This window comes from Gymnoscopelus microlampas (genome assembly GCF_963454915.1).
Source record: "Gymnoscopelus microlampas genome assembly, chromosome: 13".
Classification (NCBI taxonomy): Eukaryota; Metazoa; Chordata; class Actinopteri; order Myctophiformes; family Myctophidae; genus Gymnoscopelus; species Gymnoscopelus microlampas.
The window spans coordinates 34822286-34883233 of NC_139950.1; the positions used below are offsets into that span (position 1 = coordinate 34822286).

At 42.9% G+C, this 60948-nt stretch overlaps 2 protein-coding genes across 2 annotated transcripts; one reads left to right on the top strand and one right to left on the bottom strand.

Annotated features, from left to right (window-relative positions):
- The first annotated feature begins 29754 nt into the window (after positions 1-29754).
- edrf1 (erythroid differentiation regulatory factor 1) lies at positions 29755-44024 on the top strand. The gene is made up of 25 exons (XM_084076788.1): positions 29755-30231; positions 30669-30877; positions 32204-32270; positions 32370-32495; positions 32883-33007; positions 33163-33310; positions 33519-33620; positions 33836-33957; positions 34098-34209; positions 34628-34775; positions 34887-34998; positions 35561-35672; positions 35795-36070; positions 36291-36362; positions 36470-36617; positions 36899-37090; positions 37725-37925; positions 39029-39247; positions 39545-39771; positions 39963-40121; positions 41102-41251; positions 41542-41695; positions 42177-42289; positions 42805-42971; positions 43121-44024. Exons 1-25 carry the CDS (start codon positions 30118-30120, stop codon positions 43275-43277), a joined length of 3732 nt encoding a protein of 1243 aa, XP_083932914.1. The 5' UTR covers positions 29755-30117; the 3' UTR covers positions 43278-44024.
- A 3840-nt stretch (positions 44025-47864) lies between these two features.
- Positions 47865-60055, bottom strand: LOC311058633 (putative pre-mRNA-splicing factor ATP-dependent RNA helicase DHX32; the record flags this gene model as incomplete). The annotated part of the gene is made up of 11 exons (XM_084076097.1): positions 47865-48042; positions 51193-51383; positions 52659-52849; positions 53373-53513; positions 54218-54409; positions 56217-56366; positions 56465-56558; positions 57134-57373; positions 57631-58021; positions 59046-59239; positions 59786-60055. 11 exons carry the CDS (start codon positions 60053-60055, stop codon positions 47865-47867), a joined length of 2232 nt encoding a protein of 743 aa, XP_083932223.1.
- Between the last annotated feature and the right edge of the window lie 893 nt (positions 60056-60948).

Genomic DNA, 60948 nt, shown 5'->3' on the forward strand with positions numbered 1-60948 from the left:
AAATATATCTCCATCTCTCCAGCTCTTTAGGATAGGATACCAATGTTATCCAATCAGGAGATAGAGAACTCATATGACAAACAAGTGAAGTTGGAAGTGACTGAAAGATCAAGAGACAAACTTGGAACTGGAAAACTATTAAATTGATGCTGATAAATTATCTTTGTGGGGTTCTCTCTCCCCTGATTGGACCAAATAGGTAAATGTCTTTTCCGTGTAGTGTGTACTTAAGAGCTGGAGAGCCGGGGAGACCCCTTTACTGAACAAACATATAGCAAGGGTTAGTGAAATATAGCACAACAAAAAAATCTTGTATTTCATTTTGCTCGTTGCAAATAACTATAACTATTATTATTGGTTATTTTTGGTGGGAGAAAAAAAAGTTTTCAAGTTAAATTCAAGTGTAACGTTTGCCAAAAGTATTTATTTTCAAGTGTCAAACATTACGCATGGTATCGTGACACATTCATATGGCAAAGTAGGCTCCAACCTTGGAGACAGAGATTAGTAATAAAAGGAAAATGACCAGTTGGAAGCAGTTGAAAATGTAATAGATCGTCTCAAGCTGATGGTGGTTTGCTGATACTGTGCGTGTGTGCGTGCGTGCGCACGCGCTGTGCGTGTGTGTTTTTTGTTGCCATCCTGACCATGAACATGCTACTGACTCTGTCACTTGAATGGCTGTTATGTTTACAAGAATTGTAATTGAATTTATTAATTAACATGATATCATATGTTCCATCTCCTGTGAGAATTAAACATTCCTGTTACTCCCATCATGTCCAAACAGTGCAATGCTGAATGTTATGTGGTTTCAAGTGTTACAGCAAATACACCAGATGTTGTTAATTGTTAATGAGTGGTGTAGGGAAATGACTGTTTTGGAAGTGGGGTGTACTTTCAACTTTAAATTACCAACCACCAACCTCTCATAAATCCTCACAGCTTGGATATGAAATTGACTGCTTGTGTGTAGGTGATGTCCATTATTGTTGAGGGACTTGCAGGTAGCAGGAGGATGCCAAAGAACAGAATGAAGGTCCTAGCAAGGTACTGTTCTGTCTCTGCCATTACTTACTGCTGCCACATTTGGAAGAGGCGCTACAAATTGTATCCCTATCACCAGGACCTTAACGGTGGCATGACATGTTAGCCACTGACTACAACTCAATTGTCAACTAAAATGTCATGATCGTGACAGCCCTAGAAGCAGATTGACAGAAAGACAAACAGACACATACACAGATTCATAGAAAGATTATGTGGAATGTGCACGCTTGCGTGCATGTGGAGGATGCAGTTTGTCTGCTCAACATTACGACTACTGCCTGTGTCCAGTGGGAATAAACCCACATGACAAACGGCAACCAACAACCAACAGGGCATGTCATTATATAGGCAAAACATATTTTTCAAATATATTATACTCGAAAATAGCTGATCTACAAGCTGTTCTCACAACACAGTACCATGTGATGCATTGTGAGCTCATGTAGAAAGGCTATTTTATAATAATAAAAACACACTGTCCCTCCCAGTTCTAGGCACCAAACCAACCTGTAGGAGTCGCTAGTGCAGCAACAGGGAACACGAACACCCTCCCCTGTCGGCTTCCCCGCTGAGGGGGAGGGTCCCCTGGGGAGGGTTGGAGCGCCCGGCTAAAGCCAGAGGCAACACAGAGAAATCAAACCCCAATCTCCACAGTGGTGGGCAAGAACTTTAACCCTGCACCACCTGAACATACATCATTCTTGTAAAATAAATTATACATGAGGTCATGTTTGCTCATTACAGCCTTGAATTTGGTAATGTTTACACAAGGCTGTACAATATGGCAGCATGCACAAACACAATTAGACGTTTATGTAAACAATTCATTTGTCTCCATATCAAAGAATAAAGAGATGATGAGAGAGATCAATAGTGTGTCAAAAGTGTCTGTGTCACTCGGGGAAAGTGAGGTCTTTCCAACTGAAACAAGTGCCGTTCTCCATCCATCCATCATCCCAAGAGTCTGGTTGTATGCAATCAGCACAGCACTATAAACCAACACATTATTCAACATGCTGTGATTTGAAATTATGATTTGCTTTTGTTAATACACCAGTTGTTCAAGGCTGACAGTCAACACACAAACCCCTCTAATCCATCCACTGTGCTGTAGGTATTTGAGAGGATCAGTAATGTGCGACTGCATATTTCTGCAGAAAGACATTATTTCTCCTCTCCATTCCTCCTGGCAGAGATCTGAGTGTTTGACCTTTTTAAAATGCAAAGCGATTCTGTGACTCCGGAGAGCGAATGGGAGACTCATGATTGTGCTACTAAATTTGAGGGACTTATGCAGTAACTCACAGAGAGGGAGAGCTGTTCTACGCCTGGCGAAGTCTTGACTTGGTTATGTGGATACAATAACACCTCCAAGGGTTATGTTAATCTTTAAAGACAGGTTATTCTTATGCTGTGCCACACTTTCCCTCATTTGAATGAATATTTTACTGCAACCTTGGATCGGTCTTTCCCTCTCCCTCTCACTGGCTTATTGTGTTACTTTTTTCCTACACACGCAAATTCTGTTCTCTCACCAGTTTCTGCGCTTTTCCAGCAATGTTAGAAGGATGTCCTGGCATGACTGCAGTTTTCAGTTCCATCTTGAACAGATCCATAACCCCCCCCCCCCCCCCCCCCACCAGTCCATCCAACCAACCATGCATCCATCAACCACTTACAATACCAGTGCATTCACCTGCCTGCCTGTCTGCTCGCCAGCTTGCCCTCTGTCTGTCTGTCTGTCTGTCTGTCTGTCTGTCTGTCTGTCTGTCTGTCTGTCTGTCTGTCTGTCTGCTTGTCTTGTCTTGTCTTGTCTGTCTGTCTGTCTGTCTGTCTGTCTGTCTTTCCACCTGCCTCGCTCCGGTGTCCTGCACTTGGGTCCACCTGTTTGACCCTAACAACCAGTCCATCCATCCATCCCACTTTTCCATCTTCTATCCATCAGTCAACTTATCCCACCAGTCCATCATCTAACCATCCATCCATCCATCAACCCACCTATGCCACAAGTCCATCATCTATCCACCCATCCATCCGTCTACCGATCCCTCCAGTCCATCATCTATCCATCCATCAGCCCACCTATCCCACCGCCGGTCCATCTTCTATCCATCCATCAAACCCATCCCCCCCACCCACCAGTCAATCCAGACATGTCCTTTTTGACAACAAACAATACAATAATATGCTGCATATCCAGGGTAGACAACAGAACAGAGTTATAATCTAGCTACTTTTGCAGTGCCTCATCTTTAATGTAGATTGATGATTAGACCAGAATCTCTCCTCCTCCCCTCCCAAGAAAGATAAGTGGCACTAATTTAACTTCAACAGCACTCCAAGAGCACTTATGATGAGCAGTGGCTAAAACGTGGTGCTCATATTGAACTGAGAATATACTGTAACAGCCTGTGACACCCATGCACATAAGACATTTTAATGAGTAGCTCATGGGAAGCTAATTTACATTCAATGATCATTTCAGAATGTTGAAAATGTATGGCATTGTATATGTACCTCGAACACTAGGCAATCACTTACACATTCCTACTGAGACGACACTATCTAGTTTCCACATAACAGCACAGTAACATCCCTACACTCACATCTGATTATGCTCCACTGCATGAATAGAAGTATGACATGCATTCATAGCAGCTTCTTAGAGATGCTTGGCTACCTGCATCCATGGCATCAAATGGACTGAAAATGAGGCCTTCCTATGCAATCTTTTGTTTCTTTCTAATATATAGATAGATGCCAGCTCCCTTCCCCAGCATAATCTGCTTTATCAGTGACTGGGTAGAGAGACAGGAAGGGCAGAGGAGAGAGAGGGGATGCCATGCAGAAAGGGCCTTGGGTTAGATTTGACTTCTTGATGTGGTACACGCTCTACCATGTTAATTACTTGCCTCTTTTTGTTTCTTTGATCAATCATTTGTATTATATTAACAAAACAAAACAGAAACAGAAAACAGACAAATAACGGCAAGAATATCCCTACAGACACACACACGCACACACACACACACACACACACACACACACACACACACACACACACACACACACACACACACACACACACACACACACACACACACACACACACACACACACACACACACACACACCAGTCTGTTTTGCCCCTAATCCTTATGAAACTCAGACAGTGCTGAGTCTACAGCGTGGCCATCGTCTGCTTCTGGTGGCACACCTGCCTGGTTTCCAAGTGATTTGGAAAGCCATGTCTTTGTTGTTAAATCATAGTATTTCAATGAATCAATAAGTTTATAAGGAGCATTATAGTCTGTGCACTAACTGGCTGAGCCACCATGGCACACCTGGCAACTGCGCAGCGTTGCTATCCGAGGCAGTGTGCTGCCTGGCAGGCTGACCAGCCTCCAAGTCGCTCCCAACTTCACACTACATCGTAGTAGTGCATGGCCAACTTCCGCTGCTGAGGTCAAGTCATTTACTAGAAACTGCAGAGGTGTCTCTTGCGGAGGGCTGCCATCTTGTCTGCAGCCAGATGCTCTTGGATCTAGTGCATAAGTAGCTATCTGACAAATGAATCCACATTAAGATTGGCCTTCCACACTGGTACTTTCCTTCCTACCTTCCTTCATGCAGACTACTTTCCTTATGTGAATTACATCCCTTAGGCAGATTATTTTCCTACTACTTTCCTTCATGTCTCACATGCACAAGAGACTATTTGCACAAAGGCCCATGTACTATCGGTTACTGTTCTATTGCTGCATCTTAAAATAAAATAAATACAAATACATAAAAGTGTCACATTATATATATAACATTTAAAAAACATTTAAAAATGTTCACCTATAATGACATGCCCTACGAGTGAAAGAGGTTTTTAACTCAGTGGAAAATAAACTGACCAAACTGATAAACCTACAGTACATACCGAAGAGACAACTAGCTGTGTTGGCATTGGCATAGTGTACAGTTAACCAGTCACATGAGATCATCAGATTTATTTTGAAAAGACTTTGCATCTTCATAATGTTTATAAACACAGACCCGTTTATGGAGACTGTTGTTGAGATAGAAAGACATGTTCCTGGATCAGCAGAGGTAAAGTCAACATCATCACTTCTTCAGTGGTGGACAGTATCAAAGTACAGAGTACAAAAGACTTAAGTACTGTAAGTACTCTTACACTTTTCAAATAACTGTACTTGAGTTGTTCTTTTTTTTTACTCTATATACATTTCAGATACATTTCTATGAAGGTTGTTACATCGTTGCTTTTTAGCACAGCTTTGAAGTTAGCTTTTTTATGCGATTGGACACACACTGTGTTCCTCACAGGAGGAAACCACTCACAGTAGCCTACCCACAATGAATGTATTAAAAGCTCTCAACTTACCCAGCAGTCGGTGCTAATGGCGATTGTCATTTCAGCTCGAGATGTGGACATCTTTACATATTACCTAGCTGTAATCAACCTGTCACTCAAGTTAAATACAGGCTACAGCCCTACCCGCTTCTCCTGCCTGTGAAAGGCTATTTATTAATATTCAGTCCATTAAGGGGAAGAATTACTTCATACAATTTCAAAAACAACTTTTACTGAAGTTAAATAGCTATAGGCTATTTCAAGATTGAGTAGTTTGATCGGGCTGAGAATTCTCACCTAGCTATCACCACTAAAGACCTTATTTAAGAAGGACAGCAGGAGCAAGGTCCTCTGTGATGATCCTGAATTAAACCTGAATCTGAATTGGAGAAACATTTATTCACGGCGTGGCACACAACAAACTTTACACCTGCAGCTGAACACTAAACATCCGGTGGAGAAACAAAGTAAGCAATGTAGACCTGGGGAAAAGAACACACCAGGATCCCACTGACTTACAAATTCAAAAGAGAAAGTGAAGTTGCATTGGATAAACCATCAGAAAACCTGCCACAAATATCACACGATAAGCCCTGAAATGCAACCCCCAAGGAAAAGGAAACAAGGAACAGCTGGAGAAGTGTCCGGGAAGAAATGTCTGGGAGTGGGCTCCCAGACATCTAGAAACATCTAGAAACAAAACAACGAGTGAAGAGGATGACATTTGTCTGTGGCTTAGTATGCTCCCTAGAGTAGCAATACAGTAAGTAAATAAATGGAAAATACTGAAATTAATACTGATGAAATTAAGAATATAAATATGTGATCTTTAGATAGTACAATAACATACAGAGACATCAGAGAAAAACTAAATTTAAGCTATATACAATAATCATGTATTTGTGTTGATCTTATATGTGAACAAAATGGATTCCCCCATAAAGATGACACATAAAAGCGTCTGTGACCTCAGCAGCACAAACTCGATAGGAACAGCCTGGAATGCCTGTCCATATTCCAAATACAAAGCACAGCACACTATCCTTCTAGCACAATGTTTCTCAATGAGTGGACAACGGACAACTAGTGGTCCTTGGCATAATTACAGGTGGTCTATGGGAAAATGTTGATCCGTCTTATCACATCATTAATGTTAAATATTATTTATTAGAAATTTCACTGGAGGATAAGCCCCTTGAGATGCAGCATCTTGTTTTCGAGGGGGTCAGATCATTAATGTTAAATTAATACAAAGATTAGTAAAATAGAAATGACTGTGATATGCCTTCTTATATACTACTTCACTATGCGAAGAAACACACCTTTATGGAAAGCTTAAGGGTTTTTTATTGCAAAAAATAGAATGTAATGGAGGGAGGGAGGAGGGTTCCGGGGAGGGTCACCGACCCTGGAGTCTTTGGGGAGGAGGTCGTTAGCGTAGTCGGCACGGCACTCATGGACGGCCGTTTGCGTAGTCAGCACGGCACGCATGGACTGTTAACCCCAGCAGGAACCTGAGAAGTGGGAGAGAGAGAGAGAGAGAGAGAGAGAGAGAGAGAGAGAGAGAGAGAGAGAGAGAGAGAGAGAGAGAGAGAAGGAGGGAGAGAGAGACAGAGAGGGAAGAGGAAGAAGAGAGAAGAGTGGTGGAAAAGCGCAACCTGTGGAGGTGAAAGGGGTGGTGGAGGGATGCAGAAACGCTGGTACGAGCTTGAGTACAAAGTAGGAAAGCGAGTAAGGGGTTTCTGGGTAGTTCTGACAGGGTATAAATAGCGCCAGGTAAATTGGTGAGTGGGTGGAGTAAAGGTGTGTTTCTCTGACTCCTGAACATCTGTTGTTCCAACGCCATTAAATGTATTGTTGTGGGGTGGTCCTTGAGAATTGTTCGAAATGTACGAGTGGTGGTGAGCTCGAAAAAGGTTGAGAACCACTGTTCTAGGATTGACCAATAAGTCAGTCAAAGGAGAAACAATAGTAGCGGCTACAACAGAATGACAGAATTGGCCTTAAGGTCAATAGCATACTGTGCATTACTGAAGTGGCTCCCAAACCTTTTAGCTCTCAGTGTTCATTTACAAATGTACAAATGCATAAATGCACTGAGGATTGTACTGTGTACCAGCTGCTCAAAGTTAGGTTCCCTTTAATTACTTCACACTGCTAATGAACCAAGATCTAACCTACAGCACAAACTTTAACTGTCACAGTCAAAAATGCTACAACACTAGTGTAACCAAATAAATGCTATAAGTGTCACAAATCCACAACTAATTATGACTATTATTAATAATTAATGTAAAGCATTCCAAAAGTGCTCAACAGAAACTCTATATTCAACAGTTGTAATCCAAACCATAGCCCACTGCTCACTATAATTAATGACTTCTATGGTGCTGACTATGGTACTGACTATGGTGCTGACTATGGTTAATGACTATGGTACTGACTATGGTGCTGACTATGGTGCTAACTATGGTACTGACTATGGTGCTGACTATGGTTAGTGACTATGGTGCGGACTAGGGTGCTAACTACTGACTATGGTACTGATATGGTGCTGAGTCTGCTGACTATGGTACTGACTATGGAGCTGACTATGGTACTGACTATGGCGCTGACTATGGTTAATGACTATGGTGCTGACTATGGTACTGACTATGGTACTGATTGCTGACTATTAGTACTGACTATGGAGCTGACTATGGTACTGACTATGGTACGGACTATGGTTAATGACTATGGTACTGACTAATGAAAAATTAAAAACTACAATTGGTAGAGGCTATCCAAACAATGAAAGATGATATCATGTCAGGTCGACGCTCTTTTCATGATGTCGGCAGCATTTGATAGAAGAAATCAGTTTACAATGCAACATGCCATAGACCGACACCTTACCCATAGTCAGAACAATGCTGCTACTTGATCACCTTCCTTACAAGTAGACAGATCCCAAGATATAACCTTCTTCATAAACAATAAATTAGGGCCTGCAAATATGGATTATCTTCTTAGTGATTATTCTATGGATCACTTTAAAAAAAAATATATATATATATACCTGTATACTACATTTGCACTGATCAGAGCAATTGGTTACTGAGTTATGTACTGCTGTAGCACCCCATGTGTGCAATTGAGGTATTTTGGTGTGACTATTCTCATGAACAGTGTTTGTAGCAAGTTTGGTGCGGATTGGAGAGTTGACAACGCATGGCCTCTGGGGCCCCTGGCAACAGTAATCTTGGTTGTGAAATGTGGCCCCTGGCAACAGGTCGTACAACATCTGGCCCCCAGGAGCCCCTGGCAGTAGTAAGCTGGGTTGTGCCCCCTGGTGTGACAATTCTCATGGCAGACCCCTAACCAGTGTTTGTGGCAAGTTTGATGCAGATAGGAGAAACGGTGCACCTCGACAACATGTACCTCGACAATGCACCTCGACAACCCTGACACAGTAAGCTGGGTTGAACATTGTGGCCCCTGGTGTGACTATTCTCATGGCAGACCCCTGAACAGTGTTTGTACCAAGTTTGGTGCAGACCAGAGCAACGGTGCGCCTCGCAAAGTCTGGAAGTTACATTTGTAATGTCCACTGTCTACTGGTGGCCCACCGTGGTCCACCCACACTCTAGACAATTTTAATATAGTAGTCTATCTAATATTTGTTATTGATTTTTTAATATCCGATTATTGAATAGCCTAAATCGATTACCGGTAGTCTGATTGACCAATTAAGCCCTATTTCATACGTTGTCGTACAGAAGTGATGCACAAAATAGCAATAGCAAATCGATAATTATATTAAAATCTGTAATTTTTCATAATTAATTTGATTTATAATCAGTTAAATACATTTTAAATAATCAATTAAATTGATTAGCTCAATTAACTGTCACACATCCCTACAATAAATGGATCCATCCTTGGAATACAACATTTGCTTGTTGTTTGGAGCAGCATAATTTCTACAGCAAGGTCAAGGTCAAGTTTATTATTTGTCCCAAATTGGGCAATTTGTTTTACAGGAAGTTTCATAACATAAAAACATGTACCAAACAACGATAAAAACACACTCCACACAATATCAAGATCATGTGTCCACGACAGCAACAGTAACCCCCCAGTCATAGGCAGACAAACCACAATGCCACAACAGATGATGAGGGGCCAGGCAGTCAACTGCCACCGCAACAGCACCACGACTACTACCTCCTCCTGCTACCACCATTGATGGTGCGGATGGAAGCAGGGATAAAGGAATATTTAAACCTGTTATTCTTTTGTGGTGGGGGCACTTAACCAATTGAACTGATGGTAGGAGCCTTCAGGGTTCAGAGGATTGGATATTTCTGAACAAATAGACTTAGTTTTAAGAACCTGCATGTTAAAAATCTGGTTCAAACAACTCAATTGTACTACCATCTTGTTTGCCCCCTTAACACCCCTATCAAGGGCATTTCTCTCTCTAATGAAAGCAGCTCGTAGAGGTTTTCTTTCTTTTTCTAATAAGCATACTGTAATTGTATGCAAGCCATCTACACAGTAAAAGCTTTGTTAATTTATCCTTGTGTTACTCTGAGAGTATAAATCTAACCAAATGGACCTGTAGGGATTTTACTGAGTTCAGGTGAATAAGGATGGATTGGTCTGAAAATACATGAGCATTTACTAGACTGATCCTCATCAGGACAACTAGTTGTAGCTCTGACACAAGTGATTCCAGGCCAGTCAAATCTCCAGTTTGAACAAGGGCTACCAAGGCTCAATAAATGACTGTACAAATGCACACAGTGTATGCACAAAAGCAGCACAAATGCACAGACTGGCTGACACACACACACACACACACACACACACAGACACAGACACACACACACACACACACACACACACACACACACACACACACACACACACACACACACACACACACACACACACACACACACACACACACACACACACACACACACACACACACACACACACACACACACATGGTCAGACACACACACACACACACACACACACACACACACACACACACACACACACACACACACACACACACACACACATGGTCAGACACACACACACACACACACACACACACACACACACACACACACACACACACACACACACACACACACAAATGCACACAGCTTCCAAGCAGAGGTGTAGCTTGGTGTGTACGTAGCTCTTATCTCCACTGTACAAGCTCCCTGGATGATGGGAATGTTCTCAGGATGTTATCTTGTCCTCTGTAGGAATGAGATAGCCGACCACCCCTATCACCACCCACAGCCTCTGGAGAGGACCCAGGACCATTACTGGAACAAGGACCATTGGGTTGCCAGGGGACACCCACTGGCTGGCTGGCTCACCAAAGAGAATGCCAGGAAATGGGAGCATTGTAGAGCAGGTAGAATGACAGATGCTAGATGGGCAGGAGTCCAGTGGTCAGATGGTTGAACCCTGAGCCAGAGGAACAAGCCATATGAGTCCTATACCATTTTGTTGTGCACCACACAGACTCTTGTTTGAGCAAGTCTAGAGATAAGTACAGGGGGAATTATATGTTGAACCTTTACTCCTTTTAGAAGGATAGAGTGGGAGAGAGAATAAAGACTGAAGAAAGTAGGGCAGCTAGACATTAGTAATAATTGGCAAAAGAAGAAAGGAAAAAAAAAAAGGAAAAACAACATGCGTGATTTTGCTGAGCCATCTCCATGGCAACTCTCTTTTCAACTCGCATCTTTAATGAATAGGTAATGGAGGAAATGCAAAATGCACAACTTTATAACTGGTGCCAAAATTGACACAGAAAATTGGCAGATTTCAGTTGAAAACAGTATTTTACATGCACAGTATCAAAACAGTGGGGAAAGTTTTTCTTAAAAGGGGGGGCGGGAGGGAGAGAGAGAGAGAGAGAGAGAGAGAGAGAGAGAGAGAGAGAGAGAGAGAGAGAGAGAGAGAGAGAGAGAGAGAGAGAGAGAGAGAGCATGCACACAAAATGCACAATGGCACAAGATCTATCTTTTTAATGCTGTTGCTTTGGCTGTCTGGCAAATCCGCCTCTTGTTTTCAAAGCATTTTCTCGAACAGGTGCAAAACCTCTCAACTCAACACATCAAAGACACCCATGCACCTGTGAATAAATCACAGCAAATGGTAAGAATCTAGTCTAAAGGCCCCCCAACACCAAAGAGGTAGGATTCAAAGTGTGTGTGATTTAATATTCATGAAGGGAAAGGCTTTGGTGGTTGAAAGCTTGTTTACAGAGACATGTCTTTTGTCCTTGGGAGAAGGTTTGATATCCGAGCAAGCAGTTGTGTTTATACACTTGTGGATTTGCTTCCACATGACATCACACACACACACATTTTGGTGATGACTGACACTCATATTTCAGTTCATTCCAGAGTACCCACTCCATGTGAAGTATTAACAGCTTCACACTATTCTGAAAGCGCTAATGAGAGTTTCGGTTTATGAAGTCTTGGGCGCTCGGCTGTGGTCACTATTCAAATTGTAGTCGGTGGAAACACTGCAGTCTCAAAACTATTCCTGCAGACACAGATGGCTAGGTCAGGTCAAATAGACCAACTATCAGACAAAACACAGGTCTTTTTTTATGCAGCTTATTATAATTTAGGCAGGACATCACATTCAGATTCGAATGGGGATATTATGAATATCTGTCATCTTATTGATAATGACAATATGAATAAATAATATGATTATTTCATTTAGCACTAAAACAGTGGTGCCTCTGGCTTAGCCGGGCAACATATTATAAGCAATGAAGTGCATTGGATAAACAGTTAAACCATCCAAAATCAAGTAATAATGTTAATTACATAAACTATAACAAATAAGGAGACAACGGTATACAACTCAATAGACATCATCTACTGATTGGATCAAACACTGTTTCTAATGAATCCTAAATCGAAAAGAGATTAACAGGGTCAAACACATCCCTGATAAGCAGGCTATTTGGAGGAAGAAGTAGCTGCTCAAATCTGTACTCTGGAGAAAACGGCAGCGGAGTGTTTAGGGATACACTTGCCTTAATTGAACTGATTTACTTTTAACAGTGCTTTTAAATGGCCATTATCCTTTTCCACACTTAGCATACTTAGCATCACTTATATAAGTTGAACACATGCAGTCCTCTTCATCCCTCAGGGGTGGAAACAAACAATAATATGAAAATAACCTCCATTCACTTCTAAAATGTAATGTCTACTGTATGTTCATGACGTGAAACATTCAGTATATATATTTATTACATCTAATATAAGTGTACAATATGTGCTATACTGGTGCTATCATCACATTTGGATTGTCATCAGTAAATATGTACATTTTGCATGAACTCTTAGAGCATCACTAATCTTACCATTAGGTCTACACATGCACTTGGACACTGCTGCCCTCTGCTGACAAGCCTGTGAACAAACAATCTGGAAGTAAAGAATCTTTTCTTTTCTTGAAATCGAATTACTTTAATAATAACTACGCAGACCAGAAGACCATAATGTTTACTACCTCCCTCACCATGATACCCAATTTCTGTGATACAAATACTGTATATGCCAGCTAATGCCGCCTAAGGTTTTGAGTCTTTCTTGGTGGTATAGCAGTTGGTACAGTAGCTGCCAGCACTTCCAGGGGCTCTGAGCTCACAGAGTCATGCCGGCCAAACCACATAAAGTGCTCCCTTGACAGGGCTGTGGCTCTCTCCACAGACCTCTGCTGGTGGTTTCGGGGGAATCGCCTGTTGGCTGCGGCATCCGTGCCCTGCTTGACCACGTACTGAGTCTGGTAAGCCATGAGCTCCCCCTTCATTTCCCTGGCACCGCCAACAGCTCCCTCGTGACACAGGCAGAAGTGGGAGTTGTGCTGTCTTCGGTCATCTACACACTTTCTGCGGCCCATGCCCTGTAGCACAAAAATACACAGTATGTTTATTTATTTGACATGGACATCACAATCACATTGGACGAATCAGATGCATTGCTTAAAGTGTACAGAGTACGAGTGCTAGTTTTCAACATCTGTCCACAGGAGGCTTTAGAACAACACTAGTCTAAAACCCAATCATGTACAGAAAATATATATATATATATATATATATATATATACAGTATATACTAGTAATAATTAACTTAAGCAAACTGTATGCATTCATTGTTTGATGTGCTGATGATTTGAAAAAGACCATGTATAATTATGTACATATAGGTACTCACCTCCGTGAACACACTGATGCTGTCTTTTAAAGCATATCTGTTGTCATGAGAAGAGAATGGATACACTCTGGACGTCTGTGAAACCCAGAATAAATAGCAGTCAAATTGGCAGGGCAGTCTATTGTATATACAATCTGAATAAAAATGATCAGTATAAACGACTAGGATAATTTGTTTGTTTTGCTCCTGTGCTTTGGCAGACATGTGCAATTTACTCCACAAATGGCCAACATCTGGGCAATGCAATAGTAAGTGGTTGAAAAATAACAGACTGCAGAGAATGATGTTATCTGCAGAGGCACCTGCTCTGTCTTCCACTTTGGATAGCACTCAATGTTGAGTGCCTGGGGCTGTATCTGAGACAGCATGGACCTAGTGCTCGTACAGCTCTCACGCTTACTGGTCTCATTTGCTGCTAAATCTGCATGAGCAAACTAGACAAGAAAGGAAAGAAAATCCAGTTGTATTGCCGTGTTCATGTGTTAACAATATTAGGTTGCCTATGAAAAAGAAAAAAGGAAATCAATACTTACCCAATTTCCATCATTTTTCTTTGAAGAATACTGCTCACCACCTTTCACCATTTTGAGAAAGTTTAAGATTTGGATCAAAAGTACATTTCTCTAATACACTTCACAAAGGCCAAATTGCAACACGCACTGGTTGCTACGACAACAGGCTGCACAACAACAATAGAAATTTGATCCCAATTTGCCATGGAGATCACCATGGAACATTCCAAGGTTGAGAAAAGAAACTTTAGCTCTGTGGTGTTTTCTTGTTACAGTGCTGCTATGCTGATTTGATCATTTCTTTTTACTGAATAATGTAAAACACAAAACACAAAAGAACAATTTAAATTAGAAACATGGAAATCACACTGCACAAATAATAGCAAGTATAAACGGTTGGCACTAACATTCCTGGTAGGGATGTACGATTAAGTCATCTTATCGCTATCTGCAATATCAGCCTTAAAAATGCAATATCGGTATGAACCAATATCAAAATAACATTGGTTTCAGCCAATATTTAGTTTAATAATATTTATGTTTGAATGTGAGGTTGAAAAAGCGGTTTGTGATTATGAAGGCTGCAAATTCTCCAGTGTTTCCTGGAGAAGCTTTCAAAAAGGTCAACAAGTTGCATCAGTATCCCTAATCAACCAGGAACTAAGAATGCACGGTTTATTAGAAGTGTGCATCTGCACCCATAGTCATAGTTACTGTACTGTAACCGGTTTAAGGTAAACCCTACTGGAAACATAAATAAGAAAAATAGGTTTTGCATCAACAATGGGTTTTCTCAGTGGAGTGCTAGACTAAAAATCACCAAAAAGTATACATAGATAGTATACATAAAAATAGGAATTGAAAAGAAATCCCCAAAAGGTAGCACATCCCAAATCTTAAATCAATGGAGGACAAAGTACTCACATTGCCACGTTTTTATTGGACATCACACCAATAAACGTTCGGCTAAGAGCCTCATCAGAGCATACTACAGGAAACATGTATTACAATATAGGTATCGGTTGATTTGACCATGCAAATAATCGGTAATTGGATATCAGCCAAAATGTCAATACCGTGCATGCCTAATTCCTGTTTTTTTTGCGGATTCTTCAGCTAATTTATTATCCATTTCCTATCAATAGTCTACTGAAAATGTTCAGCTTGTAAACTGACATTACATTTGCTGCTAACACGGCATAAAACTAATGTTCTATGCACTGTGATTGATGAACAACACAAGAAAACATCTGCCAACACAGATAAGAATGATGCATCAGAATCATTGTCATTGGCATTATTTACTTTATTTCCCACAACCCATTATGTAACATAAAAACAACTTTAGATTTATGTAAAATAAAATAAACTGTAGGTTTCTCATAAAATCCAACAACCTAACAATTAACATGAGTTAGCTGATTTATTGTTCTATTTACATGACCAATAGGTTAGTAATTAAAGCATAATTTAATTTTGTTTTTAATAAAATGGAAACGGAAGCTTCAAATTCCAGTTTAAATGATTATACATACATGTCATGGTTTCCTTACTAACAAAAGGCAGAAGTCCTACTAGTTGTAACACCTGGACTGGAGAGAACCTCAAAAGCTTTCCAGCTTTATATCTATGTGATTTTCAACTGAGATGAAGACAGGAATAGACTGAAATAGACAGGAAGGTAAGACATCTTCAGGACATCTTTGGGACATTAGACCTTTGACATCGTTGAGAAACAATATCCCTGCTCTACATTACTATTGGTGCCTGAAATCAAGATGGACATGAGAACACATCAGATATTTAGGTGGGAAATGACAATCAAGCTTAAATGGATCAATTACATACTGTATAAACATGACAGCTTCCCGGATTGACATACATTTTTATTTACAATAGATTGCTGATACGTACTCTGATCTGGCGGAGGTGTTTCTGTTGTACCACTCAAAGAGTTTGTCACAGTATGGTCTGAGTGTTTCCCCATTTCTCTTTGGAGGTGTCTGTTTAGCCGTCTGGCCAAACGTTGCCACCTAGTGGTGAAAAGAGCCAATTGATCGATTGACCTTCGTCTTCACCATTCATACAAACAACTTTGAGAGATTCATAAAAACAAAAATAAACGAAGGGCACAGCCTAAAATGGGGGTGTATACAAACAAACCTTACCTTTCCTGTGCATCGTTAAACTTATTGACTCTCTCAGCCTCCTCGCTTTTCTCCTCCATCCATCGCTGTAGTAGTTCCTCTTTCTCTCTCCAAGCCTCTGCCAGCCCCTGCCTCAGCTCCTTCTGCTCTACACGCAAGGCTACCAACTCCTTGGATTGGCTCTCAATTGTGAACTCGCATTCAGACAGAGTGGCCTTCAGCGCATTACTCCCCTTTGCCAGCGTTAGAGCCTCTCGGCAGTAACGGGAGACCCTGAAACGGACAACATGATGAACAGCATGAGGGTCACTGTTGCTTTTAACTCTGTTTATTACATTTCATGGTTTGAATCGTTTAAGTAATGGAAGACGGGGAGTGATTCTGCTTTCTAAACTGTAATGGGAAGGTCATTCCACCTTTGGGGAGGCATGAGGGGACGAGTTGAAGGGTTTTGCGATGACCATGAGAAAGAGACAGCTAAGAACTCTGTAAATGGTCTGAACTCTTTTCACCTTTATACGAAGCACTTTACTATGTTAATTACACTCACCCACTCACACACACACACACACACACACACACACACACACACACACACACACACACACACACACACACACACACACACACACACACACACACACACACACACACACACACACACACACACACACACACACACACACACACACACACACACACACACACACACACACACCTCTTATCTCCATATTTTTACTTTTTGTGTTTTTTCATAAATGCCCTACTTACTTGATCATACAGCGTCACACAAAAGCATCATAAGTAGCAGATCTGCAAGCTCGAAATGCAGCGCAAAGCGACGCGTTTTGAGCTTGTAGATCTGCTACGTTTGCTATATTTGAATTTGAATCCTGAAAAGTAACAGTTTTGGACATATGAGGTTTCCACCACCCGACAGAGACGATATCTACAAGCGCACGAGGCATTTTGTGGATGGATGTGAGCTTGTACAACGACTTTGTAGGGCTAAGTATAAATCAGGCTCAACTCACTGTGACTGCCAGTACTGCACCTCAGCATCTTTCAGATACAGCACACTGGTCAGGTCAGAGACAGTCTGAGACAGCTGGTGAGGGAAATAAAGCCAGTTGTGTAACATGAATCAGAACACCACACTGAAATGGTCAAATCCATGTGTTGAGAGAGACAAACAGGATATTCATAAGCAGGCCTATACCCTCTATAACAGTGGGTCGGGATCCCTGGGGGGGGGCTCACATGATTTTTGATTCCCAGATGACAGTGAAGTGACAATTTAAGGACTTTTAAGACCTTTTTAATACCTTGAAAAAAAGAGACCATTACTGCATCAAAAGTAATCAACAAACTATACTATAAAAACTGGTCTAACATTGGCCAACTTGTCAAATAATATAAGAAAGGGGCAAAATGTGTTAAAATAGCCAATCTACAAGCACACAATGGCTCGCATCTGCTATTTTTACAATATTTATCTGTGGAACCGAGTCAAACTAAATGTAATGCCTCAACTCCAACATTCCTATTGCTTATCAGGGTGGGGGGTCCCCAGTTCAAATATGATTATTTTGGGGGGTCCCAGCCTGAAAAGGTTGAGAACCACTGCTCTATAGGAATGACATCTGGAGCACAGGATTAATAGTACAAAGTAGTTTTAACATGTGCAATAAAGGACACTGATAGGCTACATTGTCTCAACTTTGAATGTGTGTGTGTGTGTGTGTGTGTGTGTGTGTGTGTGTGTGTGTGTGTGTGTGTGTGTGTGGGGGGGTCACCTTTTCTGCCAGGTGTTCACTTTCTCTCAGTTGTAAGTGAAGTGTATTCCCAACTTCACACCCACCTAAACTGAAGATTGAGTTCAAAATACGCTGTCAAACATCGAAATAGGCCTGATAACAAATCAGGAAGCAAGTGATCAAGTCACATTATTAATTTCTAACCTCATGTTGACACCATCCCAGAATTGTTGGCGAACTTCCAATCGCTCTGCTAACTGGGACACTAAAGAGGAGGTTAGACTGGGTGAAACGTTGTTAATGAATCAGAGTGGTGGAAAGTAACTGAGTACAATTTTGAGGTATTTTTTACTTTACTTGAGATAGGCCTATGTCCAATTTTCAGTACTTTTAAAAGTACTGAAAATTGGACATACTTAAAGGTAGGGTAAGTGATTTTCTTTGGTTAAAATAAGAGTTAGATAGCTCTATATTCTGATAGTACTCATTGCTATAGAGTGTTTGTTCAGTAAAAGGAGTCTCCTTGTCTCTCCAGCTCTTTATAAAACACAAAATGCATTTTCGTTTCAGTTTCAGTTTCATTTCCAATTTTATCCAATCAGGATTAGAGAACTCAATCAGGATATAGATTAAACAAGTGAAATTGGAAGTGATGACACTAAGAAATGAGCAGGCAAAATTGGAACTGGAACACTATAAAAATGAAGCTTAAAAATGGGTACTTTCTCCTGATTGGCTGAGATTTTGACACCTACTGGAAAATGTATTTTCTGTTTATTAAAGAGCTGGAGAGACGGGGAGACTCCTGTTACTGAACAAACACTCTATAGCAATGATTACTATCAGAATATAGTGCTTTAACCTTTTAACAAAATACTTTTTGTTTTAACCAAAAATATCACTTATGTGACAGGGTCAAAGCAGGGGGTGAAACCATTTTGTAACATTTTTTATTGATGATGAAAAACCTGTATTATGCACTTAAAAACATCATTCTCTTAAATGTATTTCTGCACTGCATGTTTTATGGTTGACAATGTATTTCCCCCCGGTCCCCGAGCCACTTGACATTGGACTCCCCTATAGGCTGCGTGACATTGACCTTGTGACTCCAGACGGCCAATGTCCCCAGGTCACGCTGGTGGCAGAGCAAATGAGGGCGGAGTAGGGTGTGGCCGCCACAAATACAAAAGTAGGCGCGGGCCATTCGAACAGGAGAGAGACAGGCACACAGGGGCAGTGTGGAAGTGACAGCCAGAAGGGACGGTTGTGCACAGGAGGAGCAGACATACCACGGAGCAGAGGTGGAGAATACAGCGATCGCGGCACGTACCAAGCCACCAGCAGCGGACGGTGAGCAGACGGCGCAGTAGCAGCAGAGACGGGGAGGACAGACAGACGAACCCAGGAACGGAGGAGAGGTCCAGTTGGCGATAACGTTGCGCGCTTCATACACTCATAGCCAGACACCTGTCTGGCTTGCGAGTAAGTGTTCTTCTATGCAACGTTACCTTTACAAACCCACGGTCCTAAACCCCATATGTGAAATATACCTGAACAGATGAACTGGTTCTAGTTTCTATGATTGCAGGCAATACGCACGAAGACAAGAAGAGACAGTGATTCTTGGCCTAAACCCCCGCTCCAGTTAAACCCCATACAAGGACATTCCCACCTTTTGCATTGAACCGTGATGAGTATATGATATAGCATTTGAATTGGCACTTGGCACTTTACTGCTTCAGTAATAGTTGGCACTTTAACGCTAAATTCATTATTTATTTGCTATAGGTTGCACAAGCCCTGTTTGTTTTAAGTATTTTGTGATTGTCTGTATTCCTGTATTTTAGTTAGTTAGTGGGCGCATTAGGAGGTTGAGGGTTTTAGTGTAGTGTTATATTGTGTTTATGTTTTTCAGTTTTAAGGCTTATAGATGCCAATGTTTTAGCTTAATAAAATCCGTTACCTTTTTATACAAACCTGTGTCCGTCCAATTCTCTTGTGGGATGTTGCAAAGTGTTGTTCTTACCTGGGCAAAACTGAACCTGTGAATAGCCTAAGACATTGTTATAGAGGACCCTACCTCTTAAATAAAAGGGTGGCGTAGTCTTGCAGTAGAATCACCATTATTATCCTCACAATAATTACGCACCCCGCACTTTATTGTGCACTCTATATTTTATTGTTGTGAGCTTAAATGTGGATGATAAATTACTTATTGGAAAAGGTCAGCATTCTGAAAAGAAGTGGCAAAGTTACATGTGACAGCCTGGCCACCGTCACATATTTGGCGTAGCGCGGCAGGACTGGGTAGAGAACAACACAAACAAATCCCTAAGAGAAATTGTACTGATATTTTGCTGTTTTGCTGCTTTTTGTTTTTGTTTTTGGGAAAAGTAATGATGATGATGCCAGTGTATCCAGGGGCCCCGTGGTTACCCAAATTTTCGGGCACAGAAGGTGAGGAGAAATATAGAGATTGGAAAGAACAGATTAAAGGATTATTGGGCACTCAAGAATTGACGGAAGAGAAAAAAGTTGCTTTTGTAGTGCAAACCCTTACGGAAGAAGCTAAACGACAAATTAGTGTGATTGACAGGGAAGACCGAAACACAGTGGCTAAAGTTTTCAAATGTCTAGATAACCTATATAAATCATCCATCTCTGCTTCCCAAGCTCGTGCCTTGTTTTATGGCTGTGCGCAGCGCGCAGGCGAAAATGTGCAGGCTTATATTCTGAGGCTTAGGGAGTTGTTCTGCGGGCTGCGGCGGCTCGACCCAGACACCGCTCCCTCCGATGCCATTCTGCGAGAGCAGTTGCTTGTGGGGCTGTCTGAAGGCCCTCTGGGCCAAGCCTTGAGAATATATGCCCGTCGAAACCCCACCGAAGACTTCGCAGCTCTAAAAGACGAGGCCTTCCTACTAGACACCGAACATAGACGAGAAGGAGCTACTGACATCTTGTGCCATGCTGTTAAACCTGTCTCTATCCCACACACCTCACAGGAACCTGAATGGAGAGAAAAACTGAAACAGGAGATTATGGCGGACGTCAAATCACAAATGCAGGGGTTTACGCAGGAGCTGATGAAGGAGATTCGACCGCTCCTTCGACCCGACACCACCGATCCACGAACCCGCGCTTCACCCCCACCTGAACGACGCCGGGCGCCTTACCAACGCAACGAGTGGGATGAGGGAGGTAGGCCGATATGTAGGAACTGTAGGCAGTCCGGGCACATTGCCCGGTTTTGTAAATCCGACTCCAACCATTTAAACTAGCACACCCTGTCGCCGAGGTCCGGGGGACAGGGGTACAGCGCACACTCGCCAGATCAAGGGCTAATGATGTATTTATCGGAGATTGTCCGACAATTGGGATCACCATGGGAGGAGTCCAATTAAGGGGGTTACTGGATACTGGGTCACAAGTTACTTTAATGCAGCAGAGCTTATTTGAGAAAAGATTCTCGCACCTGACATTGGGGAACGAACCCCTTGTATTTAAATTACGCGCCGCTAACGGTCTTGACTTACCTTATACTGGCTATGCCATATTGGACCTAGAACTGGAAGGAAGGAAGATACCAGGGAGAGGGGTCGTAATTGTTAAAGATGAACATTGTACGCAGCCACTGATTATTGGGATGAATGTCGTGAACGCTGTATGGCATGCCCTCTTTAAACGGCCTGGGAGGCCTGTGTCCTCATGTCAGCAGGGAAGGACGCTGTGGAAGGACGCATTCGCCACCTGTAGGAGGGTGGAGGCAGTGACGAATGGAGATGGGTCCATAGGTTACGTATGGCCTGTCGGCCGGCGGAGGATTCGAATCCCCGCGCAGAGTGAAGTGATGATCTGGGGCCGCGCTTGGAGAGGACCAAAAGGAGCGGACTACGAGGCCTTGATGGAAGCCTTGCCAGATGGAAAGGATTTGGGAGTGGCCCGTGCCCTCGTCACGGTGCGCCACGGACGCGTTCCCATACGAGTATGTAATCCACACGCCTATAGTCTGGTCCTGGACCGCCACCAGAAACTGGGGAGGCTGTACCCAGTAGAAGAAGCCGATGTCCGAGGCGGCAGGGACCTGAGCCTGTCCCTGGGGACCGACGGAGAGGTGGAAGTGGCCGTAATTAGTGTGGAGGATGATGGACCACCGAAGACCCTGCCAGAAGAGATGGAGGTGTTGACGGAGCGTGATGACCTGCCGGAGGCGCAGAAAAAGGAGCTGCACGAGATGTTATGCAGGTGGAAGAAGGTGTTCGCCATCCATGATGAAGACTTCGGACAGACGGATGCCGTGCAGCACCAGATACCGACCGGAGACGCTGCGCCCATACGAGAGAGGCACCGGCCGCTGCCGCCCTCCATGTACCGGGAGATGAAGACCCTGCTGAACGAGATGTTGGAGAAGGGAGTCATCAAGGAGAGTTGCAGTCCGTGGGCAGCACCTATAGTACTGGTTAAGAAGAAGGATGGCAGCTGGAGGTTCTGTGTTGACTACAGAAAGCTGAACGCCGTGACGCACAAGGATGCCTTCCCCCTACCCCGAATAGAAGAGACGCTCACCAGCCTGACGAAAGCGCAGTGGTTCTCCACGTTGGACCTGGCCAGTGGCTACTGGCAAGTAGGAATGGATCCCCGGGACCGGGAGAAGACCGCCTTTACGACCCCCCTGGGGCTATTCGAATTTCAGCGTATGCCGTTTGGGCTGTGTAATGCCCCCGCGACCTTTCAGAGACTGATGCAGCAGTGTTTGAGTGGTCAGGTGACGGAATCCTTGCTAGTGTATCTTGATGACATTATAGTATATTCACCTGACTTCTCTTCTCACCTACAGCACCTCGAGCTCGTATTCCAGCGCCTGTGGAGACATGGACTGAAGCTGCGGTTAGACAAATGCAAACTTCTGCGGAGGGAAGTGAAGTTCCTGGGCCATGTAGTAGACCAAGAGGGAGTGCGACCTGATCCGGAGAAAGTGGCAGCGGTGCGAGACTGGACACCCCCCTCTACGGTCCGCGAGGTCCGCGCTTTTCTAGGTTTAGCGGGCTACTATAGGCGTTTCGTGTCCTCTTTTGCCGCCATGGCACGGCCCTTAAACAACCTATTGATAGGAATCCAGAACGATGTAAAATCACACCAGTGTAAAGTAGAGTGGACTTTAGAGTGCCAGCGGGCGTTTGATGCGTTAAAGAGTGCCCTCACACAAGCTCCGGTGTTAGCCTATGCCGATTATACCAAGCCTTTCGTGGTTTACACCGATGCAAGTGGCCGTGGATTGGGGGCGGTTTTAGCGCAGGTCCAAGATGGTCATGAACGTGTAATAGCGTATGCGAGCCGTAGTTTACACCCAACTGAGCAAAACGATGCGAACTACAGCTCCTTCAAACTGGAGCTTTTGGCCCTTAAATGGGCCGTGACCGAGAAGTTTAAAGATTATCTCACTGGCGCTCGATTCACAATATTCACGGACAATAACCCTGTTGCGCATCTCCAAACGGCTAGATTGGGAGCTGTGGAACAACGGTGGGCTGCTCAACTTGCGTCGTTTACTTTCGACATCAAGTATCGACCGGGCAAAAACAACGCCAACGCTGATGCCCTATCGCGGTTCCCAGTGCAGCCTGTAGATGTGGCGGCTGTACAATCGACGCCAGCAGCCCGGGAGGATGAGTGGAGAGAGACGCAGGATCGGGATCCAGATGTGCAGGTGGTGAAGAGGTGCGTGGAACGGGGGAGAGCCCCTAATATGGTGGAGAGGAAGAATTGGACTCGGGGAGCGCGGCAACTGTTACGCCAGTGGAACAAACTGATTATACGAAATCATGTGTTATATAGGAAGGTGACCGATCCTTATACCAAAGAACAATACTCACAGATCATTTGTCCAGGTTCACGCAGAGAGGAGGTATGGAGAGGAATCCACACGGCCGCGGCGCATGCTGGGTTGGAGAGGACCTTGGCCCAGCTGCGACGTCGGTTCTATTGGCCAGGCATGGAGGGAGCGGTGCGTCAGTTACAACAGGGTTGTGTCGCCTGCAGCCTGCAGAGGAACAGGTCAGAGCCTCGGGCCCCCTTACAACCCTTTGAAGTCTCATATCCACTAGAAGTAATAGCCATTGATTTCCTCACATTAGGTAGGCCTGCTGATGCGTGGCAAAACATTCTGGTAGCTACTGACTTATTCACCCGTTATAGTTGGGCTATTGCCACCCGAGACCAGACTGCGCACACCACTGTCCGTGCGTTATGGACGCATATTATCCAGCCGTTCGGCTGTCCGGCCCGGTTCCACTCGGATCGAGGCCCCAACTTCGAGTCCGAGTTAATGCACCATTTATGTCAGACTTATGGTATTGCAAAAAGTCGCACCACTCCGTACCACCCGGCTGGGAACGGTGCGGTGGAACGGTTTAATCAGACGTTATTGAACATGTTACGCTCGCTAGACACTGATAAACAGGGAAGATGGAATGAGCACTTGCCCGAACTAGTTCACGCATATAACAACACGATCCACAGCGCTACGGGTTATGCCCCCGCTTATTTGATGTTTGGCCGACACTTGAGGCGCCCTGTAGATGTCCAGTTAGGGGTGCAGACGGCGCAAAATCGCATGGAGGTGGGTGGTTGGGTACGGGACCACCAGCAGCGAATGGCGACCGCCTATAGGACAGCAGGGGAGAGGATGGAGGAAGCAGCGACGAGGAGAAAACAGGTTTATGACCGTAGGGCCGGTATTACGCCGTTATTACCAGGAGAACGAGTGTGGATTAGGAATCGGAAGAGGGACGGGCAGGGGAAATTGAGTACGTGGTGGGACCCCGAGCCTTACGCAGTGATGGAACAGGTGGGAGCTACGGGGTTGGTGTACCGAGTTAGACCCGAGAAGGGGGGGCGAGAAAAGACCATACATAGAAATGCGTTGAAAGTGTGTGTAGCCCCCAGGTCGCCCCACGAGGACCCCCCAGCTGTAGTGCAGCCCGAGCAGGTAGAAGCAACAACGCCGCAGTACTATGGGTTTTTCTCCGTCCCGAGAGCACCAGACGAGCCACGGCGCTCGGGAAGAGCAAATATAGGCCAGCCACCCCAGAGGTATGGACATGATTAGGGACAGTTGCAGGGACTGGCAACGGAAAAGTGGGGGGGGATGTGACAGGGTCAAAGCAGGGGGTGAAACCATTTTGTAACATTTTTTATTGATGATGAAAAACCTGTATTATGCACTTAAAAACATCATTCTCTTAAATGTATTTCTGCACTGCATGTTTTATGGTTGACAATGTATTTCCCCCCGGTCCCCGAGCCACTTGACATTGGACTCCCCTATAGGCTGCGTGACATTGACCTTGTGACTCCAGACGGCCAATGTCCCCAGGTCACGCTGGTGGCAGAGCAAATGAGGGCGGAGTAGGGTGTGGCCGCCACAAATACAAAAGTAGGCGCGGGCCATTCGAACAGGAGAGAGACAGGCACACAGGGGCAGTGTGGAAGTGACAGCCAGAAGGGACGGTTGTGCACAGGAGGAGCAGACATACCACGGAGCAGAGGTGGAGAATACAGCGATCGCGGCACGTACCAAGCCACCAGCAGCGGACGGTGAGCAGACGGCGCAGTAGCAGCAGAGACGGGGAGGACAGACAGACGAACCCAGGAACGGAGGAGAGGTCCAGTTGGCGATAACGTTGCGCGCTTCATACACTCATAGCCAGACACCTGTCTGGCTTGCGAGTAAGTGTTCTTCTATGCAACGTTACCTTTACAAACCCACGGTCCTAAACCCCATATGTGAAATATACCTGAACAGATGAACTGGTTCTAGTTTCTATGATTGCAGGCAATACGCACGAAGACAAGAAGAGACAGTGATTCTTGGCCTAAACCCCCGCTCCAGTTAAACCCCATACAAGGACATTCCCACCTTTTGCATTGAACCGTGATGAGTATATGATATAGCATTTGAATTGGCACTTGGCACTTTACTGCTTCAGTAATAGTTGGCACTTTAACGCTAAATTCATTATTTATTTGCTATAGGTTGCACAAGCCCTGTTTGTTTTAAGTATTTTGTGATTGTCTGTATTCCTGTATTTTAGTTAGTTAGTGGGCGCATTAGGAGGTTGAGGGTTTTAGTGTAGTGTTATATTGTGTTTATGTTTTTCAGTTTTAAGGCTTATAGATGCCAATGTTTTAGCTTAATAAAATCCGTTACCTTTTTATACAAACCTGTGTCCGTCCAATTCTCTTGTGGGATGTTGCAAAGTGTTGTTCTTACCTGGGCAAAACTGAACCTGTGAATAGCCTAAGACATTGTTATAGAGGACCCTACCTCTTAAATAAAAGGGTGGCGTAGTCTTGCAGTAGAATCACCATTATTATCCTCACAATAATTACGCACCCCGCACTTTATTGTGCACTCTATATTTTATTGTTGTGAGCTTAAATGTGGATGATAAATTACTTATTGGAAAAGGTCAGCATTCTGAAAAGAAGTGGCAAAGTTACATGTGACAGCCTGGCCACCGTCACACTTACCCTACCTTTAAGTACAGTAAAAATAGAAATAGAAGTAATTACTTCTACTCCACTACATTTCAGAGGCAAAATACAATTATTTGACAACTTTAGTTACTTTATAATTTTGTATTATTATTACAAAACATACATTAACCACTTCAGCCCTATATACATTTCGGCCATTTGAAAATAGCAGATCTACAAGCTCGCAATTCGTTGCAATGCGAAGCATTGTGAGCTAGTAGATCTGATATTTTCAAAAGATTTTTATACATTTGAAAATGTGTGAACATTTTGATACTAATACTTTTGTACTTCTACTCAAGTACATTTTTAATTCCAGACTTTTACTTGTAACAGAGTATTTCTACATTGCAGCACTGATACTTTAAAAAACATTAACATAAAACATTGGAATACTTTTCCACCACTGATTAATCACAATAAAACAGACACAGAAGAGAGGCTGCAAAAGAAAGAATAATCTTACATCTGTTGAAGACGCCAGTATATGGATCTTTTTGCAGGGTGTCTCTCAGCAACAGTCGTCCGCGCACATGAGTTTTCCAGCTTGTCATTGTTTTCGAGCGCTTTATCAGATAATATTAGGCTACTAAAGGGCTCCAGATGACCTTCTTTGGCCTCTTATGTCATTGGTGGGAGTCGGAGACCTACAGTAATAATACGCCTTTTAGCGAGAGAGAGGCCAAAAGATGTCGCTTATAGGGATGAACGGATCGCAGAGCAATTTCACAGCTCTAGAGACAACAACTCCTCCTTGTTCGGGTCATCAGCTGACTACAACCCCTCCTCACGTCCTCAGTGGTAGAAAAAGTACTCAAATGTTTTACTTGAGTAAAAGTATCAATACCACATGGTAGAAATTCTCTGTAAAAGTCCGGAATTAAAAATGTACTTAAAGTACCGAAAGTATAAAGTACTCATTGTGCAGAATGTCCCATTTCACAAGTTTTCAAATGTATAAAAATCTATTGAAAATAGCTGTTAATAGCTGTTATTTTCAAATGCCCGAAATGTATGTTGAAGTGGTAAATGTGTGTTTTTATAATAATAATCACTCCCTCAATCAACAAAGTAACTAAAGTTAAAATAATTGTAGTGGAGCAAAAGTACAATATTTGCCTCTAAGAAAACTAGAAATACTCCAGTAAAGTAAAAGAAAATACCTCAAAATTGTACTTAAGTACAGTACTTGAATAAATGTAGTTACTTTCCACCATGCCCCTCCTTCCTCCTTGTGAAATTATTTTCCTATCACATAAAAAAACAATACACCGTCACCATCTCTGTTATAATCATACATAAATCATCTTTTCGACAGATTATTGGGTGAGTTTAATAATAGGCTATTCATTTTGTCTGGAATACAAAATATGCTGTGCATAGGCCTGTAGCCAGTACAACAACAATAACAACAACAACAACAACAACAACAACAACAACAACAACAACAACAACAACAACCTATATTAAAAAAAATACAAAATTGCTATGTTTCATAAACTGGTGCAATGACTGTCTTTTGTCGATAACAGTCAACTGCCAGCCCAGAAGCCCACTATACAGACAGACTCCATGGTTCTCAGTCCGGGACCCTCTGGGACCCAAAGTCTGGGTTCCTTGAAGAGGGGGTTACCAAATGCTTGGTTCCATTTGCATGCTCTCAGAGTTGGGGGTCCTTCAAATTAAAAGGTTTGTTTGAGAACCACTGCAACTGCAATAGACCAGTGGTTCTCAACCTTTTCAGGCCTATTAGTTTGTTGATTACTTTTGATGCAGTAATGGTCTTTTTTCTTTTGAGGTATTGAACAGGTCTTAAAAGTCCTTAAATTGTCACTTTACTGTCATCTGGGGACCCCCCAAAACATCTTCCACCACAAACCACAAGCTAACCCAGGACCAACAGAGCAACTAGTGCTCCCAGCTGAAGCTCCTGACCTAGAAGCTTTCACCAGCTGTGTCACTGAATCAAAATCACAATCATGTTCACATACAACAAGTTCAACCTATGACTTAATTGGTTCATTGCTTTGCAGGAAAATATATATAATATATATATCAAGATCAAGAAAAACGAAATAAAAAGTTAGAGATGTATAAAAAGTACAGTAGGTGGCCTAAATGTTAATTCAAAATGTCTAATTCTGTCTAAATGTCATTGTTACAAAAATGTTAGAAAAAGCACTGTCAGGAGGTTATACAGTACTGTCTGTAATCAGAAGAGAACAGGTGTAAGAGAACAGGTGTAATCAGAAGAGAACAATGCAGGCTTTTCTAGAATGGTCTGTAGGGTTCAGACTGATATGCAATTGCAGACTTTGGGTATTTTGACACCTTAGTTCGCTTTCAGTTTTTATGAAGAATGTTTTTATTTTGTATATTATTATTATTATTATTTTGGGGGGGGGGTTGTAACTATTTCCGGGGAAAATATATTTTCAGGTTGTATTAGATATAAATGTTGTTGCCGCAGCAATTATAACACATATTGCCAAATAACTTACTTTTTTTGTATTTTCATAAAAACTGTGACCATATTAGATTGTACCAAGTCAGCAAATACTGTATAATATGCGTATTTAACTCGATTTAACTCTATGAACCATGAACCCGGAAGTTGTTAAAGCGCTGTTTTTTTGGTTGTCGCTGTTCTTCATAGTGTTGCCATGTCTGCTTATTATAAGCGACTTTGGGCTTCTTTTCCTGTAAAGTTAATTGCTTGTAAATATTGGTAGTTGGGGGTTGCGGTTTTTGGGGGTTGTTTCTAAAGTGTAGTTGCTTATTTAGGCTTGCTTTGCAATTTCTTAATTATTATTTAAACCAGTTAGTGGTTCTCAAATATTCTCATATAAACATGAAAATGTTTTGTGCCACAAGGGAGCATTTGTGTTGTTAGAATGTTTCAAAAATGTTCCAAATATTCCACATTTTATTTCAAGAGTTTTTGAAAATAGTAGATCTACAAGCTCACAACACGTTGCGATGTGACGTGACGCGTTGCGAGCTTAGATCGACTCATTTCAATTAAAGTGTTCATGTGACCTGATGCTTCTTTTGGGCTTGTTTTCATACACATGCCTGTTGCTTATTTCTCGCACAACCTGGCAACACTGCTTCTCACCATAACGTGTGTTGTGAATGTGTTCAGGGACTGGATGGATGTCAGATCATGATGAGGTGATGAAAAACTAACCAGTTCATTGTAGTTTTGTCGTAGATAAACATCTCTATTATGGACATGATGTGTACACGTGCTTTAACCCTTTCATAAGATTTGAATCTAATGTGTGAAACTACATCTTTAAGAGCTGCCAAAGCTATGATGTGTTTCCTTTCCACTAGCTAGCAAACTGGCGACGGGTTGGCTAAGTTTACTTTAAAGGCTCTTTTGGATATTAGTGAACTAAACCACGGAGTAGATGGATAGATTGTGTTGTTGTTAGATTAACCTAGCATTGGCTGGACCGAACGATCCACCGTCCCGTGTCAAGAAGAATGAGCACGTCCCCTGGGAGCCGAGAAGACGGGATCCTCTCGGATAATGCAAATGTCAAAGACACCGTGAATGTCCCCAGCTGTAGCTCTGCGGGAGGAGAGAGCAGCAAACACGTGAGTTGACTGAAATACAAGACAAAGCTATCATAATGTGGGACTCCCTCTTGCCTTGGTGTTTCGCCTTGATTGCGTCTAAACCCTAACATTTAACTTCACTAAAACTATGCCTAAACCTAACCTCACAAACACTATGCCTAACCTGACAAAACCCTGTCCGCCTGGGCAAAACACCGGGAAAGGAGACTCTCCCTTATTATGTCTCATGCCTGAGACAAAAATCACTAGTGAAGATATCAGATGATCTGATATCTTCTGATCTGATTCAGATCTACAAGATCGCAATGTGAGCTTGTAAGATCCACTATTTTTTAAATGGGGCATAAGTGGTTGTGGTTGATCTGCTAAGTTCTTGTGCTATAAATCATAATAGTCAAGTAGTTATTAGCCTTGATTGTGTGAAGATGGCTGCCCAACTCTCATCTCTCCTACAGGACTTGGATGTATGTTCTGGCAACAATGAAGTCAAGAGCCGTGCTGTGGTCAAATACTCAGCCGCCCCGCCTCCTACCAGCTATGCATTGCTGCAGGAGAAGACTGACCTGAAGCTGCCCCCTGCCAACTGGCTGAGAGAGAACCCTCAGCTTGGGAGTGCAGGCACCACTGTGCTAGGGTCCAGCAGCAAGAGCAAACCTTTCTCCAGGTATAACAGTAGCTGTGTTTACATGCAACCTAACATTCTTTGTTATGGCTTCATGGGTTATCTGAGTGAGCTTTGGTCCATTAAAACTTCCTTTCGATTGAAAGAGGTGGTGTACAGATTTGTCAACCCGTTACTTAACTATGTTAAGGAATGGGCCAACATTCCTTTTTATTTTATTTATTTATTTATTCTTTATTTACCCAGGGTAGTAGCTGAGCACAAGTGCTCATTTTCAGCAACGCCCTGCACATAGAAACACACACACACACACACACACACACACACACACACACACAGACAGACAGACAGACAGACAGACACATTAAAACCTGGGAGCTGACCAGTACAACCACAGTCTTATGCTGTTGGCCACTATGCAGCTCCACTGGAGCATTTGGGGTCCAGTGCCTTGCTCAAGGGCACTTCAGTGGTGTTGGGGAAGTTCCCCACCCAGATTTTTCCTGCCGGTCCGGGGATTCGAACCGGCAACCTTCCGGCAACGAGGGCGCTCCTCTAACCTTTAGGCCACTACTGCTCCTGCAGTGTTTGTGGAAGGCTGCCTCAAGCATTTGATTCAAGTAACAGTTAAACATTTTACAAGCAATGTATGCCACCAAATATTAGCCAAGGGTAATATATGTCAACTCCTGACCCACTTTCTTTTTTAATTCTTTATTTACCCAGGGTAGTAGCTGAGCACAAGTGCTCATTTTCAGCAACGCCCTGCACATAGAAACACACAGACAGACAGACAGACACATTAAAACCTGGGAGCTGACCAGTACAACCACATTCTTATGCTGTTGGCCACTAAGCAGCTCCACTGGAGCAGTTGGGGTTCAGTGCCTTGCTCAAGGGCACTTCAGTGGTGTTGGGGAAGTGGTGAACATTCCCTTCCCCACCCAGATCCCTTCCCATCCTGCCGGTCCGGGGTTTTCGAACCGGCAACCTTCCGGCAACGAGGGCGCTCCTCTAACCTTTAGGCCACCACTGCTCCTGCAGTGTTTGTGGAAGGCTGCCTCAAGCATTTGATTCAAGTAACAGTTAAACATTTTACAAGCAATGTATGCCACCAAATATTAGCCAACTCCTAATATATGTCAACTCCTGACCCACTAGAATTCTCATATTGTGACTTGAAAGTGAAATAAATTTGTCTCTGATCATTTGTTATGAAATACATATTATTCTGGGAAAAATTGATCTCCTCACTGTCTTAAGGCTAAGATGTCAAACTGTATGAGGACTTAGCAGGGGGGTTACTACTAAATAAATGCCCCCATGAAGATTGGTGATGTATTGGTATCTTTTCTCCACTTCTTGCAGTTTCGGGATGGCGTATGACTTCATCGACTCCATCGGGAATGACGTGGATGTGGTGTCAGACTCCGAGGTCTGTAGAGCTGTTGAATAGCAAATGCCCACTCATCACTTGATGAAAACGATCACGCACACAGAACTGAAATGATACTTGTTTCCTTTACACCATCAGAACATCAAGAAGCTTTTGAAGATTCCCTACAGCAAGTCTCACGTCAGCATGGCTGTCCACCGCGTGGGGAGGACCTTGCTTTTGGATGAGTTAGACATTCAGGAGCTCTTCATGAGGTCCTCTCAGGTACAACTGGGCTTATCAAGACTCAAAACCTTGCTTGCTACGGCTATGCTGCCTTATGAAGTTTTGCCTAGATTCAAGAGTTGATTTGGACATTTTGTGTACTAAGATGCGCTTTTTATTGTATAGAGGTGCGGTGGTAGAGTGACATTTTGCTCACTTCATTCAATTCAATTTATTGGTGCTGGTGTAAAGTGATGAGACGGACAACTTTCTCATTAAATCAGAACATCGTCTTAACATCAACCATCAGGTTATGATAAAAGGTCAATGTTTCAGTTATTGAGATACATTTTTTACCTAAATTAATGTCTGAAACATTGACCTTTTAACATAACTGGACCAATAAGACTCTATCCTTCACCCTCTCCTGTCTGATTGTTGTTGCAGACAGGTGATTGGACTTGGCTGAAAGAGTTCTACCAGCGACTGATAGACCAAAAGTGGCAGAGGAAAAAGAAGAGTAAAGAACACTGGTATCAAAAAGCGATCCTATCAAAGTTCCTTTACTACAGGTAAGTTAATTGAATTAGCCTCACAGTGAGCAAATGGTGTGTAGTATTTAGCTGTCCTATCTGGGAGTTAGACTTACAACTCTATGTGTGAGAGACTGCATTTTCCTTGTCCCAACTCTAATAATACTGTCGCTCCATCGTTATGTCCCCTCCAGTATAAATGGTGATGGGGCTGCAGAGCCCGTGACAGAGGATCCGAATGAAGGGGATGATGAGAGTGGAGCAGAGGAGTTCAGTCCTTCATGGCCAGCTACATTCACCAGCTCAGCCTCTGATTTGGAGGAATCTGAAGCTCCCAAAGAGGTAGCTAGCTGATCGTTATTGGAAATCATTAGTGGTGCAGCTAGCTAGGCTCTGGCCTAGCCTCCCATTCCAATCAGTTGAGAGATGAGCCGAGATGCATTAGCCAATAAAGATTGCTGATTGGATGTTGTTGGATGGCTTCTCTGTGGCATGTTTTCTTTGTTGAGTGTGACTCTGGCTTACCACATGTCTGTTTCCACGTCTGCAGGAAAGCGTTTTTGTGGACAGCGAGTTCCCATCGGGCCAAGTAGCGTCCGTCCCCAAAGAACAAAATCTCCCTACACTCTTTAATGAGGGAGAAAACAGTCAGGTAATTATAGCCTTGTAGCACAGTTCTCTCAAGACAAGACATGACACCTCACAGGCAGGTGGCTGCCATACTTGTTTGTCGTAACAATATGTATGTTTTAATAAATGAGACTAATATATTTTCTGAAGAAATTGACAGACTTAGTTGATGCAAGCTTTTTTCATACATATCTCCAACTGTATCAGACAGTGTGATTGACCAAACCTCTGCGATAGGGTCTGAGGAACGACTTTGTTAGGAGCATCATGTGGACATTTGAGGACATCCATATGTTAGTCGGATCTAACATGCCTATCTTTGGAGGACGACGCTACCCAGCCGTCAGTCTGCGACTCAGGTTAGAACTCCAGACGGCATTAGTGGCCTCTGTCAACAGCATACTGCATTACAAAGTTACTGCTGTTCCACAGCAAAGTTTCTTTATGAATATAACCTGATGGTTTCTTTTTTTTCTGTTTCTCTCTTTCTGCCTCCCAGGGATCACAACAAACCAATCAACATTCTGACGGGTATTGACTATTGGCTGGACAATCTGATGTGCAACGTGCCAGAGCTCGTCATGTGCTTTCATGTCAATGGCATCGTTCAGGTGATCACCTATGGGCTTCAGTCCACGACTGCACACCACCTTAGTTATTATCATGTCATGGATGATATTTTGTTTTCATATTAATGACTGTCATCATTTTTTCACATAATTTCTGTTTTTAGTTGAGACGCAAAACTATTGTAATGAGCCTGTCTTCTCACAATGGGTCAATGATTTGGTAAAAACTAAATCTGATTTGGAAATGGAATGATTTATAATCATGATTAAGATTATTTTCTGATCATTGTTCAGCCCAACTTCTCATCTGTCTGTATGTCACTGTCAGCAAATGTGTCCACCAGAGTGTGCTGAAGCAGCTCAACTATTACACACCTAGGTTCTGTTGTTTACAAAATGTGTTTTATTTTTAACTGCAGAAACATGCGATGATAGATAGTATTTGACCCCTTTCTTGCAGAAATATGAGATGATAAAGACAGAGGACATACCTGATCTGGAGCACTCCACTTTCTCCACCAGAGTGGTGAAGGACATAGCACAGAACATCCTTTCCTTCCTCAAGTCCAACTGCACCAAAGAAGGACACACCTACTGGCTCTTCAAAGGTGGGAGACAAGTCATCAGTTTTTGACTTAGGGGAAAAGGAAAACATTCAATTGATCAAAAATATTCCCATCTCTCACTGAATGTGTCCTTATTGGTTGTGTTGTTTCCAGCTAGCGGCAGTGACATAGTGAAGCTCTATGACCTCACCACACTGTGTGAAGAGGCTGAAGAGGAGAAGTGTCAGAACCCATTCACCCTCCCTGTGGCCGTGCTTCTGTACAAGTATGTCTTTTCCAGCTTAACAATGCGTTTCCACTCGAGGGTTTCTACAATAAGGAAAATAAGGAAAGCAAAGATTAGAGGAAAACAATACAGAGTTTGTGAACTTGAATGGAAATATGCTCATAAGCTACAGTATATGCATGTATATTTAGTTTGTTATCTTAGAAGGAGCTATGACACAGGTGACACATTTACTTTGTTGAAACGCCACTGATTGTGAGAAGTGGATGCTAGTTCGCACAGGGTGGATGCAAGTTAGAGCTTTCACATTTTGCCTGTGGTTGGCAAGTCAGCTAATTCTACAAGGATAACTGTTCGAGTCGGTTATTTCTGTTGTTTGCAGTCTATAAGCTGCTTTGGCTGCTAAGAGGTTATGTAGACTCATGAAATATCACATCCACTTGCTACTGCGGCTGCTGGCGGGTTTACAAGTTACTATAATATCTGGCAAGTCATTGATGGTTATTTAAATCTTATTAACAGAGAATGTTGCCATTGCCCCAGTTGTATTTAACATTGAGGGTTCCTTGTTATACTTCCTGTTTGTACTCTGTGTGTATAGAGTGGCCAGCAATTTGATGTTGAAAGCCAGACAGAACAGGAAGCACTACGGGACAATCAGAACTCTGCTCCTAAACTGTGTCAAGCTGTTGGATCAGGAGAGGCATCCCCAGGTAAAACAACACACTGATAGACGGCCTCTGATTTCAGTGAACAAACAGAGATGCTTCATTGATTGGTGATTACATTTTCTTGTTGGAACTCAACTCGTAACCGGTCCCGCTCTGTTGCTCAGATCATTGCGTCGGCCCATTACATGCTGTCTGAGCTCTTCCAGCTTGACGAGCCACCGGAGGAGGATGGAGACGAGTCGCTCCGGGCCGGCGGTTCCGAGGACAGCTACAGTGACGAGGAGGGGGATGAGGAAGAGGACCTGCCAGACGACAGTGACGAGAACGGCTCCTGCAGCTCGTGCTCCGACCCTCCGGACGACAGCAAAGCCGTGGCTGTGATCCGCTCCGTCGAAGAGCTGTCCGTTCCCGAGAAATACACATCCACTCACCAGATCAGAGTAAGTGACTAATGTGACACTTCTGTTGCACGGCTGCTTGTTCTAGCCTCTACATGTGAAACAATTTGGATGATGTTTTGTATTAGTTTTTGTACATATTCCCTGTGAGGCACCAATTTCCCCTGTTTTTGAAAGGTGCTATACAAATGAAGTACGATTAGAAGCACTTTGTTCCGTTTTCATAAAAAAAATAAAACTGTCATTTTTTGACTCCCTCTAGCCCAACTGTTCATTCCCTGTGTCCCACGACAAGGAAGAGAGATGCAGACACGTGCTGGGCTGTGTTCTAAAGGTTGGTCTCTGCATGGTATCAATGACAGGTCAACTATGTATAGTCATGCTAACACGCGTTACTGCTTCTAATAAGATGCTAATGAATTGCTGTCACACAATGGACAGGGATTGAAAGCGGTGGACGGCAGCATTAAGAAGGAGAGTGATCTTCCAGCCGCGGATCCGAACACCCCCATACCTCTCAAGTACGAAGACAGGAGCGCAAGCGGAGCCTGCACTGTGGAGAAGGGCATTGCTCTCCTCCTGGACAGAGGTCAGCACCTCCAGAACCAATGTGTCGGGGAACATCACCGGCCTGGGGTTGCAAAACATCATGTTTTCTATGCAGTGCACGGCGAAACAGTTATATCCCCCATACATACATTTGTGTATAAAATATTGCTGCCATCAATACACACAAGCACTGTTGGTTGGTTACAATGTACCAGTTTAATAATTAACTCCATATTGACCTATTTACATCTGAAGAGTTGCTTGCTTCACCTCCTCCTCAACTCTGATCTCTCCTCTCTCAACCCTGGTGGGACTCTGCAGTGGGGCCCTTCCAGGAGGACCAGAAGCACCCGACCCGCTCTGGGATGATCCCCGGCTCCTGGCAGCACCACATGAAGCTCCAGCTCTTCCTGAAGGCCTCTAAGGCATACTACGTCCTGTCTGACGCAGCCACCAACCTGCACAAATATGGACGCGCCCTGCGCTACATCAAACTGGCCCTGCAGTGCCACGGTCGGTGTCAACTTTAGCTCTGTTACCTGTGAAGGTTTATGGGGAGGTCTACTCATGCATGTCAGTGTCACTGAGGGTATGAGGACGGGCAGTTACCGGACCTGTTGGAGCCAGGAACTGTAGTTTAACTGATGATGATAACGCAACTATCAATGATTTTCTTAGCGATTATTCTATGGATTCCTTTTTTGATTAATCGAATGATCTAGAAGTAAATTGATTAGTCTGATTAACCACTTAAGCCCAGCCCAGTTTTAGTCTTCATCGTATCCATCTACAAGCTCACAATGCGATGCAGATCACAACCAGTTCTGAGCTTGTAGATCTGCTATTTTAGCAATTTCGGAAGGACAAAAAAACATATAATGACAAGGGGGGAAAAAAAAGAATTTTCCCTGAAATTAGTTAAAATACATTATCAATTAAATCAATTAGTTTAACTTTTACACCCTTACATCGAAGCAAAAAGCGAAATAACATACTTGGGTAGCACAGACTTGGAATAAACCCCAACGGTCTAGCTTAAAACTTTCCTCCTCAGGTTTCATATAATGCTTATGTGGCAAAATTGGGGAGGGAGGGGGGGGGGGGGGGGCGTTGAGCTGTTCTTACGTTCTCTCTTTGATGGGTCCAGATGCCTACTGCTCAGTGAGCAACACCCTGCAGCCGCCTGTGCTGCTGTTCCACAGCCAGTGCCTGTCACTTTGTGGGGACATCCAGCTGATGTTGGCCCAGAACGCCAGCAACAGGGCAGCCTACCTGGAGGAGTACAGCTACCAGACTAAAGAGGACCAGGAGGTCCTGCACAGCCTCCACCGGGAGTGCAGCTGCCAGGGTCAGTCACACTACACACACCATCTGAAAATCTTTTGTGCCAGGGACTCCCCGAATAGAAGATTTATGTAAAAAGAATAATAGCGGCTGTGCAAGCTCCCAGCGCGGCACAAGGTGACGTGCTGTGGAGCCCATTTTTACACGCTCAGAGTTAGACCTGCAACCCCATTTTGAGAACCACTGCACTATACGGTAACGCACATAGGCCTGAAATCCAAATGGTTCCGTTCACAACATAGTTTTCTGTCTTTCATGTGATATCTTTGAAGACAAATATTCTATAGAATTGTTATTAGTTTTTATTTATTTAATTTTAAATGGAAAATTGCTCTTGCTTGAATAGGTCCTGATAATGTCAGTTTTTCCTGTTGTCTTGACCCTGTCTATATTGAAAGTATGGGATTTTTCATTTAATTCATCCATTTGCGTCGTAAGAGGCACCGGTTAAAACCTGTCTCACTGTTTAACTTTTTGATTTAATAAACACACTTCCTACTGGGAGAGTGTAGTCCTGCGTTCCTTTTATTAAATATTACTTTTATTTTAGGCAGCACCTCTTCTCAGGTTATTTGAGCACAAACCTCTCCTGGATCTCATGTCCGGTGCTCTCAATGTGTCTTAGCAGCACAATGCGCTGTGAGCTTGTAGATCAGCTATTTTAGGTGTGCGACACCCACATGCAACTAAGTATAACTCAGACTATGGCTGCAACCATTGATTTTCTTATGGATTACTCGAGATGCTTTTTTAAATACTTCTTAAATACTTTTTTTAATCAACGAACAAATTCCAATAGATCTTTTTGTAATTGACTAATTAGATTTGTCTGATTAACAATTTAGGACCTATTTATAGTTTGTCGTACAACAGTGTCATGCAAAAACTGAGAAAATAGCCAATCTACAAGCTCACAACACGTCGCATCGCCACACGTGGGCTTGTAGAGCTGCTATTTTATGTATTCATGAAACGTTTTGGGGAATAAAAGGGGCAAATTGAAATGATTACCCCCAAAATCAATTATCTTATAAGCGATTTTATTTAAATTGATCAGTTTGATTAACTATCGCACCCTTAACTCAAGTTTCGCCTTCTACCCATCAGCCTTCAACATGGCCACAGACTTGGCCACAGACCCAGAGTACCAGCTATTTGTCAGCAGCAAGTGCTACGAAGCAGCCAGTGACCTCCTCACCTCCGGGGTTGTGAAGGACCACGGACCGGAACAGCTGGCTCAGGTGCTGAGGAGGCTGGGCAACATACGTAACGAGATTGGGGTATACTACATGAACCAGGCAGCAGCCATGCAGACCGAGAAGGAAGGTACTGTAGAGACATACCATGTTTCTAATATGAATAATTGTGATGGTTAACGATCGTTTATTGCATCCAGCACAAATATATCATTTCTCAACCTGTCATCGATACTTGAGCTCAGTTGTGTTCAACTCGGGTCCAAGAGACCACGAACAGATTGCATTCAGTGGTGTCTCGGGTCTAAATTAGTCCCAGATTAACAAGACTGAAATCCAGAAGTTCTCGTGGTACCCAGCCAGGACTGGAGCTGCGACCCACCCATTAGTTTACCCCTCTCACCTATATCCTGCTCCCCTCCTCCAGTGAAAACGGCAGTGTCCGTGGCAGAGCAGGAGCTGTGGAAGAAGAGCTTTGCCTGCTTTGAGAAGGGCATGAAGGACTTTGAGACGATCCAGGACAACACCAACATGGCTCTGCTGCTGTGTAACACAGGCAGGCTGATGAGGATCTGTGCCCAGGCCCACTGTGCTGTCACTGCTGACCAGAGCAGAGGAGAGTTCTCCCCTGAAGAGGCTCTTTACTACAATAAGGTACCATGCCTGTGTCATTTTTAGATTTCTTTGGCTATAGCAGATATACAGTACAAGCTCACAATTATCAGACTTTCCTGCACACTTTTGTTCTTCGACTTACTTCGTTCCTTGTATATTGTATTTCCCTGCATCTCCTCTCTCTCTTTTTTATCCAAAAATCTATTTTCTTGATTTTATTCCCCCCCCAGGCCATCGACTATTACCTACGGGCTATGAAGTCATTGGCCAGCAGGGGGAGCCAGCCGGCTGTGTGGGACAGTGTGAACTGGGAGCTGTCTACCACCTACTTCACCCTGGCCACTCTGCTGCAGGACTACGCCCCACTGTCCCGCAAGGCCCAGGAGCAGGTAACTGTGCACCAGTCCTGCGAGAAGCTCTGTTCTGTTGTTGAATCAACAAAGGGAGCGCTTCCTTGCTATGGGGACTTGTTTCCATTGTGGTCCTATGTATTGAATTCATCAGCATAGCATAAAAATAACATAATAATATATGTCATCAACAAATACAAAACATATGTGCAAAGGATAAAAAGGGGGAAAAAGTGGCAGTGAATGACACCACCTTTCTATGGGAAAATGCATTTATCCCCTCTTGTGGTCTCCTGATAGATGACCTAGGATCAATAGTGGCACATAACAAATGTTGTGGTAAAACAAATATCACAAACAATAAGGTACAAAAAAACACCAACAATGTGACTTTAAACCTATCGGAGGTCTGTGGTTGGACAAACAAAAACGTGTCTGGTTATCCGTTTTTTATCTGGTTTGGTGTCTAATGTAAAACTTGCCTACTCGGTAAGGTCTTTCTTTCTGTTATGTTTTCTTTGAATTATGTTTCTATTTTTTCAAATTATACTAGAATTCAATACATCTACTTTCCAACTGATTAGAATTCAATATTTGACCATTTCAAAATGTGCTTATATTATAACCACATGAACCCTAGTGTCCATATTCTATCTGGGCATGTCATAATAAGTGAACATAGCGGATCTACAAGCTCACAATGCTTCACAGCTCGGTGTGAGCGTGTAGGTATGCTATTTTAAGCAAATAATTTTGGTGTAGAGGGGAAATAGTAGAGGACCAAGTACAGAAGCCCAGGGAACCATGGTCATCTTAATCTATAGGGTTTTTATGGTTGCATTTTGAGGTCATTTTCTATACATGAGAGTAAACTTAACTCTAACAAAATGTCAGCATGTTTCTGCAGGACACGGGTAACAAATCCTGCATCCAAATTGGGAGCAATTCAATATGCAACTATCCTGTGCTTTTGAGCTTGCCCTGTAATAACACATTACAATCACTGTGTGTGTTGTCAGATTGAGCGGGAAGTGACAGAGGCAATGATGAAGTCACTGAAGTTCTGTGACCTGCAGACGGAGTCTGCTCGCCAGCCGCTCTACCAGTACAGAGCAGCCACCATTCACCACCGCCTGGCCTCCATGTACCACAGCTGCTTCCGCAACCAGGTGAAAAATGATAAAGATCAGTGATTCTCAACCTGTGGGCCGGGGACCACTGTTGGGCCACGAGGGTATTGCAAGTGGGCCCTCAAATACCTGGCAAAACACCAAGATCTTTAAGCTCATGACATGATGTGACGCATGGTGACGTTATTTCCGCTATTGTTGAAAATGTCAGGTTGAGTGTTTAACAAGGAAAATAAACGCAATGGCAAAGGTTACAGTATAATAATGGGTTAAGTTGACCTTCTCTGGATGTTATGTGTGCTTCTGTTTGTGTATGTTGTACGTGCTAGGTGGGGGATGAGCACTTGAGGAAACAACATCGTAGCTTGGCGGAGCTTCACTACAGCAAGGCTGTGCGCTTGTTCCTCAGCCTGAAAGATGCACCGTGCGAACTGCTTCGCACCCTGCTGGAGAGGGTAGCCTTCACAGAGTTCACTATGGCTGGTCAGTTACCATACTAAACCTCAGTCACATCGCCATCCACAAGAACAGACAACATCTACAAAAAAACACTACCTTAGGCCAGTGGTTCTCAAACTTTTTCATGTCAAGGACCCCCAAAATGATATGTATTTGGCTGCCGACCCCCATCAAAATATTTTGTTCCAGGGACCCCCCAGAAGCAAAGATTTGAGTTAAAAATGTTCGCTTTAAAAATATATATATTCAAAGATTTGCACACATTTTCACGATTTTTCAAAAATAGCAGATCTACAAGCTCATAGCGCGGCACCGCCGCGCTATGAGCTTGTATATCTGCTATTGCAGGAGCATAGTCGTTTATATCCTCCAATTGACCATATTCACATGGTGGCCATTTTGCTCTTACGTCATCCCACCCCCAAGTATGACATACAGTAAGAGCTAAATTGACGGCATGCAAATACAGTCAAAAGCATCTAACACATGTGGTGTCTTACTACAGGCCAGAGCAGCAGTGGGGCAAAGCTGAAGACCCTGACGGGCGCCCTGGAGATCATGACAGAGACTCACTACGCCTTCCAGCTCATCCATAACGAACTGCTGGAGGAGCCTGAGGTAGGCCTAGTTCTTAGAGAGACTATCCAACGCACATTACATAAATCATTTTTTGTTCTCACATGAAAGGCCTCTGTCACTTTTTGCTCCAGCAAATTTCACAAACCCTGCCCCCATCGCTGGGATTTTTTTAACATCACTTGACAACAAAGCAGCTGCGCTGACAGCAAGGCCTTGAAGGTCGTAAGGTGCACCCGGGCAATTCACCAGGCAAGCGAGTGGCCGCGCCATACAGCCGATTGCCTCGCAGCTCACACACTGTCCGAGTTGGCAAGCTGTAATGGATGGATTAGGTTATCACCTGTTTTGAAATTGCACACAGTAACACTTGACAATGACATGCGCATTTAGCTAGCTAACATTACCAGGCTGGCTGCAAGCAGGTGCTTCCACCCATTGTAGGGGGAGGACAGCGTAGCCAAAACGATGGGGGTGTGGTTTTAGCAATTTGTGGGTGAAAAGGGCATACACAACTGTTCACTCATCACCTCCTTTCCTTCTCTCCCCATCTGCAGTTGAAGATGTCAGACCCGGCTGAGCAAACAGAGTCTGCTGAAGGTGCTGTCGCCACAGGACTGAACCTCCAGGAAGTGATGAAGTTGATCGGAGTGTTTGAGCCGAGTTTCTCCTTCTTGCTGCTGCAGCTGGTCAAGCTGATGACGGCCGTGAAGCGCAAACCAAGGTGAGAAACAATGTGCCTCTGTCTTGGTGTATCAACCTTTACAAGGTTGTGCCTCTTGCAAGTTTTCACAGTGCTCTATTTGCTGAAGTGACTCCTGCCTCATTCAGCATGGGTGAACCCTGATCAATGTGTGTGTTTGTGTGTGACAGCAATAAGGATGAGGAGCTGCTGAAGACCTATAAGAATGTGTACTCCAAGCTGCTGCGCGCCGAGAAGAATGCACCGCTCCTCAAGCGCATCGAGCACTACCTGGAGCTCCTGCAGCAGCTGACACCGCCAAAGGAGACAGGGGCACCGTCCTCGTGATGAATGGAGACAAGAGCAACAATGAACACTCAGGAGTTCCAATCTGACCTTCACCACCAAGCCCCATCCCCAGGCGGAGGATCCCACGCAATGGCAAGGCATTGTCTTAGAACCAAGTGGAGGTTGCTGTTTCTTTGAGACAAGGAGTAGTTTATGTCAAAATCTACGCACCCCATCTGGAAAGTAGTTCTTCTTCATGGGGCTACTGTAACTCTCAGGCTAGTCCACACACCCAATAGCAATGTCAAAGCAATTTGACCGGCCGTGCCTTTTTGAAATGTTACGATACAATTAATGTTTTCTAATACTATTTTGAAGTTGTACTTTTTTGTGTTTGTTTTGTAAAAAAAAAAAAAAAACCTAAAGAAAGTATTTGCGCCTTGCTTGCTACCCAAACTGGTATGGGCTAAATTCACAGGAGACAAGTTAACTAGCATGGATCTACTTGGATGACATTTGATTGCAATTCTATTTAGGTGTTTTTGATATTCAGTAACACCAATAATGCTGTGAAGAAAAAAAGAGTGACTGATGACTGTCAAGTGCTGAGGTTGTATAAGCTCAAATATGATACAGTATATGCGGTTTTATTTTTAATTATTCTTTTGGCGACAATGTGCAATAGCCAGGCAATGTTGAATATAGATTATATCCTGAGCGGCTAGTTTGTCCGCATTGCTGTATGGTAGAATGTGAATTTATGGCAGCATGTTTGCTGTGACATTAAATAAACACTATTAAACTTGATGCAGTGTTCTTTTTGTCCACGGGCCTTTCAACAAGCACTCTGCCTGACAGACGTAAATTAAAAGATACATTGTACTGCTGTGAGATTAAATGTGTTTTCTCTGTTGATAACACTGGGGACAAATGGCACATGCATAACTTTAAGTTTTTTTTAATTTCCCCCCACATTTAGACAGTTTGGTAATTATTTTTTATTGAAGCATTTGATTTTCCATTAAGTTAAGTTGTTTTGTTATTGTTTCCCATAATCAATATGGTGACTGCTTTAATTTTGAACCTGTTTTTTTTTGTTGGTCTTTTAGTAGTTTGTTGAGCTTTGAACCTAGAACCTTTATAAACCCCTACCTCAGGGGTCTTCAACGTTTTCAGGCCAAGGACCCCCTAGCTGAGAGAGATGAAGCAGGGACCCCCTATATTGTATAAAATTGTGTTTCAGATAAACTTTTGCTGCTCTTTTTTCCCCTCTACATATATAACTCTTTAACAAAAATAGCTGATCTACAAGCTCACAACGCCTCGCAGCGTGAGGCGTTGTGAGCTTGTAGATTGGCTATTTTTGGCTAAAGTTCTCCTCAGAAAAGGGATCCTAGGGTTCAAGTGGTTAATGTAAAACAAAATAATCAATATCACACAAAGATTTGGGGGACCCCCTGCAGTTACTCTGAGGACCCCCTGTTGAAGACCTCTGCCCTACCTATCTATTGAGCCACGCTGGCAATGAAGATGCAAGCGAGAACGAAATTGAACCCGACATCATCGGATTACATACCCAAGTCTCATCTCCTATGCCACAGACACATGAATGGTGTGGACGATAACTAAACACTTAAGCTCATACGATTTAGTTGCACAGTGAAAATCTATTCACTAAATCTATTTAGAGTGAAAGTTCTTGAACCCCAAATCTTTGATTTACTAATCAAAGTCATATCTCTTATGCCACAACACATAAAAGGTATTGGTGATAACGAAACACTTGGAGAACAACATCACCCATTTTCAACCTATCTTCATATAACTGGTCCTCACTATGCTCATTGACAATGCTCATTGTAAGATGGTAACCTCACTCCGTCAAATGGAAGAAGCTTGCGACACACATGAGATTTCCGGAGGGAGGGGGGTTTACCAGGCTAGTAAGATGGTACCATTTTTGTTTACTCACTCAGTGTCTCAGAGGAGTGCTGTGGACAGTTCAGAAACCCGCCTACCAGTGGCATCATCGATGGGGAATCCAAGCTAATAGAAACTGCAGGCTCTCTATTCCTGGAAAGTTAGCATGATATGGAAGCAATTGTTCTTGTGTTAATACAAAATTGAATGACAATTTTGAGATCTTGTTTGAAAAAAAAAAACCTTACCTAACGATGTTACTGGTAGGCGGGCTACTGAACTGTCCACAGCCCACTTCTGAGACACAGAACGAGTAGAAGAAAATAGTGCCATATTATAATGAGCATTAGTGAGGACCAATTATATGAAGATAGGTTGAAAATGGGTGAGATCGCCCTTTTAAGGTTATAGGATTTAGTTGCACCGTGAAAATCTAATAGAATTGTTGGTGAAAACATTGTCAATGGTGATTTTGAACCCCAAACCTTTGGTTTATAAAGCACTGTCAGTTCCTCTGTGCTACGTGCAGACATGGAAGACAATGGGGACAACAAAGTTCTTAAGCTCATAGGAATTAGAAGTAGACAGAAAATATTCTGTACACTTGTGCATTTCTGGAAGTCCTTTCTGTTTCATCGCATCCACAATGTCGGGAAATGTTTAGAAACTTTTTAACACAAGAAACATTCTGGACCTGGGAACGGAAGACTTCATGCATACTTGAAAGGCAAATTATTGTTATTATTATTTTGCAACGATGTGAAATAACGATCAGCTCAGTGGCTTGTACATTCTACCATACAGCATTGCTGTATGGTAGAATGTGAATTTATGGCAGCATGTTTGCTGTGACAATTAGTGAAAATTAGCAGTGTTCTTTTTGTCTACAGGTCTTTCAACAAGCACTGCCTAACAGACAGAAAATAAAAGATGCAATGTAACAGCTGAGAGACTAAATATGTTTGCTCTTTTGATAACGCACTGGGACAAATGGCACGTGCACATGCTGTTGTGTATTGATAAAAAAAAAAACTTGGACCTAAATAGGACGGATGAAATAATTGAATACTTGAGGCTACATTAAAATACATAACTACAACTGTTGGTTTGCATGGTTCTGGGTCAAAATATAGCTCCGTAAAGCAAGTCATTATGTAAGGCCAGGCTTGCATTGATTCATTGGGTCTGCATTGTATCATTCTCAAATGCTGGGCCAGTTAAAAGGTCACATGGTGCTAGTGAACTGGGTCACCCCACCCCAACACAGCAATATCCACACCAGATGGAGCCGCAGGCATTCCCCAACTGTCCCTTAACCCTCAGTAATCTGACTGGGCCAACCACTGGTAGGCTATAGCAGAGCAGATTGAGGGAATGTGATGAAAGAGGGGAGATACCAGGAGCATTAGCTAAAAGTGAACCAAATCTCTGTTTGAAGAGCCTGGAGGCACTCTCCCCCAGGGGGAAATTAAATTAATGTGAACCTGTGAACTGCTACATTTCTGAATCTGGTGCATTTTTAATTTAGCTAAGGTTACTGAGCTAGACAAAATGGAGACAAATCCCGATGCACTGTGAAAGTAAATATGCTAATATTAAATACAAATGTTGACAATAGACTTGAACAGAAATATTGCTCACATATTCCAATATACCGTAGGGAAAAGTACCAATGTCGTCTAATATACTGATGTTCTAAAAAACTACTGTATGCAGCGTTGACAAGTGGGTTACAGTGGTGTAGCTACAGTTCTATCAGTGAACAGAGAGCACCTCAGGGCTTCCATCAGGTGATAACATCCGCTGCAGCAATCATCGTAAAGCTCAAAACTATTCTTGTCCGCCAATCAGAATGAGGTATTCCCTACATAAGAGGATGCCTGCCCTCATTTTGTCCAGCCAAAGGGCCACATTTCAGGCATTATAAGAGGATGTGGTTATACCACACAGTAACCAACTTTTTTCTAGTCACTGACTAGAAGATGAAAAAGTTGTGCATTACATACACTTAATATGTACACACACACACACACACACACACACACACACACACACACACACACACACACACACACACACACACACACACACACACACACACGGCCCTTATATACATCATTATATTTACACAACATACTGTATCTATATACAGAGAGAGAGAGAGAGAGAGAGAGAGAGAGAGAGAGAGAGAGAGAGAGAGAGAGAGAGAGAGAGAGAGAGAGAGAGAGAGAGAGAGAGAGAGAGAGAGAGAGAGAGAGCATGCATGCATGTTTCAATGCCTGAATAACAGGAAATCTAACTTCCCTGCACCCCTTTATGCACCTTTTGCTAAAACACATTTTGTATTGAGAAGGGTACTGAAGTATGTACTGTATGTAGGCCTACACATACAACATTGACAATCAATGCAGATAAAGCAGTTGCAGTTTTTTTTATATTAATTCAAGTTTAGTGTGTATAAGTATATGATACACGAGTGTGACTATTCAGCTTTCAATGTGATAGGATGCTACATGACAATTCAGTAACAAATGTAAGGGGCAGGTAGATAATACTGGTAATAGACAATACAGTACAAGAAATAACAAAGTATGAGGGGATAACTCCTGTAAGAAGCCCAACCACAAAAAATATAAACACACAGTTGTCTGTAAACTTGATTCTCCATTCATAATAGTGCCTCTTATTTGGTCCCCAACAATACCAGTGTAAGGAGCACTGAGTCCATCATTGTATCACACAACGATCGTTGGCTTGATCTGCCCGTGGCTCATCCTCTGAAGTAGGGGCTTTCTTCCCTGCTTGGCAGCGAGACGTTTCTCTGTCCAAAATGTTCTGGAGGATGTCTTTGCCCTCGCTAGGTGGAAGATTGAAGAAAAAGTACTGTGGTGCCATTTGAATAAACCTAGCAGAAGAGGGAAGGGAGGGTTGCTGGTAAATACAAACTGACAGTATTTCACAAGCAGAATCAGTGAGAGAGCATTAAAAGGTAGGGTAAGTGATATGTTTTGGTTAAAACAAAAAGTATTTTGTTAAAAGGTTAAAGCACTATATTGTGATAGTAATCATTGCTATAGAGTGTTTGTTCAGTAACAGGGGGGGCTCCCCGTCTCTCCAGCTCTTTAATAAACAGAAAATACATTTTTTGGTCGGTGACAATATTTCAGCCAATCAGAAGAGAGTACCCATTTATCAGCTTAATTTTTATAGTGTTCCAGTTCCCATTTTGTCAGCTCATTTCTTAGTATCATCACTTCCAATTTCACTTGTTTAATCTGTATCCTGACTGAGTTCTCTATCCATTGGATAAAATTGGAAATTAAACTGAAACTGAAACGAAAATGCATTTTCTGTTTTATAAAGAGCTGGAGAGACAAGGAGACTCCTGTTACTGATCAGACACTCTATAGAAATGAGTACTATCAGAATATAGAGCTATTTAACACTTATTTTAACCAAAGAAAATCACTTACCCTACCCATTAAGACCCGCAATAAAAAAATATTAGCTAACACTAAAATCTGAAATGCCACCGATCCTTTCCCGGATTTAACTCATTCTGAGGACAGATACATTTGGCGCATATTTATGTTTGCAAGATTAGCTCTGGATTCACAGACACACAGACATACATAGATGGGCGAAAGCGGAGATTAAAAAAAAAAAGGATGTAAATTGCATAAACAATTTTAAGCAATTTTAAGCATTTAAAAAATCCATTACAAATTAAAGCCAAACTGTTCCAATTGTTTGCTGGTTTGGAATGGCACTCAGTCTTTAGTTGGGAAAGAAGACATCTGCTCCTGGCACCATTTTGAGTGTAAACGACTTTAAAAAGCCATGCGTGTAACCTGCAGTAAGATGGTGTGACAAAGCTAGCAGTGATTTCTCAGACATTAACACACTCCTCCTCCATTAACAACAGGTTTACTGCCAAAGGGGAGAATTCTCCCCTTTTCAGTCAATGGTGTTAATCGCCAAAGGGGAGAATGCTCCCCTTTTTTTTATGTTTTATTTATTTTGTTTTTGAATTTCTAAAATGTTTCTCTAATTTTTGGGTATTCATTTATTTTTGTTATTCACAACGAATTAGGAGATATAAAAAAAAATAAAAAAAAACCCATTCACTTCAATGTTAAAAATTAAACGGACAAGTAATTCACATTCTTTCTATAAAAAATGATATAAAATGCTGGCAGTGGGTGAGTACATTATGAATAAACCCTGGCAGACAATGTGTTTAAGCCATAACACCACTCTCTCTGAGATCTATGCAATCCTTAATCCCTAATGCAGCTATTGTACCCGGGTTTAGCATCTGCACCAGTGGGAAAGGTAATGTGTCTGCTTAACCACTGAATCCTGATTTACACTTTGTCGTATGACTGTGTCGCGTATCTACGAGGTCACAACACATTGTGATGCTATGTGTTGTGAGCTTATAGATTCGAAAAAAAAACAGGCAAGGCCACTAGTGAGAGAGAGTGGATGGGACTGAGCGGTGAAAGCACACACACACTGCATGAACTGTGTGTGAGATCACAGAATTACACCGGTCGGATGATTGCACCAGGACGACCGTGATTTAACCTGGAACTGTGTCATTTTTAGATTTGAGCTAAAAAGCATTATTTTACACTTTGGGCTATTCAAAATTAGCAGATATACAAGCTCATAGCGCGGCACCGAGTGCCGCGCTACGAGCTTGTAGATCTGCTATTTTTGAAAAATCGTGAAAATGTGTGCAAATCTTCTGAAAATATATATTTTTTATAACATTTCTAACTAAAATCTTTGCTTCTGGGGGTCCCTGGAACAACATATTTTGCTGGGGGTCCTTGGCAAAATACATATAATTTTGGGGGTCCTTGACGTGAAAAAGATTGAGCACCGCTGATATGGAAACATACGTTTTTCAGAAAACTGTTGAGATTTAGGAGACATGTAGAATCGGCTTCAGGTCTCAATGGGTTAAATAGGTCACGAGTGACCATTAAACCATACAAATTTATGTGACCAAAATTTAGTGACCATAAAAATGGTCTCAGGTCTCAATGGGTTAAATAGGCAAAAAAAAAAGAACTGCATGGCAAAATCTCAGATTTCAGCTGAGACTACAGGGTCTGTAACAAATATGCACTACTGCATTAATTCTACCTTAACAGGCGGCTCTAGTTCGCTGTAGTGTCCCGACTCCCAGGTGGTTAGTTATAAGAGTATTCACAGAGTCCTGCACCCCGGGTGCAGGAAGTGTGTTTATTGTGTTATGTCATTATTATTTGAATATGGGAATGTGTTTAGGGATTATGTTGTGGGATGTATGTGTAGTGTTGTGTTCATTTGATGATTTATGTTGTTGACTTATGTGTTTTGGTGTAACACCATGACTGTGATATCTATCTATTCTGATCACCCCGTAATGAATGGCCCGTAATTGAGTCAATGTTGATTAAAGATTATTTACACAGTTTAGACAGTAAGTCATGGATGTTTGAACTTAATTTGTAAATCAGTCTTTTTTCCAGGGACTTCTTTTCCAAAGGCCCAGACTGCCAAAGACGACTTTTTTGTTTTCAGTGGTTTTCCACCAGATGGCGCTGTTCTCTAACACACAAGTGACCATTTTCATCCTCAAGTCACACAGATCCAGGAGATTACATGATCGAAAAATCTCCACCACCATTAACTTCCTGCGTATTTGGGGCTGTATCTTTTTTTTTTTTAATTATCCCTGCATTTTTGACGAGACATACTATATTCAGCGGCCTGTAACAAGCAAACGAGGGGTCGCGCTAACTTTTTTTTCTTCTCGCGGAAGCACAGTGAAACCCTCCGTGTTTAGCAACCGTCGGGGGATTGATCATACTGGATATTAATATTCTGTGACTACTTGAAAAGGTAAGGAAAATCTAAAATCGCTGGCAGTGGGCGATTTATTTATTCATTTACAGTGAAAGAGTTAAAAGGCATTAAAACACAACTATAACATAACTTCAATTGTAATGTCTGCAAGTACATATTCATACCGGTATGTTTTGAGAAAGCTGATACTTACTCCTCCGGTGATATGTGGGAAACAGTGCGGAGACAATTGTCCTCTGAGAAGGAATATTCGTGGAAGAGCACCCACTCTGGCAAGCCCAGTTTGGGCATCTTGGTGCCGTAGCCTGACAGAGAGTGTATCTGAGCCAGGTGCTTGTGGGTCAGAATCAAGTAGTTCCCAGATCCATCAACATCCCGTGCTACCTAAAAAGGAACCATACACATGCATACAGACATGGCTCTCAGCATAAGAAATAGATTTAGATATACTATCAAAATGACTTTTCCTTTTCATACTGAAAGTGTGGAAATACTGTATGTGATCTATAACTGCACATTGTAAAAGGCCCATTAAAATGTATTGGATAAATCCTTTTTTTCCCCACATTGATAAAAAATCTTTCTGAGATGAAGTCAGTTTTTAAAGCGTGGCACAGAGGGGGCCACCTGTTTAGATCAGCATTGGTCTGTATGAATGTACGTATATGTCCTCTAAGTCAGTGGTTCTCAAACTTTTTCATGTCAAGGACCCCCAAATTGACACTTATTAGCCAGCGGACCCCCATTTGTAAAGATAATCCAGGGACCCCCATAAGAGAAGATTTTTACGTCTCTAGCAGTGATTCTCAACCATTTTAACTTCAAGGACCCCCCCAGTTTGACATGCATTAGGCTACGGACCCCCATTTAATGGCATTTCTATCTCTGGGACCCCAATTCATATTGTAAAATCAATGTTAATTTAACTCTGAGAAGTGTACAAATGGAACCAAATGGACCCGTTAGGGTCCATTTGGTTCCATTTGTACACTCTCAGAGTTACAGACCCATAAGGGTCCATTTGGTTCCTATCCATCATTTAGCTGGGGACCCCCTGGAACCCCCTCAAGTACCCCTGGGGGTCCCCGGACCCCACTTTGAGAACCAATGCTCTAAGTAGACCAGATCTGTATGTTCAAACAAAAGTAGACCAACCTACCAATCACATTCCAGCTGATGCTACCACGCCAATCACAGCTTGCCTCATGATGCTAAGCTCACATTAGCACATCATTGGTGCTTTGTTCATGAATTGCACACCTAGTTAACGTGCTATCCATAGCTACAGATTGCACAGGGAAGCCACACTGTTATTAGATCCAGTCTTGTTGTTACAACAGGCAGGTACACTGCAAAATGCTGTGTGTTAGTTTAACGCAATAATACATACGATTTATATAGCACTTTTCTAGGTACTCAAAGTCGCTAGAGTCAGAGATCTTAGGTCCATTTATACACCCAGGATTTTACAGTGTGGACATACAATTACACAAGATATGTTCATGTTTTGAAGATATGTTTTTGTACTGCAGATTTAGTGTAGCACGGCATTTTTTGAATGGTTTTAACATTGGACGACAGTACCATTTTGTACCAGAATGCACCAGATGAGAACATATACTAGGTATCACAGAGCCATGTTATCCAACATCACTGTACCTGCATGAAGAAACCTGCCAGCAGGGCTTTCTTAATGTTGAGTGTGTTGGACCTGGAACCGAAGGCGGGTGTAGAGATGGGCAGCTCGATCCTCCGCAGAATATCGGTGAGCTCGGTGCGGAGGGCGTCGGCCGTCAGCAGGGAAGAGTGTTCCAGGTAATAGTCCTGACACCACTTCTCCGCGGTGCAGCCTGGAGAGAGGAAGGCATAAGACTCAATCTACACAATATACCAGCTCTGTGCCTTGTGGTTAGAGTGTCCGCCCCTGAGACTGGGAGGTGGGGGCTCGATTCCCTGGCCGGGTCATACCAAAGACTATAAAAATGGGACCCAATGCCTCCTTGCTTGGCACTCAGTATCAAGGATCGGATTGGGGGTAGTCCCAGCTGTGACACGCTAGCGTCATGTCCAGGGGGTGTACTTGTATATCAAGCCGCCTTACGCTACAGTGTTTCTGTAGGCTCCTGCCTTATAGGCCATATGGCTCTGCAAGGCTTACTTACTTACACCCTATTGGAAAGACACTCTTTGGAGTCGAATTAAAACTGAGGATTTTACTGTGTACCTCTATTGTAATTATCAAGACATTATTTTACAAAATCACACTTTACTGTGTCAAGCAGTGGTGGTCTTTAGATGATGTCTTCATGATGATGGCAGCTCTATCTGATCACCGGTCACTACACATTATCTGGGTGAGCCGTCTCAACTCACATGGCTCCTGCTGACTCTGCTTGAAGGCCATGTAGATGTTGATGAGAGTGAAATGGTCGCCTTCAGGGTGCTGGAACTTCATATGGCACTGGGCTGCTTCCAGCCTCCGCTCTGCTGAGGGAGTGATGAAGCAACTGGGTGCTGAGGGAGTGACAAAGTGAAAGAGGATGGTTGATGTAGGGCTGCAACTAACATTTATTTTCTCTACCAGGCCAAAAAAGGCAGGGCGGAGATTATGCTTTCGACCCTGTGTGTATCATTCTGCGGTTAATCCGTGGGTAATCTTGCAAACCACTAGACCGATCAGTGACACATGTCTTGGGCACAAGAAATTATTTTTCATACCTACGATGAATGACAACTGTTATGTTGTCAACAAACAGAAGTGAATGCTTGTGTTTGGTGAAGATTAGAAATGTTTTAATCTTACATCAATTATTCAATTAACCTGTCCATGGCTTAAATCAATTATTTAATTAATTGTTTCACTCCTAGTTTGAATTCATGGTAAAGTTGTGCTCTGAACAAGAGGGAAGTAATTCCTGATGTGAGGCGAAGTAAACAATATGTATCCATGTGTAAGGACATCTGGTGAACAAATACAATAATAACAATAATAAAGATCTCACTGAGTTCAGCACTTAACCACTTTCAACCTGCATTATTTTGGGTATGTCTTTATTATTGTCAAAAGGTGTAAAGAATTAATCAAAAAAGTGTGAAAGCTCAAGCTTTCAAGCTCACAATGCTTTGCAATGTGACTTGTTGTAAGCTTATAGATCAGCTGTTTTTGCTATTCGGTGTACGACCAAGTACTGTATATATGGCTTAAGTGGTTAGTTTACCTGTTAGCATGGCAGCGATGATGACCACCTCACTGACGCAGTCAAACTCGCAGGAAGCAAGCAAGGTCTTGGCCATCTGGGGCTCTAGGGGGAGCTCGGACATGATGATGCCCATCTCAGACAGGTTGCCGTCATCGTCCAGAGCTGCCAGGTAATCCAACTCCTCCAGAGCTTGCATCAGGCTCTCTGGGTCTGGGTGGGTCATGACAGGTCAGGAGAAGTCAGGCATAACAGAAAGAAAAAGCTTGTTTGCCTTACCGTAAAGACGTCAAGAAATGGTATTTTGAGAGTATTTCGTTTCTGTATTGTGATGTATTTTCTGGTGAAACAGGAGCTGTTCGCATCTCAGGCAGTCACAGTGGAGGCCAGGTTGCAGACACTGGCTGTATGCACGTCTTTAACCCAGCTATGAGCACTTACTTTGGGCATTGGCGAGTACCATGACCCGCATGGATGTCACGTCGACACACCAAGTAAAGGAAATACAAACAAGGCTGTGCTGAATCATGTTTCTGTTACTGCTTTTCCAGAGCCAAGAATATCCAGGACATACTGGTACATGCCATTGCTGACTTTGATTCATTGATTGAATACTTTATTAGTCTATGTAAACAGCACGTGTTACAGTCACACATTAAGGCTAAAAGGATAACAAAAACAAATCCTATTGTGGTCCTATGTGGTCCTATGACACACAACGAACATCCACCCACCAGAGACATCTGGCCAGGTGAAAAACTAATTTCAGTTAATCTTTTAAGCCTCCTATTATTAATGCTGAGCACTCATAGGTTACCCAAGACTTTGGGTAAAACGATGTCTTCAGCAAATAAATTTAAGGGCTGCCCTTTCAGAGTGGACAATATCTGGAAGACCTGCACATTTTCACACTATCTAAATGGCTGATTTCAAACCTTTCTCATTTGTTTTAAATGAGAAATGCACTGGGACAAAATATGTTTGCTTTACAATCCTGTACGTACACTTTGTGTACATGGCAAAATGGCAGATATAGGAATTACTCTGTGACATTTGCTCTAGAAAAGAATGGCGTTCTGGTGGGTGTGCTGCACTCCCAATCACTAAAAAGGCAGCCAGGGATTAGGATTTTATAATCCTCAACATCTGCCATGCATATCAAATGAAGGGTCTCTGATGGTTAAGCTTTCCTCGTATAAACAAGCATGTATTCTAAGAGCATCAGAGGCAAAAGAGAGAATTGAAAAACAAAATCAATCATCTCATGCACACACACACACACACACACACACACACACACACACACACACACACACACACACACACACACACACACACACACACACACACACACACACACACACACACACACACACACACACACACACACACACACACACACACACACACACACACACACACACAGCAATTTGGCAAAACTTTAATCATCTGATTAGTGTTTTTCTGTTTACTGCTACTGTTTGTGTGTTGTGGGTAAAATCTTTGGGAAAAGATCCCAGCACACAGAAGCAGGTCAGCCCTCAAACTTTGTGCTTTGCAGAACAGAGCCTGTCAGTTCCACTGTGACACGGCTCACTGCCCTCCAATAGAACAGTCCCAGTCTGTACCGTCCTAACCAGACGTCCCTACTAACTGAACCCTGCTCCCTGAGTTAGGCAACTGTCGCATTACAGGATGCATGACATTTTGGGATTCACATAGTCTTCACAAAAATACTAAACATGTGTTTATTAGCATGCATATTAGCATCCCAGGTATCATACATAGATGATAGCTGGAATATTTTCAATAAAAAAACAGTGAGGGAACTACAACATTTCCACATATTAAGTTTGAATGATAAAGTAATGGATGGCTACATTTTGACAAAGAAAACTAGGCTCTTACACAGATGTTTTTCTTCTCTTCAGTGTTTTAGAGCTACTATTGCAACTCACAGGGTTAACCTTGAGAAACATGAAAGTTCTTGGACAGTTTTCTGTCACAATATCTTTCTTACCCGGTCTGTCAATGAAGTCACATTGGCCCAGTCCAGCAATCTCCATCCTCTTCAGGAGAAGCACAGTGGCAGTAATGTCAGACTCCATGATGTATGGCCGCGTTTCGTTGGGAAGCGGTCTGTCTTCTGGGTAGAGACAGAAACACTTGCCTACAGGAAGGAATTACGTCCAAGATACAACAGGTTGACATTAGCAATTAGAGATTTGAATCACCAGACTTGCCACTGTGTCAGTTAAGTTAAGTCACCTGTTGTGCCAACCAGTTGTTTCCGACACTTGGCTTGGCCTTTGCTGATTGACTGAATGATGGCTGAGTTTGCTCTGATCCTGGGATTGTACACCTGCAACAGCATAACAGAATGTTTGCCTTTCTTGGTGAGAAGTGGTATTTCATAACACATTTCAAATGCATTAGAGTGAATGCAGCTGTATCCAATTCATAGTTAATTACATTCTTTCACAGTACTACACAAATTAATCTCTCTTGCGAAATGTGAACAATATTCAAAAACAAGTAGATTTCCTCTTGGTGGACTCTTACAAGAGAAGCAATAAGACCGATTTACACTTAGTTGTGTGCTGGAGTCGTGTGCCGAAAATAGCCCATTGACAAGCTCACTGTGAGCTTGTAGATCTGTTTTTGGACTTGACACCACGCACAGCAATGTATCAATCAAGCTATACAGGTATGCTTCCATGAGACTAGGCCATGAGCAAACACTGAAGAGTAATGGAATCCTGCACACTGCTTTTGTTTGTAACATCTGGATATTAATGCAACAATTCAGTCACAGACCTTTGTCAGGCATAGACACACACACACACACACACACACACACACACACACACACACACACACACACACACACACACACACACACACACACACACACACACACTAATTACAATTACATACATATCTTTTCTGGAGGCCCGCATCAATGACAAAGCGTATTGAGTCAGCAGCCCAGAAGAAGTCTTCATTTGGACTGGAGGTGAGGAACACTCTCATGCTTCTGGCCTTCCCTAGCTCCTCCCCCAAGACTGGAAGACTCCCAGCCCGGCCAGGATGAACTGGGATGGGCAGGAGCTCTCCAAGAGCGGCAGGTAGGCTGGACCCCTCATGACGAAGAATGTCACAGGCCAGATCTATCTCCTTTCATGGGGTAACAGAGAGAGAGAGTGTGTGTTAAAGGAGATAAATACCTCTAAAGTGTCTAGCACACATTCTCAGACCGTTGACTAGGGAATGACATTATAAGCAAACAGTGGTTCAGAGAACAGTCTTTAAACGACTGGAACAAAGTCAAGTAGCTCTGAATCTTAACACAGTTCACTCTGAGATAAAAACAGGACTATTTTAGCATTTAATCGGCTTATGTTTTGCCACTATAATTCAGCACTCCTCTTTACCTGTGCTGTGACCAGAAACACCACCACATCCCCTTCCTCCTGGGAACGGTGAATCTCCAACACCAAGCGCAGAGCCGAGCAGAAGTAGTCCTTACTGTGAACGCCACTGTACACCACCTCCCCCGCACCCGGCCCCTCCAGCTGGATCTGGCGGTCCGACGAGGCAGAGGCCGAGCCACCGCAGTGGGACAGCAGTTTGGGGCCGGGATGGGTGGCAGAAAGGAGGACCACGCGGAGCTCTGGCCTCTGCAGGGCGATGTCCTTGAGCAGGCCCAGGAGCACGTCGGTGGCGACGGTCCTCTGGTGAGCCTGGTCCACCACTACCACACCGTAGCGCTCCAGCAGGGGGTCCGACATCATCTCCCTCAGCAGCATGTCGTCGGTGCAGTACCTGGAGGGTAGGCGTTTGGAGGGGAGCGGGTGATTACTGATTTTTAGAGGAAGTGAGTGACATAGCAGCAGGTAATTGTTTGCCAATACTGTATGTGGCAAACATGTTGAGGTCCAACAAGCACGCAAACCGCAGCATGTACAAAAGCCTGTCTACGGACACACAGATACAGTAAGAGATGCTCACTTTTTTATTTCAAGTATTCTAGTATTAATATCTGGTCAGAAGTACATCATTTTTTACATTGTGTGGCTTAAGGGACAAGGTTTATTAACTTGTTTTTGAGTGCACAGTATCTTGTGCAAGGCAAATTAATTAAGCATACCTCAGGGTGCTGAGTCTGTAGTCTTCAGCTTTATCCTGATTAGAGTGAATTACTCTGATAATTAGTGTGGTCGCTGGACTCTTTAGGCCTTGAGATTTTATTTGCGCCCCCTCTCCTCATTGTGTTGTGTGTCTTTGTTCCACAGCTGACTTATGTGGGAGTGTGACATATGGACAGACTGCAGGGCTGGGCAGCTGTGCAGGAGCCCCTGAAAGAGGCCCCTCAAGTCTTTTGTTCACCTTTCTCTTAAGGGGAAGAAAGCGGGGGGGAATCAACTGTGTAGTGAGCCTTCACAATATTGTGTATTTGAAAGAGTGCAACAAGAGGGAGAGAAACAATTTGGATGAATTTGTACAGTGCGTGCACATGCATGCAAGTACCATAGTATATAGTACACTGTTTCCCACTGGCATCACCTTTTTGTTTATTTGTTTCCTACATAAAAATATATATATATTTCAAACGATTTTCGGAAATGTAAAAAAAAAAAAAAAAAATAGATGTTGGATGAAATAATGGTTCAACATTATTTCATAAGTAAATAAAAATAGCAGATCTACGAGCTCACAACGCATCACGTCGCAACGCATTGTGAGCTTGCAGATCTGCTATTTTCACTAGTGTGGGTCCCGGGGAGACATAACATTTCTCTTTCGGGTCTCAAGCTAAAACGTTTGGGAACCACTGGTATTTCCAGACCTTAGGACTGTGTCGTTACAACAGCATGTTTCCAGGGGGATGCTGTAGCCTACTTCATGGCCAATGTTAACATCCATCTCGTCAGCCACTCGCAGGGCAAGGTCCACCGTCTGCTGCCCGTGGGTCTGGGTACACACCACCATGCCATGCTGGTACTGGACAGACAGGCAGAACTCGGCACACCACTGTGGGATCTGCATCAAACGTTTGAAATAAATTAATTACAGCTTAATAATAATACATTTATCAGACATAGCTTAACGTAACGTATCCTACATTACCCAAAAGGTTCAGCTGCAGACCTAAAAATATTATGTGCAATAAGGTACGAACTCCTATTGGCCTAATGTTAAATGTTTAATATGAATTTGCCCATACATTACGTTGTATAGGCCAGTGGTTCTCAAAGTGTGGTCCGGGGAGCCACAGGGGGTCCCCAGCAAAATGTGTTAATCCTAGCCAGCATCAAAATCAGATAAGTCACTTTAACCCTACATCAGATCTTTGAAAATAGTCGATCTACAAGCTCAATAAGCTTGTAGACCTGCTATTTAAAAAATAACATGTTTGAAAAATGTGGAAACATTTTTAAATACATATTTTAACAACAAACATCTTGTATGGGGGTCGTTGGCACAAAATCTTTTCAAATGTGGGTCCACGGCCAGATACATATTAATTCTGAGTCCTTTACAGGCTTTACATGAAACATTAGGATTGGTATAGGCATAGCTACTCACCTGAGAACTTCTCCCAGTTTTGGCAGAGCCAACGACAGTGACAAACTGTCCGTTGATTAAAGTGTCCATGAACTCACACTTGGCTGTCCAAACTGGCAATTCTTTCCTTTCCTTCAGCAATTTGTAAAACCTCGAGGAATAAGGCAGGCCGTCAAATTGATTAAGTTCCAAAACGTCATCATATTCAGCGTCCCCTGTGGCTTCAGTGTCTGAATCTAATTTCTCCTCATAGAACTCTTCGTCAGACACAGTATTCATGTCCTGTGCCATCGCCAGGATTCTGTTCCAGCCAGGGAACTGATAAACACACCGGGATATTGTGCTAATCCACCAAAACAAACTAAAGGTTGTTCATGCCGCCTTCAGTGGAGTGCTGAGAGGCACATGGTGATCACTCCTGCAAATAAAGCCAAATGAAAAGCGCCCAAGGCGGCCAGCCCAGTGCGGTCATGTGTCTACTAATCCCATAGTGTCCAGACAAGTGCGTTTAAACAGATGACACACGCACTGATGGAATGAGAACACCATAAGCGCTGGTTGTAAAAGTAATGAATCAAACACAACAGCAGAATGTTGTTGTGAAATAATGGATAAAACAAATGAGGCTATTTTCATTTTGCTTGTTTGTGAAACCATGTTTTTTTTTTTTTAAGATACATACTCATACATGCAATTGCCTGATTAGGACACTCGATGGCAGTGTTATTTCACCTATAATGTATCCTCTATTACTTTAGAATCCTCTATTTTATTTTAAATGTAATAAAAAAAGAAAAATGCCTATAATGACATGCTCAAAAATAGGGACACCAGGGTTTAGGTGTTTAAGAACACAGAGATTTGCAGGCAATCATTTAGGTTTTTAGTAGTTAAGCGTGTTTCTCAACCTGATGTTTTGCGGGTGAACTAGACATTATTATAGTGATGTTATGTAGCATAACACAGGCACCATGGGGTTGGGGTTACACACGAATACCTGACTGGAGCATGGATGACTGGCTCTCCCCTTGGCTGCTGAATGAGGCCAACTTGGCTTACATGCATGACCTGGCATGGCTGCGAGGTGAGATTAGCCAACACTGACATTAGGTGTTTATAAAGATTCATTGATACATTTCTGGCCACCCTAACATATCACACTTAATAAATACATAAAACATTTT

Coding starts and splice junctions, on each gene's coding strand:
- edrf1 (XM_084076788.1), top strand. CDS start 30,118: ATGAGCACGTCCCCTGGGAGCCGAGAAGACGGGATCCTCTCGGATAAT. Junction 34,210..34,627: donor ATGTCAATGGCATCGTTCAG/GTGATCACCTAT, acceptor CCTTTCTTGCAG/AAATATGAGATGATAAAGAC. Junction 39,772..39,962: donor AGGCTCTTTACTACAATAAG/GTACCATGCCTG, acceptor TTCCCCCCCCAG/GCCATCGACTATTACCTACG.